General features: G+C 31.9%; 4 protein-coding genes and 2 long non-coding RNA genes across 9 annotated transcripts; 5 read left to right on the forward strand and 1 right to left on the reverse strand.

Moving 5' to 3' along the window:
• Window positions 1-9,019: 9,019 nt before the first annotated feature.
• LOC123898280 lies at window positions 9,020-9,922 on the forward strand. Its single transcript, XR_006805291.1, has 3 exons — window positions 9,020-9,272; window positions 9,474-9,574; window positions 9,678-9,922. It is a non-coding gene; the product is annotated as an uncharacterized LOC123898280 (long non-coding RNA).
• Window positions 9,923-20,349: 10,427 nt separating this feature from the next.
• Window positions 20,350-32,111, forward strand: LOC123900056 (myosin-12). Its single transcript, XM_045951355.1, has 41 exons — window positions 20,350-20,417; window positions 20,564-20,607; window positions 20,708-20,836; window positions 21,388-21,531; window positions 21,815-21,960; window positions 22,057-22,213; window positions 22,307-22,365; window positions 22,446-22,605; window positions 22,710-22,859; window positions 22,939-23,075; window positions 23,160-23,306; window positions 23,442-23,543; window positions 23,624-23,681; window positions 23,773-23,874; window positions 24,210-24,247; window positions 24,364-24,490; window positions 24,588-24,758; window positions 24,852-24,983; window positions 25,083-25,189; window positions 25,553-25,613; window positions 25,724-25,901; window positions 26,004-26,209; window positions 26,404-26,523; window positions 26,612-26,710; window positions 27,129-27,344; window positions 27,432-27,571; window positions 27,654-27,755; window positions 28,204-28,378; window positions 28,458-28,505; window positions 28,587-28,646; window positions 28,769-28,939; window positions 29,128-29,283; window positions 29,391-29,597; window positions 30,210-30,359; window positions 30,449-30,519; window positions 30,629-30,728; window positions 30,837-30,893; window positions 30,987-31,043; window positions 31,253-31,333; window positions 31,533-31,615; window positions 31,718-32,111. The coding sequence occupies exons 2-41, from the start codon at window positions 20,605-20,607 to the stop codon at window positions 31,869-31,871; spliced, it is 4,761 nt and encodes a 1,586-aa protein (XP_045807311.1). The 5' UTR covers window positions 20,350-20,417; window positions 20,564-20,604; the 3' UTR covers window positions 31,872-32,111.
• Window positions 32,112-34,244: 2,133 nt separating this feature from the next.
• Window positions 34,245-38,888, forward strand: LOC123900057. Of its 2 annotated transcripts, XM_045951356.1 has the most exons (8): window positions 34,246-34,619; window positions 34,849-34,901; window positions 35,824-35,883; window positions 36,019-36,096; window positions 36,866-36,995; window positions 37,670-37,722; window positions 38,126-38,290; window positions 38,611-38,888. In XM_045951356.1, the coding sequence occupies exons 1-8, from the start codon at window positions 34,322-34,324 to the stop codon at window positions 38,764-38,766; spliced, it is 993 nt and encodes a 330-aa protein (XP_045807312.1). In that variant the 5' UTR covers window positions 34,246-34,321; the 3' UTR covers window positions 38,767-38,888. The 2 variants fall into 2 exon arrangements, with proteins under 2 accessions (XP_045807313.1, XP_045807312.1); XM_045951357.1 differs by lacking the exon at window positions 35,824-35,883 and having other exon boundaries at window positions 34,245-34,619.
• Window positions 38,889-49,875: 10,987 nt separating this feature from the next.
• On the forward strand, window positions 49,876-55,122 carry LOC123898297 (NAC domain-containing protein 76). 2 transcript variants are annotated; one of them, XM_045949216.1, is made up of 4 exons: window positions 49,876-50,280; window positions 51,777-51,978; window positions 53,014-53,288; window positions 54,406-55,122. In XM_045949216.1, the coding sequence occupies exons 2-4, from the start codon at window positions 51,810-51,812 to the stop codon at window positions 54,991-54,993; spliced, it is 1,032 nt and encodes a 343-aa protein (XP_045805172.1). In that variant the 5' UTR covers window positions 49,876-50,280; window positions 51,777-51,809; the 3' UTR covers window positions 54,994-55,122. The 2 variants fall into 2 exon arrangements, with proteins under 2 accessions (XP_045805172.1, XP_045805173.1); XM_045949217.1 differs by lacking the exon at window positions 49,876-50,280 and adding an exon at window positions 50,282-50,914.
• A 1,861-nt stretch (window positions 55,123-56,983) lies between these two features.
• Window positions 56,984-58,498, forward strand: LOC123898657. 2 transcript variants are annotated; one of them, XR_006805397.1, is made up of 4 exons: window positions 56,984-57,069; window positions 57,156-57,536; window positions 57,659-57,709; window positions 58,233-58,498. It is a non-coding gene; the product is annotated as an uncharacterized LOC123898657 (long non-coding RNA). The 2 variants fall into 2 exon arrangements; XR_006805396.1 differs by lacking the exon at window positions 56,984-57,069 and having other exon boundaries at window positions 57,096-57,536.
• A 3,558-nt stretch (window positions 58,499-62,056) lies between these two features.
• LOC123893994 (protein STRUBBELIG-RECEPTOR FAMILY 2-like) lies at window positions 62,057-66,818 on the reverse strand. The gene is made up of 12 exons (XM_045943849.1): window positions 66,663-66,818; window positions 66,241-66,322; window positions 65,912-66,008; window positions 65,541-65,612; window positions 65,362-65,436; window positions 65,190-65,261; window positions 64,977-65,048; window positions 64,801-64,875; window positions 64,626-64,697; window positions 63,980-64,045; window positions 63,549-63,886; window positions 62,057-63,294 (listed from the first exon to the last, which is right to left on the reverse strand). Exons 2-12 carry the CDS (start codon window positions 66,308-66,310, stop codon window positions 62,468-62,470), a joined length of 1,836 nt encoding a protein of 611 aa, XP_045799805.1. The 5' UTR covers window positions 66,311-66,322; window positions 66,663-66,818; the 3' UTR covers window positions 62,057-62,467.
• Window positions 66,819-72,089: the final 5,271 nt, after the last annotated feature.

The raw sequence follows: 72,089 nt of genomic DNA on the forward strand, positions 1-72,089 counted from the left end.
TCCCGTTAAATTTTTTTTTTTACTAAAAGGTTGAATATATAATTGTTATTTTTTAAAAAATAAAGTTTACAAAGTTTAAAAAATTAGTTAAATAATTATTTTTAAAACTTTATAAACTTTTTTAAAAAAAACTTATTATTCAACCTTTTATTAAAAAAATTTAATACATTTTAAAAATTTTAAGACATATTTTAAATTTTAATTTTTTATAAAAATATTTAAAATTTCATGAACTGTTTTTTTTTAAAAAAATAATAAAGATTAAACCTTTTAAAAATTAATACGATATTTTTTAAAACTTTTTTTTTAAATGCCACATAAGCAATTTTTAGTCAAAAAAATTAAGGGGGATAACAAATGCAAAAGGGGATAAACTTGGGGGCCAAAATTGCACAATTGAAACTTGGGGAGTCAAAATCGCATAATTGAAACCTGAAGGGCAAAAATCGCACAATTGTGAAACTTGGGAGTCGAAAACTACAATTAAGCTTCTTTTTTTCTTCTAGTAATTGAATGGTTATTATTATTATTATGTATTATGTAATAATAACAACATGGGATAATCCTTAAAAAAACATGGGAATAAAGATTCTTTTAGATATAGTAGGTGGTTACCGGTTAATAATTGGCTCAATCACTTTTATTAAAAATTGTGACAATTACAAATTAAAATGGGTCAAAAAAAATAATAATTGGGTTATGTTTATCATATGCAGGCAAAAGTGGAATAATATGTGATGGGCAAAGAGCTAACTGCTTGATTGATGACAATTTTCACATGTTTACTGTGTAATTTAGGTTACATTTGAATTAATTTATTTTTGAGATTATGCAAACAGCTTATACAATTTTTATATATTATTATAAGTTTGTCAATGTAGTTTATGATAAAATAGATAATAAAAATACAATTTTCACTAATGTTAACTTATAAAATAACATAAAACATGTCATATGGCCGGATACCAAGTTTTCAAACAAAAAAAAAAGCATAAAACCTAATTTATATTGCATAAGCTCTTTGCATAAGCTCAAAAATAAGCTAATTCAAACGGGGCCGTATAGTTGTAAATGGAATACTTGTGAAAATATGTGATGTATGATGATTTTTCTTAATTACAGTTATGATTTTTTTGTCAGTAATCTAGTAGGTAGGAAATTCACCTTAAAGGTGAATAAGTGGAGTGTTTTGAGTTCAAACCTCGACTCCTACACATATAGGGGATGTTGTTTGGGTTAACTTATTTTTGAGCTTATGCAAAAAGCTTATGCAATTTTTATGTATGATTATAAATTTGTCAAGATAGTTTATGATAAAATAGCTTATAAAAATACAATTTTCACTAGTGTGAACTTATAAAATAACATAAAACCTAATTTATATTGTATAAGTTGTTTGCATAAACTCAAAAATAAGCTAATCCAAACCGACTCATAGTGCGATATTTCTGCCAATTGAGTTAAGCTCACGGGGACTGGTTTTTTTATATTTTATTTAGTCACATAATTGATTCCTCGTTTTAAAAATTATTCAATTTTGATATTTTATTTTTTTTGTCAAGTCAATTTTGGTATTTTATCATTAGTTTTGTGATTAAAAACGGTGATGCAACATATTTAGTTTTAAAAAGGACTCATTTAGCACATTTAAAATTCAGACAAAATAAATAGTTTTCATATTTTATAGTTAAGAATCTATATTATTTTTGTTGTATACACAAGTCATAATTAAATACTACTTAAAACTCTTACATAACTCTATGTGTGGACAAAGATGTCTAATATCCGGGACCAATACTATATTTGGGTGTGCGGTGACATTATACCTTCAAATTTTGGCAGAACTTTGGAGGTCTCAATTAATAATAGACTATGATATTTGTGTGTACAAAGTTCTTATTTTAAATTCTAATATTACTTAGTCAAAAAAATAAATTCTAATATTACCAATTTTTTTTTGCATAATTTTTATTTTTGTCATTTCAAATTAAATAAAACCGTTAAATTTAAATTCAATCTTTTTGCAGCAGATTTAATCATGATTAAAATATGCATTTGTTTATGTTATTTGAAAATGATAATTATTATTTTTATATTATTTATAATTTAAATAGAAGATATTTTTAAACAATAAATTGCGTTTTTTATTATGTCCCATTTTTAATATTCAAATACGACCTCCAAATAGTGTGGGTCATATGGCTAATATCTAATTTATATTGAAAAAAATTATAAAATTTTCTTCTTTTTTTTTTAATTCCTGCACCGTGCACTAGTTAAGAATTTAAATTTAAATATGTTTTTTTCAAGTATTGTGTGACCATATAAAAATATAAATTTTAATTTTCTTTTAATGTATAATTTTTTTTAGGAGAATATTAATACGTGTCTTGAGGACGCATGTTAAAAAGATAAATATTATAATATTTTATTAGAATTTGTAAATTTAAATTTTAAACATTGAATATTTTTTATCATTAAATGTTAAATTTTCACTTTTAAGTAGTGGTAATATGACCATTTCTTTTATTTCTCTTTTTAATTCCTTAACTAGTAATTTAAAACACCGTTAGCAAGACCTTATCAGCTATTTCGTGATCCATCATCTCTTACTATTCTTTCTGTTGAAAAAAGAGCTTAAAAATAGTTCTCGATTATAGGAAGATATTGGAGAAATAGTCCTCAATGATTTTGGTGATTAATTCCATTGACCTTTTTTTAACCAATTTTGGAGGCTACCTCTCTCCTTTAGCATGAAGGTCTTGCACCACTAATGACATCTACTTTTGTTTAAGCTTCACAGCTGGAATGAGAGAAAATCATCATCTAAAGATTTTTTTTCTAAAAAATAGTTTAGGGGTTAGAATTTGACAAAAAAAAAAAAATACTTTTTAAAACAAATGAATGTATCAAAAATGTAAACCTTGATCTCTATAATCACATGCAATTTCCTTACTTTTTTGAACAAATATCAAGAAAAATAATTATGGAAAGTTTGAAATTTTAATCCATAAAATCAAAATATAAGTTAAAACTTGGCTGGACTACAAAATTGGGCAATACATTACACAGATATTGTAGGGTGAGATGAGTATTTCAACTATGCTAGTTGAGCTGAGAATTAAGGAGTTGGAGGTATAGAGTTTAAATCCTGACAAAAAAATAAAAAACTAACATAATATTGTAAGTTCGGAACATATTTTTCAATTTTTTTCCTATTAAAAATAATATTTAGACTAGAAAAATTCATAAAATACATTTTGAATTCTGCGGAGATAAAAGAGTGTTTGAAAGAGGGAAGAAAAAATTTCTACATATTGAAATGTGCATAATGGGCAATACATTAGGCAGATATTGAGACGGGCCTTAATTTGTTAACCGAATTTAATTTTTTTGCTTTAGTTCGAAAGAGTCTAATGAGGAAATAAACACCTTTTAAATGTAAAAAATAAAGATTTAAACTAAAAAAAATGTAAAAAATATAGATAAAACTCAACTGAAATTAAGACACTACTTTTCAAATAGCGAGTCCTATTTAGTTGTTTACCATTCATAAATCTGCTTCTTTGTTACAAGCTTGACTTCTCAAGGATTTTACAAGCTTGAGATCTCATCCCTCTACCACTTAAACATTTCAATTCTTATAAGCTTATAAATCACCTCATTCTCACCCATGCAAGGATTATTGCAGAGCCTTAAATTCTCAGATTTAAGGACATACATAGTTTCTTTTTATATCCTTCCTCTCAAGATGATCCCTTAAAATAAAATAATTGATTTCACATTAGTTCTGTTAAATATGCTTGGATCTCATTCCCAAAAGATAGCTCATAGGGTGAGATTGCCCTCACATATTTATATACTTCACATCTCGGGAACCTAAGCAATGTGAGACTTCCAACACAACAACACAACAATCAACATATTCAACACCCACCCTCACGCCTAGCGTGTCCTGGGTCAAATGATCACATTGTAGTTTTTAACCCGGCTCTGATACCATGTTAAATATGCTTGGATCTCATCCCAAAAGCTAGCTCATAGGGTGAGATTGCCCTCACATATTTATACACTTCACATCACGGGAACCTAAGCAATGTGGGACTTCCAACACAACAATCAACATATTCAACAAGTTCCTTAGTTCCTTAATGAATAAAAGTTTCACTTTAATTCCTTAAAGATATATTTGTTTGCCACATTGATCCCTTTCTATTTGTTTTTTGCCAAAAACATTAACTTTTGCAGATGTGGCAAATTGGTGGCATTGTTGTGTTGCAGAGAGGAAATATTTTCGTTAAAAAAAATGAAGAGAAAATGATAGATTTTACTCATCTATCATCCCCTCTCTCTCTCTCTCTCTCTCTCTCTCTATTTTCTTTCTAAATTTTGGAGAGAGATAGAAACAAAATGTGGTAATAGAGACGGAGAGCAAGCATGACAACGGGGTGGGGATGAATTTTGCCCTCCCCAACTCGAAATCCATAAAGTCCGGGTTTCTCCAAATTCATCCCAATTCCAAGCGGGAATAAAAAATATAACCTCAAACCCATACCCAACGGGGATCAGGTATCTCTATGAGGTTCGGGTATCCCCGTTAGGCCTCTTTCCACATGAATTTTGATATTTTTTTATTAAAAAAAAATTAATAACACAAAATTATTTTATTTCAACAATATTTTTTTTAAATAAAGAAAAGAAATTGAGAAAATGGTTTATTTATTACTCAAATTAAAATAAACATATGAAGTAATTTAAGAGATTGTTTAAGAGTTTTTTAATTTAAAATAGGTAAAATATAATTTTAATATAAGCGGGGCAGATTCAGGGACGAGTTCGAGGTGAGTATCAATGCTCCTATTATCTGTCCCAACCCCGTCTTTTGAAATCGGGGAAAACCCAAACCCAAACCCAAATCCAGTCAACTCGGATTTTCCCCGTCAAAGCGGGTAGGATTTTGACGGGTACCGCGAACATGAGTTTTATGATGTTTTCTCTCTAGGCCTCCCATGTATCATTTATATCCCCAAATATTTCAATTTTGCCCTTGCTAAAAACTTCGGTTCGCAGAAGCCGAAGTTTTTTCTAGTTTAAATTCAGGGAAAATTCGGTTAACAGAAACCGAATTTTTTTTTCAAGGCATAAAAAAAATGGTTCGTAGCAACTGAAGTTTTTATTGAAGGGCAAAAAAGTAAAATACAGGGGGGAAAAGAACCATGGGAGGCCTAAAGAGAAAACATCGAGTTTTATTACCATGCCTAATGGAGAGAATGATAGAAGGAGATCCAAGTCCGATAGATGTAGAGAAAATGGAAAGAGATAATCAAATTTGCCTATACCCTACCCTACCACAACACTAATATTGATTACTTTAGAAAGTTCTCAACATAATATTGTTTAATAAGTACTATATATTAATGAAATAAAATGACCAATATAACTAGTGATTATCGAATAGCATGGAGAAGTAAATTTTAATTACACAAAGAATAGTAGTGTTTCATACCCTAGAGTATTTGAATGAGAAGTCATTATCAACAATTTTAAGTTTGGATTTAACTTAATAATACAAACATTGTTAAAATTCTTGAATAAGAACTTTGTCACCTATATAATCCTAGGCCTATTCATTTTATAGCTTGTGCCCATAATCTATAAAGAAAAAAGATATTCCCTACTCTAGTTCAAGAAAGGGTCAATATAAACATAAAACGTGTGTGGGGAAAAAATGATGTAGCTTTATTTTGCCTAACTTTTTTTGACAATGTAGCATGTGGGGATTCAAGTTAGTTAGCCAAAATCTGGCCTTAGCTGTCTTTCATATTCATAATTCAAGATCAAACTAAAATAGCCATATAGCTATGACTTTAGGAGTGGTTAGGTTGCAAGATTGCAAGTCAGCCCCCACTTCTTTTTGAATTACACTAGTCCTATATTGCACTTTGCTGCTAGTCAATATTGCTCTAAACAGATGCTCTCCACAAAAAACTCCGTCAATAGATGCAAATTGACATCCTATTAAAAAAAACCGTCCCTACTTGAGCTATCGGAGCCCAACTCTCACTCAATCTTTTACGTACCTAAAAATAATTATATTAATTAAACGTAAATATTTGTAAAGAGAATATATTATTATATTTTATCATTAATTTCATAAATATTTATTTATTTCGATTATTAGTATCAAACTATTAAAAACATTCTGTTAAAAATATATTAAAAAACATGTTTTAGGCCAATTAAAAAATCGGTGTTGGGCCTAATTAAAAAATCTGCTTTGGACCAATGCACCAATTGAATTTTTCATTTTTATGATTAATAGATATTTGATTTTTTCCTCTCTAAACCCCCCATGTTTCTTGCAGGCCCCTTGGAATTCCCATTTTGCCCTCATATTTTTTGGAAAATATTATCCAAAATTTATATATTTTTGGAATCTATTTTCCAAAATAGACTAAAATGTAGTTTTCAGATCTATCTTTTTTCAATAACATTCCAGTGTTTCAGATTCTATTTTTCAAAAAGTTAACTATTTTGAAAAATGTTTTTCAAAAATTCAAATATTTCGAAATGCAGAATCCCAAATTGCTTTGAAAAACATTTTCCAAAGTTATTTTAGAAAACGTTCTTTGAAATCCTGTTATCTGTGATTAGAACCGCAAATTTGCTATTCTAACCTGATTTTTCATCAATCTCAATAATAAAAAAAATTGAAATACATCAAAAGTAGCATACAATAAAAGGTGTATAACAGACTTGCTGTAAAACATCATGCTTGTCTGCAAGTGTCCATAAACAATAACTCACATCCATCAACACGATTATATTTTGGATTATGTTTGGAGATTGATTAGTGTTAAAAACATGATAAAAATGATTGAGAGTGATGAAAAATCAAGTTAGACCAGCAAATTTGTGGTTCTGATAACATATAACTGAATTTCAGGAAACTTTTTCCGAAATAGTTAACTTTTTAGAAAATAGAATCCGAAACACTGGAATGTGAATGAAAAAATATAGATCTAAAAACCACATTTTAGTCTATTTTGGAAAATGGATTCCAAAAAAATATAAATTTTGAAAAACATTTTCCAAAAACTATTTATGAGGGCAAAATTGGAATTTCAGGATGGCTGGAAGAAACAGGGGGGTGGAAAGAGAAAAATTCTAGATATTTTTGATCCATCTAATATTATTAACATTCAAATTTATGATGGTTGCTTTTTGTATGGACCCCGGACTGCTTTTCTACGTAGTAGGCAATTCCAAAAACTATTTATGAGGACAAAATTGGAATTTCGGGGGGGGGGGGGGCTGGGAGAAACATGGGGGGTGGAAAGAGAAAAATTCTAGATATTTTTGATCCATCTAATATTATTACCATTCAAATTTATGATTGTTGCTCTTTGTAATGACCCGGACCCCTTTTTTACGTAGTAGACAATTTTGACGTTGTACCTTACGATTTTCTCTACTCCCATATTTAGTAGAATTTTTGCCTTCCGTGGAAATCGAACCACATACCATGATTGGTCAAGAGTTGAGTTTATTCCGAGACAAGAAGGTTGATTATAGTCTAACTAAAGCTTTATCTTTAACCACTTTTTGTTGAAATATGTTAAGTGTGAGTTAAAATTCTACATTAGATGGAAGAGTTGAGATTGTACAATATATAAGTGAGATGCCCTGTAAATTGAATGTCTTTAAGATTTTGAATGAAAATGTGGGTGTTTATCACACTTGTGTAATTGTTCCTTAACTCAATACGGTGATCCAATCTAGTGAAGTTTTCCCTAGGACCCAACGATGATATAAGTCCCGATTCAACTTGATGGATGAGCAATGAAATTGTCTCACATTTAAAAGAATATGTTAAGATATACAGTATGAGGTGTGTGTTATCCAACTATTTTAGAGTTTAATTGTGTAAGGTGTATATTATCTAAATGTGTTCTGCTATATATGATTAGAGACAAAAAGTACATTTGGGCTTCTTTACAAATGACAATTTTGATATATTTAAGAATTACACTGACAAAATTTAAAGACAAAAATATTTGTTTATTTCGACATAAATCAAGAAAGAAAATGAAGATTTACACTTAATGTTGTTGCGCAAAATTGTTAATTTAGAGCCTTAATGTTGTTCCATCAACGATCTGCCAGGGCATGAGCGCCGCCTCTCAATTCTCCATCAACAAACAACATTTTCTCATTCAATTTTCAAATTGGTGCACACTATTGCATATCATCATCAAAATCCTATTGGTCATCATGGATTTGGCTTGGTCAAGCATGGCCTTTCATGCTATAGAGTGTGAATTAAATTATGGGGATAAACAACCATCCCCTTGTCTTTCACGTGAATTAAATTATGGGGATAAACAACCATCCCAACGTGATGTTAGCATGCCAGGCAACAATTCTTCATCAGCCGTTGGTGCAAAAATTGCGACGGCAAACCATCAATTGACGGGTATTAACGGAGATGCAGCAACAGATGCCGCGAATTTGAAAAAAATATATTTTACTCAAGCCTTAAGTAATGCTTATGCTTATGATGTGCCAATTAGCCAACTTCCGAAACCTAGCTTAAAAGGAGATGATGTTGCTATATATTAAAATCCCTCAAGAGGAATATAAGGCGGGCTTGGAAGATTGTCAAAATCACTTTCACGGTAGATGGTTGTTATCAAAGGGTGATCCACCTCTCACACTTCAAGACTTGCGTGCCAAATCTTATCTTAATCTTAATCTTATCTTAATAATATACAAACTCAAAACCATGTTAGGGAAAGAAAGCTTATTTGTCCACCTCTAACCACATTCTTGCCAAATCATCATTAATTAATATTACTTTCATTCCATATTTAGCTTATGGTGCCAACTTGGATGCTTGAGTTGGAAGAAAAATTTAAATTTTGAATTTCCCTCTTCTTTTGGTTTTGTTGGGTCTTATTTTTGCATTCAAACAAGTGAAAAACTGATCTGGCCCAGTTGTTGAAGCTTATTCCTCTCTGACTCTTATCAGTACACTCCCAGCGGATTTTATGGCTTTAATCGATATCTCTTCAACGTTGAACAGAACAGAGCAACCAAATTCAAATTTCCCCTTCAATCTCTCACTCTGTTCTTTATCTTCTCTCATTTTTTTTGGATTGCTTCATTTCTCCTTCTCTTTTGACAAATCCAGCAACGGGAAAGAATGAGGAATCATCGCACACGTCGGAGGCGAGAAAGAATGAGTAATCAGCATACACAAAGACGTTAAGGTAAGCTGAATGTCATTTATGTTTTGGATTTAATTTTTTGATTGTGAATGTGAACACTCACAAAGTGCTTGATGAAATGTCTCAATATGAAAACCAGGCTTTGTGGTATTCTTCTTCAATGTTGAGTATTCTTTCATTATTTGTTCAATTTATGCTTCCAACATAAGAGATTATTCGAACCCGATCTCATTTTCATTTCAGGAAAGAAAGTTCTTAGAAAGTTCTTAGGTGACAGATGGGTTCCTCTGTGTTTAAAGGAATTTGATCCCTTTTAGGAAAGAAAGTTCTTAAAACTCATAAAGGTCTCAAACTTTTGGTCATTTTGTCTCAATATGAAAGTTCTCATTTTGTTTTTTTTTTTTTTTTGCATCAATTCATTTCTTTCTTGGTGCTTGAAATATGCAGGAGCTAAAAGTAATGGAAATAAGAAAAATTATAGCTTTCTGGGATTTTGTTCATCAATCATTTCATAAAGGATGTTTCAGGTAACATAAAGCATATGCAATTTTAGGTAACACATGAAGCATGAGATTAAATATGTATTTACTATTATAAACATAAAGCAAAAACAATTTCAGGAAACACATGATTGAATGTTTAAGAAACATGAGATTAATTGCTTTTGTGAACTTCTCAATACTTTTTTAATACTTTTTTTATGTGTTTACATGGAGTTTTGATAACATCTTTAATTATAAAATTTCTTATGATAATTCTTTTGATTTTTTCCCCTTCTTTGAGTTAACCACACGGCAACAATATCTTTTTTGCCCTTATTTCTTCTATTCTTCAATCTGTTTTATGTTTTAGTTTTGATTCGATTTCATTTTTTTTTCCTGTTTATTGATTTTGATTTCGCATGAGATTGACTGTTCATTTCCTATGTAATTCTTATAATCCATGAGATTGGGTAGTGCTTTGTGTCAAGACGGTTAGTATTGAAGTTGTAAGAGGGTTGTTGGTTTGCTGCATTTATTCCATTTGCTTACCTTCATAACATGGCCTTAATTGTGTACATTAGGCAACTACCCATAACCTAGCCAACTTTCGAATAAACCAATGCAAAAAATCTATATGAAGTCACTTCTTTTTATGAGCTATGAAATATAGTAGTGAATGTACTTCTTTAATGATTTCCACTTTGAGTTTCTATGAATCTAATTAAGCAGTGTTAACAAGAATGTCAAATTGTTGCAGATGTGTACAACTAATGGTACAAAGTCAAATGTACACAAAGGTTGTTTTTGAAGGTTCGAGAAAGATAGCAAGATCGCCATGGTGCAAAAGTAGAAACGATATACCGAATTTTTAACTTCATATATCAGCAATTAGATTGCTGGCTGTTATAAGCCAATTGAATATACTTGGCATTGAAACACCAAGCAAAAAAAACACTTTGGTTATAGTAGTCTTAGTAGATAATATTATTGTTAACTTCACCTGATAGAATAAAAGTTCAAAATACATATTGTTCATTATTTTATTTTTTTATTGAGTTTTGGTTTGATAGTTTGCTTTGTAAGAGTCTTTAACATAGTAAGCAAAGAGAGGGGTATTATGTAACTTTAGTATAATTAAGTTCCAAATTTATTTTAGAAAAAATATGGGCGGCGTCCCGGAAGGGTTATGTTTATGCATATATCAACTTTGTTAAATATTATAGAGGGATGATGTTATGTAACTTTATGATAATTAAGTTTCAAGTTTTATATCTAGAAAAAACACGGTAGGCATCCCAGAAAGGTTATGTTTATGCGTGTATCGACTTTGTTAATATTTGATTTGATTGAATATAGTAATTTGTACTTCATACTTCCTGTTAAATGATAAGAGTAACTAACAAGTATGCCATCTAAATTGAGGGGTGAAACTAAAACACAACATTTTGCCATTTGATTGAATTTAGTTAGTAATTTAATTTGTACTATATGCTTCCCGTAATTCTTAATGGTAACCAAGAAATATTTTATCTAAATTGAGGGGTGAAACTAAGAAACAATATTTTGCCATTTTATTTATCACAAATTTATATAGCATTTGCAAATTGATAATTGTGTACGAAATTACTAAAAGGCGGTGTTTCCCGTGCGTTAGCACGGGCACCAGAACTAGTTATCTAATATTTGGAAACCTTTGGGAAGATGGGGCATTGTCTCTTTAGGTAAGGGATTCTATGAATTTAAATTCTCTTCGATAGAAGACATTCGAAGTGTTCGTGCAGTGACATCATGGAGTCTTAAACCGGGATTTATCAAATTATTTGCTTGGTCTCCAAATTTCAACCCAAAAAATTTTAAGCAAACAAACTCAATGTTGGGTTCGTTTCTTGAGTCTTCCTCAAGAATACTGGCGTCCGAAGATTCTATTTTCTATTGCTAATGGCCTTGGAACACCGGTAAGTCTCGATGCTTTTACAAGTAAGAGTTTTTTTGATAGATCCTTTGGACATTTTGCAAGAGTTCTAATTGATATTGATCTGTCTGCTAAAATAAAAAATAGAATTTGGGTTGAAAGAGAAGGTTATGCTTTTCTTGTTAATGTGGAATATGAGAATCTTCCACTCTTTTATACACATTGTCAATGTATTGGTCATAGCTTTTCTTCTTGTAAATTTAATGCTAAATCGGATAAAGAGAAAATGGTACTTCCAGAAAAGCCAAGACGTAACGTCAGCAAATACTTTCCTATTCAAAAAGAGGTTTTGGCTAATGGAAAAGAGGGTCAAGTGGATCATGCTGAAGTTGTTATTATTCCTGATTCTATCGATCAATCAGCTTTGTATGGAATAAACAATGTGTCTGCCCAAAAATGTGTTGATAATAATCCTCTTTTAGGATTTGTGGATTCCAATACACTAAGAACCATTGTTGATGGGGAGGTTATTAGTGTTGATAAGTTACAACAGGAAGACATGTGTCCTCCAATGAATGGTAAAGATCATGAGAATCAGACGGATGTTGATGTTGCTACATTACTAATTTGGAGCAGCAAAATGGGGATGATGTTGCCATGGCTACTGCTCCGGAAAGGCAGAATGTTGTTCCTGGGAGGAAGAACAACACTGATTTTAATCATAGAGCTTCTGAGGAAGTCCTAGAAGATGAAATAACGCGGGCTAATACCGATACCGCACAACATAATGCACGAATCATGGATCCAGATATGCCAGAGTTAATCTCTGACTCGGTAGAGGAAGTAGTAGCTGAAACTCAAACTATTTTGCAAACTATTTTGACGATATGGAGAAAATAAATCAAGCATGGGAAAGTAGAACAAGTAACAATACCGAAGAGGAAGTTCCATTCACTCCGTACGTGTCTAAGAAAACTAAAAAACAAAGCCTACGGATTGCGCGCAGCCTTGAGAGTTATCCTAGCCGGTCTAGGGGTCCACCTCCACGATACTCTCCATGATCCTTTCTGAGAGTTTTCTAGTCAAACATGGAAGTATGGCTAGTCAACTTCTCTTGGGTTCGATCAATCTAGAGGTTTTCTTTCGTGGGAAACCTTGCCTCATGTCCTCTTTGAAGACTAGTTTATGTATAGTCTCCCTAATTTTGGATTTGTTTTTGTTCGTTTTTTTTTTTGTTTTTGCTTTTGTTATTTTTGTTCTTTTATTTATCTTTCTTTTGTTTTTTATCTGGGTAAGGTTTGGTCCCCCACTTTGTATAGTTTCCCCTTTTTGTTTATATATTATATATGAGCAAAGAAGTATAGGATTAGTGCTACTAGATGTCTCTATGATGTTTATTAGTCTCTATGATGTCTCTTAATACTCTTAATTTACCTAAAAAAAAAAAAAAGAAAATATAAACACGACAAACCATACTGTAGTTGAAGAAGTTTGAATTATTATTGATGTGTTTGTTTAAGTTTTAAAAAAAAATATTTTGTTTTGAAAATTTTTAGAGATTTTTAAAAAAATTTAAAGCTACTTTCCATTTGTTTATCATAACAAAAAAATAAAAATAAATTTTGGAGTTAAAAATGATTCTTGAAAATTTTAGGATTATCTTACACTTAGGTTCCTTTATTTTTTTAAAAAAAATAGATTCTTGAAAATTATTAGGATTAACTTTTCATTTTGGAGTTAAAAATGAATTTTTTTTTTCAAAAAATCTATAACAAGCTATCAAAATGATAAAATAGATATTTTTTTTTTAAAAAAAATAGATTTTTTCTTAAGAAATCTAAAACAGACAGACCCTATGTCTTTTGGTTTGCCTATGGTCAAGGAAGTGATGATGAAAGAAATTAAAAATTGAAAACACATGATAAGTGTGTTGTAGACTGTTTTTATTTGTGATTATTTTTTTTCTGCTGTCTTTTTAATTGGACTCTTGTTTTTGTGGATAAGTCAAGTTCAAAATACATTTAAAATAAATGAAGGATCAATACGTACATGATTACTCAAGAGTATTTTGTGAGCATAATAACTAGCCTTGGTTAATTTAATTTGTAGAATAGATTTTTGGTTCTAGAGAACCTAATAGCAAAACTAACATTGTAAAGAAATAGGAAATTGCAAATATAAGCTCACGCCCTAGCTAACATATCAAATATAGTCTTCGTCATAGTCATAACCACCGTCCACCATCATCGTCATCATCACCACGAGTAACCTAACACACGAGTTTATGCGGCAGGAGCATAGTCATAACCACCATCATCGTCATCATCACCTTCCCTATATGCAATTGGTGCGGAATTTCCATTCCCAGTGTGATAATCTTCTTGAATGCAATCTACACATGTACAAACAAACGATTCACCTTCAATGCATGCAAGCTTAATGCACCTTGGGGAAATGGCCATGGAAAGTGATTGTCTTGAAATATGAGTTGAAAAGAAGATAATGGAATTGGCTATGAGTTGCTAATTAAGCTATATATATAGTTGTGTGAATTGAGTTGAGATTAGAGAGTTGTTGTTTTTATAACAAGAAGAAAAGTTGTTGGAGTTGTTCTTCCACAAGAATGATACAAAGGGAGTGTGGATTTCATGATTAGGGTGTGTGCATAACTCATTACCTGCATGTGTGATGCAATCTTGTGCAGCCACATCGTCAATTTGTCTTTACAAATAAGCATACACGTTGGAAAATGCAGCAAAGAATCAAGAATAACAAAATAGAATGTTTGCGTGGATGCATCATGGTTGGGACATATAATATTTTGATTCTTTCATTTTAAAGGTACCTTACCCTTTACTCAATTGTTTTCTAGCTTTTCGAATCACAAAGGGGCACAAAACTTTCAAATAAGTATGTTGATTAATCAGCATATTCTTTCACTTGTTTTTGATGAGCTTCTGGGCTCAGCATAAAACTATTTGTTTTTGAGCTTGAAAATATAGGAAAAAGGCTCTTTAGTCCTTCATTTTGCTTCTAGGATTCCCAAAAATAAAAAAAATACTCCTGAATTTCGTCCCAGTTAGGTTTGTATCCTACGTTCCAAAATCAAATTAGTTTTGGAAGCTACAATCCAAAATCGCTTAATTTCACAAGTTGCGTTTCGAAATGATCCAATATAGATGAAAACCCATAATTCATTGTTTCATTGATCAATTACGATATGGAATGTATTCCGATATATAACAAAAAGAGAAGTTGTTGGAGTTCTAGGTGTGAGCATTCCTTGTGTGTGATGCGATTAAGGCTAGTCCAAGCATTAAGCGGTCCAAACTGTTGATTTAGGTCGCCAATAAAATAACAATTTTTTAAAAGCAAGTTAGACTTCCAAAAGAATGAATAATTGTGAATACAATCAAACATTGTCAATACAAGGGATAAATTCTCAACTTTATGGTCTATTTTGTTCAAAAGAGGGGATAAATTTTAATGGAGGAAAGGGTAGGAAGAAAGGGTAAGGGGAGATATTTTTCTTAATTAAATATATGTTTGGTTTAAAGGAAAGGAAGAAAGAAGAAGTGAGAATCAACTATAAATTAATTGGTCTAAGTGGTAAAGATCTTGGTGCCCTTAAGCATGTGGTCAGGGTTCGATTCTTGACTCATGCGTATGAAAGAACTCACCTTGTGTGCCCCACAGATTCCCCGACAGAGATTAGTCATCACTAACAGTGGTGAAAACTTCGTACCAATATCATGGTAACCCATAAAAAAAGTGAGAGATACTTTAATTAAATAAGTATATAATTTGATATTTGGTTTTTAGCGGAATACCCCCACATAAGGATCAAACCAGTGACGAAGTCCCGTCACCCACTCTTTTAATCACACCCTATGAGAACCAATCAGAGGCTACCTCAGCAGAATCCCCTAAATGAGAAATATCTTTCCACCAGAGGGAAGCCCCCTAAAACCATATGGACGACCTCCAAAATAAGCCGATGGATACAGAAGACCATATCTAACGAAAATAATATCTCCCTATCCCGTACCCCGGACAACACCATCCATCTCCACTTACCTAGTAAAGCTAGATTCACATCACGAAGATCTCTAATACCTAACCCTCATTCGATTTTGGCCTACAGAACTTTTTCCCATCTTAGACAATCTTGCGATCAAGGGGTCTGGTTATGGTGCATAAGCCAAACTTATGCATCATGCATAAGCTTGCTTCCTACACCCCAGCCCATTTGCTTCCTACACCCAAGTCCCCAACATAATTGTTTCGTACACCTCAGCTCATTTCGTCATACACCCCCAACATAATTGTTTCGTACACCCCAACCCATTTCGTCATACAACCCCCCCCCCCCCCCCCCCCCAACATAATTGCTTCGTATACCCCAGCTCATTTCGTCATACACCCCGAAGCCCATCTCCAAACTAATTGCAACTACCGGTTATCATTTCTAAATCATCATCACCGTCACTGAAATCATCATTCATCGCCATCACAGAACTCATCACAATCGCCGGCCACACCACAACATTACGGGAATCATCATTCATCGCCAAGTTCGAGATTAGTGATTGAAAATGGTTTCTTAATAGTATAACAATTCTTAATAATAATTTCATTGTTCATTTATTTTATTAGAAGCCATTACACAATTATTTTGGTTTCACATACAAGACTATCAAAACCATTAAACCATAATTATTTTGGTTTCAAAGTGATTTTGAAAAAGCTAAACAAAGACAGAAATTCATTTTACAACGGAAGAAACAAAACCATTAGACAATTATTTTGGTTTCACATAGAAGACTATCAAAACCATTAAACCATATTTATGGTTTCAGTAATCATCATTATTTAAAACAATTTAACAATAATAATGATTTCAGTGTATAACATCTTGAAACCATTTAACCAATATTAAGGATTTAAAAATCTATTTTACCCTCATAGTCAATATTAATGGTTTAACAATACTAATGATTATATAAAACCATTTAACAATACTAATGATTTCAGTGTATAACATCTTTAAACCATTTAACATACCAAATAGGATGAGATTCCGAAAATACAAAATAGGATTAATATTAGTTTGTCTAGCTTAGCGTTCGAGGGATGAGCGGATGTAAACCCGCCGGTCCCCTTTTTACTCCAATTTTATTTATTAATTTTATTTGCGGAAGACAAACAACCGGAAGACAAAGTGCACGACAATCGTTCGGTCATTCGAGGGATGAGCGGATTAAACCCGCCGGTCCCCTTTTAAATCCAAATTATTTAATTACAATTTATTTTTTAGGTTTTTATCATTTTTTATTTTATTTTTTGGTTTAAATTATACAAATTAAATAAATTAGATAATAATAAAAAAAAAACAAATAACATCACAGGGATGCAGAAAGTAAGCAGGAGAGGTGCAGGTAGTAGGAAATAATCCAGGCCCGAACCACAAGAAGGCCCAGAGCGCAGCAACAAACAAAACAAACAAGGGAATGATCTGGGCTGTTTGATTAATCAAACGGCTCATGCATGATCAGGAGGGTGGAAGCACTAAGGCCACTTGATCAAGGATCAAAGGCTAAAATGGAATGGCGCGTGGAAGTAACGTTGCAGGTGCGCGCAGAGGATCAACGCCTATTCTTATGCACCATGCATAAGGAAATGCCTTATGCACCATAACTTTTGCCGCAAATAAGATGTTCAATTTGTATCGACGAATATTTTTAAAATATAAATTTTTCATAATTTATAATAAAAAATAATTAAAAATATTAGTAATCAAAGTTATGCATCGACATATATTTAGAAATTTAAAATGACAAATAAAAAGAAATGGAAGAGTATAAAATTGGGGACCAATATTGTAATTTACGATCAGATAAAAATTTGATTATATGCAAGGCAGTAATGAATAGGGGTGCTCAAATCCAAACCAATCCAAATAAAAACCGAAAACCGATCCAAAAAAAACCGAAAACCGCAAAAAACCGAAGTTTTTTGGATGTGTTTGGATGTTCTTTTGTGAAAACCGCTGGATCGGATCGGATTTCGGATTGATTTCTTAAAACCGATCCAAACCAAACCAAACCGCATACATATATTTTAATATTTATTTATCCTTTTATTAGTATAAATATATATTATTGCATTAACCTTTTTTCATTTTAAATTTTGTTAATACTATATGTTAGTTTAATTTAATCTATTTTAAATTTTGTTAATACTATATGTTAGTTTAATTTAATCTATTTTTTTTTTACTTTTTGTATGTTTTGAATATAATTGGTAATTGTCATTCCAAAATATTAATTTTCAATATATTATATGTTATATTTTACATCAAACTTAATATTTATTTTGTCAAAAATGTCAAACTATTATTTTGTAGCATTTTTTATAATATTTATATTTATTAAAAAAATTATAATTTATAATTTGGATATCCAAAAACCGATCCAAATTAAACCGCATAATATTGGATCGGATTGGATCGGATTTTTTTTATTTGTCATCCAAAACCGAACCAAACCGCAAATGAATTTATTTTTGGATCGGATGAGTTTTTGCCTCAAAACCGATCCAAACCGAACCGCGAGCACCCCTAGTAATGATGATTAATGATACCCACATGATGAAATTAGTGTAAACAAATGACAAAAGAAAATGAATGATTAGTAAAGGTTGGTTGTAAAGCCACGCTGTGTTAGGCTTTATCCTATGCTTCAAGGTCCCACTCCCACAAACAATCACACCTCATAACCTCCTTTTTCTCATATGAAATGAAATGAAATAATACATAAGCTAAGAAAAACTTGTACTCTTTCTTTGCATTTTCTAACCGTCCTTCGAAGATTCTAGACACTGATATCGATCCAGATAGTTGGGAAATCCCAAGTTAATTTGTTGCAGTCATACAATTCATATCATCCACCATCTTAAAATGGGAGTTAGCTTTAACTTAATTTTTATAAAACCGATTTATAAGGTAAAGATCGTGATTGTTCAAAAAAAAAAAAAAGATAAATATTGTCTCTTACTTAGTGTAGAAAAGTACTAAAGTTAAAACGAACTGAACTAAAAAAATTGAACTATAACTAATAGTTTTGAAATTGAATTGAAACAATTCAGTTCGATTCATAATTACTATCAGTTTGGTCTGGTTTCGTTCGCTTTAATAGTTCAGTTCGCTTTAGTGAAAATTTAGTTATGATTTGGCTTAGAAACATAAAACCAAACAACTTTAACAGTTTGGTTCTGTTCAAAAGACAAACAGTTCAATTCAATTACTATAATTTTTAAAAATAATTTGATTCAGTTCGATTCGATTTTCCTCCATATCCGAATCATACCCACTGTTACACCTGACTCCATCAGAATTCACAACATCAATTAAAAATAAAAATATCATGTCAAAAAAATTAAATTCAAGATTATCAGCTGGACGGTGGTTCATTCTTAAGCAACAATGACCCCACTTATGTGATCATGTAGCAGACTGCACACACATGAATTGAATATTCTCATATTTCTTTTTTATACTTTTAAGGATTAAATTAATATTAGTTTTGTTTTCAAAGAAAAGTTAAATATGTTTTTTTTTTTACTTAAGTTAAATATGTTTTATTCATAATAAAATTGGGACTTTATTTGACCTAAAATAAAATAAAATTGGGACTTTATAAATTTACTCCTTGTTTAAAGTTTATTCAATTTTAGTCTTTATATTAAATTTTATAAAAAAAAAAATAGTGTTTTTTTACACGTATTATACTTTTCCAACACTTTAATGCCTCCAACTTAGGTCACAAGCAAACGTTACCAAACTCGGCAAAATAGTATTTTTTTTAACAATAAAAAAGTAGTGGTTTTAGTCTCTATATTTTTTACACAACTTTCCTTCACTGATAATTATATGTTAGACACGTTGATATTTAAACTTTAATTTGTTATGTTGTGATATTTTAAAATTTTGTTAGATCATTTTCCGTTGGTGATTTTTCCTATAAAGTCAATATATATATTTTTTTTTGGTAAGGAGGTTAAAAAAGAAAGAAAATTAAAACGAGAAATTATTCACGAAGAAAGAAAGGTTCGCATTGCGTCGTTTATAAGAAGATCATGAACGCCTTACGAAGGAGAAGCATAAGTCAAGTAGTCGGCATGCGAGGAGACTCCAAGTTTAGTGAAAAAATCTACACATTGATTATCCTCTCTAAATGTGTGATAGAGAGAAATATTGATTATAGATATTTGATACAACATTAATCCAGATATGAAGATAGAGAATCATAAAATTTAAAATACGATATAGTAAAAAGATAGTTTAATAAAAAAATAAATTTAAAATTAAATATATAAATGCACAATATATAAAAATAACTAAAACTGATGATACATAAACATAAACAAACATTTACATTATTACTGAAATTATCGAATCAAGTAACAGTTACACATCTTATATCGAACATGATACTTAGACAATACCGAACATGTTTAATGTTTGTCGGATACAATATCTAACAAGATACTTAGACTATTTTAGAGTATCGAGATTTTGATATTTTTGCATTTAATCTCTGTAAAAACAAAATAAGAACTAAAATTAAAATAAAAAATTTATTTAAGGAATAAACTTGAAAAAAAATATTGAATTCTATAGACACTAAAAATGATATTTAGTTTACTTTTTTGGTGCCATGTCATCATCTGTCGTGGAAGGAGCAAAAGAAAAAGGTACATGTTGAGACTGAGGAAGAAAAGTGGTAATGTGAGGTGAGGTGTTTTTTGATACAACTTTAATTAGCTTTAAGGACTTATTATACCACCCTGCCATTTTCTCTTCTCCTTTCCTTTTGGACATTCCTTTCTGCTTTCTAAGTTTTTGCTAAAACCATTACCATTCTTTCATCTTGGTCTAGTTCCTCAATCCACAATTTGATGATCAGAAGAATATAGCATCATGGTTAGTTTCTGAATTATGAGTTTAAGTTTTCTTTGTATTATTGTTCTTTTTAATTTTTGTTGTTGGATCATATATTATTAACTTTGTTTTGATTGTTCAGGGAACACCTGTGAACATCATTGTTGGATCACAGGTTTGGGTTGAGGATCCTGAGATTGCTTGGATTGATGGCGAGGTTACACAAATCAATGGCACAAATGCTACCATTATTACCACAGATGGTAAAACTGTAAGATTTTAACTTGATCATCAAACTTGATTACAAATACGAACACTGAACACGACACTGACACGTAAGCACTTTTAGTAATTTAAGAAAATGAAAGTGATTGAATGTAACTAACTACATATGTATTGGGCCGGTGACAGACACTTACATGTGTCAGTCACCAGACACGCCTTCGATCTGAAATGTCAGTGCATCATAGTTTAGGAAACTTGTTAAATTACAGGTGTTTAACAGATAGGTGAAGAATTTTGATCTTTGACTAGAATAGATCATAGAATGAATACTTTGGATCCAAATGATGGAAATGGAATAACTTGAAGTAAGAATCAGTACCATCAATCTGAAATCCTAGGACAGATTCTCCAACAACAATTATCAGCTTCGTCACCGATTTCAAACCAAATAGCACATATCTAACCAAAATTCTGGCCCAAAGTTAACATTCCCCTTCCAAAAATGTATCACTATACTCATAACTTTGATGCTTGAAGTGCAAGAATAAACAAGCATATATATTATATACTAAACATTAGGATTATCCTCAATTTCAGGTTGTGGCAGAAATTTCAAGTATATACCCAAAAGATACAGAAGCACCACCTGCAGGGGTTGATGACATGACCAAGCTCGCATACCTCCATGAACCCGGAGTCCTGTATAACCTTCTGTGTCGTTTTTCACTCAATGAGATATATGTAAGTCACAACGAGATAATCAACTTGTCAATATATATTTTTGAGTTAAATATGCTTTAGTCTCTATAATTATCTAAAATTATATTTAGTACTTATAGACACTTCTCAGTGCCTATAAATTACTAAACTGCATGATTTCGGTCCCTAAAGAAGGATAAGAATATGCGGTTTAGTAATTTGTAGAGAATGAAAAGTGTGTATAAGGACTAAAAATATAATTCTAGATAATTATATGGACTAAAGGAAAAGAGAAACATCTGACTATGATTAATGAAATAAGCAGACGTATACCGGGAATATTTTAATTGCGGTGAATCCTTTCCGAAGACTTCCACATTTGTATGACAGCCATATGATGGAGCAGTACAAAGGAGCAGCATTTGGAGAGCTTAGTCCTCACCTTTTTGCTGTAGCAGACACTTGTTACAGGTATAGATCAATGTAGAAATAGATTTCGTGTTTGTCACAAGTAACAAAGAAATCAATTTATTATAGATGGTAAAGTTAACTAGTTTAATATATCAGGGCAATGATAAATGAAAATGGAAGTCAATCTATTTTGGTCAGTGGAGAAAGTGGAGCTGGTAAAACCGAGACGACTAAAATGTTAATGAGATATCTAGCTTTCATGGGAGGGAGATCGAATACCGAAGGAAGAACAGTAGAACAACAGGTTTTGGAGGTGAGCTTGAACTATTAAACTACAAAGTTACAAATTTGTTTCTTGGTTAACTAAAATAAGGTATACATAGTCATTACATTATAAATTCTTCAGTCCAATCCAGTGTTAGAAGCATTTGGAAATGCCAAAACTGTCAAAAACAACAACTCAAGGTAAATATTGTACAGATATTTTCTAAGGCCATAATTTCCGTTTGAGTTTTGCCTTACAAAATTTTTGGATTTTTTGGCAGTCGTTTTGGTAAATTTGTTGAAATTCAATTTGACAAGAATGGGAAGATTTCTGGAGCTGCAATCCGCACGTACCTCCTCGAACGATCACGAGTTTGCCAAGTTTCTGATCCGGAGAGAAACTATCATTGCTTTTACATGCTTTGTGCTGCTCCACAAGAGGTAACCTCTTTATAATATATGACTAAGGGTTAAACGAGTTGAAAGGACCGGATTCCTAACCCTGGCACAGGAGAAAATACTAACAGTTAAAATTTGATTGATAGGATGTCAAGAAGTACAAGTTAGGGGATCCAAGACAATTCCGCTATCTTAATCAATCAAGCTGTTATGAAGTGTCAAATGTAGACGACGCGAAGGAATACTTGGAAACAAGAAATGCAATGGACATTGTAGGCATCAACCAGGATGAACAGGTATTAGGCGACAGTGTATGTATCACATATTAGTTAGTGTTTATCAAGTCGTCGTGATCAATTAAAATTCTCTCTACAGGATGCTATCTTTCGTGTCGTAGCTGCAATCTTACATCTTGGAAACATTGACTTCGTCAAAGGGAATGAATTTGATTCATCCAAATTGAAAGACGAAAAATCACTCTACCACCTCCGAACAGTTGCAGAATTATTCATGTACAAGCAAGCTTTGATCCTACTGTCAAATTCAAATAATTCCTAAACTTCAACTTCATTGTATTTTGACATGTTTTTGTTCAGGTGTGATGAGAAATCACTAGAAGACTCACTTTGCCAGCGCGTCATTGTTACCCCTGATGGCAACATTACAAAACCACTAGATCCAGATGCAGCATCTTTGAGCCGAGACGCTCTGGCGAAGACTGTGTACTCCAGATTGTTTGATTGGTAATTAACCATGTATTTGAACTGCGTTAAATATGTAATAAAGGATAACAGTGCATAGGGTAACTTTGTCAAAGTTGACACAGATACCGTATACAAGGAGTGACATATTCGTTATGCATTCTTATAATATGGCAGGATTGTCGATAAGATTAACAGTTCAATTGGTCAAGATTCTAATGCAGTTAGCTTAATAGGAGTCCTCGACATTTATGGATTCGAAAGCTTCAAAATCAACAGGTATGTATGTTAATTATATTTGTCAGAAAGAAAATTTATACATCGCTATATTAGAATTTTTATTTGTTCTACATTTACAGTTTTGAGCAACTATGCATCAACTTAACAAATGAGAAGTTGCAACAACATTTTAATCAGGCAAGGTTATAACGATCTCAATATCGCTTTCACATCATTGTTGCTGCAAATGTATAATAATATAGAAATGGAACTGTTTCAATTTCAACAGCATGTATTCAAGATGGAGCAAGAAGAGTACACAAAGGAGGAAATTGATTGGAGCTATGTAGAATTTGTTGATAATCAGGATGTTCTTGATCTTATTGAGAAGGTAATTACTAATTAGAGACTAATCAGTGGTGGATCCACCGCCCGGCCAGCTCGGGCACTTGCCCAGGCTCTGGTAAAAAAATTTGGTATTTTAGGGGTTAGTTTAGGGCAAAACTGAGATATTTAGGGGTTGGTTTAGGGTAAAACTGAGATTGTTTTTGTTCAAACCTGAGATTTTTCAGTGCAAAACTGAGATGTTTGTTTAAACCTGAGATTTTGCCTAGGCTTTATAAATTTTCTGGCTGCGCCACTGAGACTAATTATGTATCAACATTGATTGTGCAAGACCTTGTCTACAAGATATGTTGTGAAACTATTTATTTTTCCTGCATGCAGAAACCTGGTGGAATTATTGCTCTTCTTGATGAAGCTTGGTATGTCATTTCTCACTCAAAAAGCTTTCAATACATAAAAATTTAAAAAATATACACATATTTTCTTAAGCAAAAAAAAAACAAAAGAAAATTTAATCATATTCTTATTTGCGCAGCATGTTCCCGAAGTCAACACACGAGACTTTTGCACAAAAAATGTACCAGACATACAAAGCACACAAACGGTTCAGCAAGCCAAAACTTTCTCGGACAGACTTCATAGTTAACCACTATGCCGGAGATGTAAGTTGAGTAAATTCTAAATATTTTCGTCATATGTATATCCGGTTAAAAATGAAAGATGATAATTTCTTGTCACAAATACTTTTGATGTATATAGGTCACATACCAAGCAGATTATTTTCTTGATAAGAATAAAGATTATGTTGTAGCAGAACATCAAGCTCTTTTATGCGCTTCAAAGTGCACATTTGTTGCTAATCTTTTCCCTCCTTTACCCGAGGAAACATCAAAGCAATCAAAATTTTCTTCCATTGGTTCACAGTTTAAGGTAACCATGTTTTACAACAGCGATTTGTTCCTCATGTTTCGTGAAACTCTCAATCCATCATGAATTACTTATGAATCAAATTTTAATATCCAGCAACAACTGCAATCTCTCATGGAGACACTGAGCACCACAGAACCGCATTACATAAGATGTGTGAAACCAAACACAGTTTTGCAGCCAGGAATATTTGAGAACTTCAATGTCTTAAACCAGTTAAGATGTGGGGTGAGTTTCAGTTTTCTTGTTGTCAATTATATATATGACTGTTTAGTGAATTTGAGAAGATTTTGCTTATTAACATTTACATCGTTATTGCTCTTTCAGGGAGTACTTGAGGCAATAAGGATAAGTTGTGCCGGATATCCAACTAAAAGAACATTTGAAGAGTTCCTTGATCGATTTGGAATGCTAGCCCCTGATGTCCTTGACGGGTATATATTAGTCTAGTACTTCCTACGGACTTAAATATAAGCAAAATCGAACATGTATCTGGAATAAAGACATGTTCATTTTTTCTCATATTTAAGACCATAGTAGTACACAAGAAAATGAATAATGTTTATGTTTTTGTTTTAACTTTGATCGTTACCTTCAAGAAAGTGGAGTAAGAATGATGAGTCGAAGATGTAATACAAGTATTCTTATGTTCATTTGCTTGAAGCTTCACTTGAAAATAACAATAGGAATAATCTATTGTGTAGCTTATATCATAGATAAACTATATCACTCATTGTTCTACAAGATATATTTTGAACTTTGCAAACACATGATAAATAATGCTTTTTTCTGTGTAGCTCGGACGAGAAAAAGGCATCTATTGCCATATGTGATAAGATGAACTTAAAGGGTTATCAAGTAAGTCTATAGAAGCAAAAGGCATAATTATCACCAAAAAATAATCAAGATTTATGTTATAAGTTGTAATTTATTTCCTCTAATCTTTTTTTTTTCTTTCTCTCAATCAGATGGGGAAAACAAAGGTGTTTCTTAGAGCTGGTCAGATGGCTGAATTAGATGCACGAAGAGCCGAAGTCTTAGCTAAAGCAGCTAGACTCATACAGAGACAAATCCGAACACATTTAGCACGAAAAGAGTTTATCACCATGAAAAAGGCCACAATTCGTATTCAGAAGATTTGGAGAGGTTGCATTTCTTCACAAAGAAGTAACTTGTATGTTTAGTACATGTTCGTTCTCCCGTTGCTTAACTGACTTAAGTTACTTTTCTTTACGCTTCTTATATCAGCAAAAATTGCTCGGGAAATCTATGAGGATATGAAGAGAGAATCAGCTTCTATCCGGATACAGAAATATGCGCGTGCACATAGAGCAAGAGTGTATTATACATCATTACAAGCATCAGCTATTGTTATTCAATCAGGTTTGAGAGCATTAGCCGCACGAAACGAATATAGGTACAGAAGAAGAACAAAAGCTTCAACGAAAATTCAGGTAAAGACAACTTCAGAAGGAATACATAAGACCACCATAGGTCATAAATCATGACAGATATTGAAATGTTTATCTAAATTATCATCAATTAAAATTTAAAGAAGCTTGGGATACAAGATAGCAAAATAACAATTATTTCTACTTCTATTTTACATTGATAATTCTTAATTATTCAAATTTATTTATTCTTACAGACACAATGGAGAAAAGTACAAGCTCTTTGTAGTTACAAGCAGCAGAAGAAATCAACTCTTACTCTTCAATGTCTGTGGAGAGCTAAAGTAGCACGAAAAGAGCTCAGAAAGCTTAAAATGGCGAGTCTCGCTTCTTTGTATCATTTTCCAGAATTTTATTCCAATTCTTATAGAATATCTATAGTAACAGTTTGAAATTGTTGTGCAGGCTGCAAGGGAAACTGGGGCACTTAAGGAAGCAAAAGACAAATTGGAGAAACGTGTCGAGGAACTTACATGGAGACTAGATTTTGAAAAGCACTTGAGGGTATGTATGAACTCTCAAATAGGTTACCATGATAAACACTAAATGTATTCAACTAAAAAAGTTCATTTCAGTAATCGAAGTTGATTTTGAGTTGTTTGATCGTCGCTTCATCCTAGTTTGAGCGGTTGAACTATGGCCTGGAGGTCTTGCCAGTTCCATATCCAGTTCGATTCTTAAAACATTGATCAAAATCAAGATCCGACTTTGAAATTAAAATTAAAATACAAATGATTTCTCAAATATAACAGATCTTTATTTTGATTCAAAAGAAAGTTTCAAGTTTCTTTTAACATTTTCATTCGTTGATTAACATTAGAGAGCATACTATTCAATATATTAGTGATAAGAGAAACCTTGTCCTTGATTATTCATGCATATTTTTTCCAACCACATATAACCTAGAAAAAATAAAATGCAGGTTGACCTTGAAGAAGCTAAGGGGCTAGAGATTGCAAAATTACAAAATGCATTACAAGAAATGCAAGGTCAGCTAGATGAAGCTCATTCTGCAATTATACATGAAAAAGAAGCAGCAAAAATAGCAATTGAACAAGCACCACCGGTAATAAAAGAGGTACCTGTTGTGGATAACACCAAGCTGGAGTTACTCACAAATAAAAATGTGGAGCTTGAGGTAAATCTGATATTTAGAATATTTTACTTTCAACATTAACAATTATGAAGCCGAGTAATTAATTATATTGAAGTTGTTAAAATGCAGAGTGAAGTAGAAGAGCTGAAAAAGAGGATCAAAGATTTTGAAGAAAGGTACATAGAAATTGAAAAGGAGAATCAAGCAAGGCTTAAAGAGACAGAAGAAGCACAGCTTAAAGCAACACAACTTCAGGAGACTATTGAAAGGTTGTTAAAAAATAATTAGCCACAAATATCTCTACGATCATAAACTGACATGCATTGACTATCTAATTTTTTGTTTCTACAGATTAGAATCGAGTTTGTCAAACCTTGAGTCGGAGAACCAGGTTCTTTGCCAGCAGGCTTTGGTAGAATCAAAAAATGAAGATCTCTCTGAAGAGATTAAAATGTAAGACCGAATATATTATTTTTATCATCTATTATTATTTTTCTGCTCTTGGATGCTATATTAAGATTGAAGGTGTGGACGGTGTCTGACACGTGTAATTGTCAAACACGACACCAGCACATGTGGACGTTCAAACAGTTCCGTATCTATTTGTCAGTGTCATGTTCTATGTCTGTGTTAGTGCTTCATACCTTGAATGTATCTATGTGTCAGTGTCGTGTTCTATGTTCGTGTCTGTAGTATAAAATAGTTTTTGAAAAATCAAATGATATCAACAGGTCTATGAAAATCATGATAAATTGTTCCTTTCATTCGTATTAGGAAGGATTATTGAAATATAAAACTAAAACTAACATATAGTTAATATTCTCTAAGTAAATTTCATAATTGATATCCTGATAATTAATTACATTGACATAAAAATACTGAAACTCCATACTGTTTCCAGCCTCAAGGGTCAGATTGAAAATCTCGAATCGGAGAATGAAACTCTACGGAGCGAAGCAGCAGCTGCTATAGAACAGAAAGTTCATCCTGAAAAAGTAGAAACTGATCAGGAAGTGGCTGTTGTACAACAGATTCAACCAAAAGTTGCTGCAGATAATGTGACAGCACAAATCAAGGTACACACTAAAATTGATCTTTTCCAAAATTTCGACGGAATCATTTCATTATGTGACGATATATTTTTTGATGCTACAGGAATCGGACAATGGAAATCATATAGAAGAAGAATTGCATGCAAGAAAAGTATTTCAAAATTACTACATTTATTCTTTAAGATCTTATTAGGGAGCTTGTTGATTTGAAATAATTTAATTATGTTTCCAGGAACCAAGAGCACCTGTTTCCTTTCTTACAAAGCAAAGATCACTCACAGATAGGCAGCAGGTATGTTTTAGAGACAAAATCTCTCTTTTGTAAGATAGTTTTGAAATAGAGATTTTGAGAGAACAAGAAGTTGCACATCAATATAAATAGTACTTTACAATTTTCATCTCTCTTGTAAACAGGAAAGTCATGATGCATTGCTCAAGTGTCTTGTGGAAGATAAGCGTTTTGAGAAAAACAGACCGGCGGTTTCTTGTATTGTTTATAAAACACTTCTTCATTGGAGATCCTTTGAAGCAGAGAAGACACATATATTTGATAAAATTACTCACACTATTCGATCATCAATAGAGGTAAAGTCTACTCTTCCATTCAACAACTTCAATGCACTCTTAGTTTTTGAGCCTAACTCAACCGTGACAAAATCGTTCTGATGATTTCCTATGTTTTACAAACTCTATTTAGTAAATAGAATGATTAAAATAGTTATCAACTCATAATGTTGTGTGAAATCAAATTACCATTTTATTTTTTCTTGCAGAGTCAAGAAGGAATTAATGATCTAGCCTATTGGCTTTCAACAACATCAACACTTTTGTTTTATCTACATTGTACACTCAAGGTCAGCAACAACACAAATAAGGCATTTTCGCGTAATCGAAACTCGCCTGCTACATTATTTGGAAAAATGGCACAAGTAAGCTTTCAGGAAACTGCAAAACTTAAGTGCATTAAATCAGATTTAATTCATATACACTATCATCGTAAATATGTTTTACACTATCAAACAATCATAATCGTCAGGGTTTACGTTCATCTTCAATGGGCATTGGGATATCAAGTGGATACAGTGGGATGGTGGAGAAGCCAAATGATCAATCTAAAGTTGAAGCCAAGTATCCGGCTATTCTTTTTAAGCAACACTTAACTGCATATGTGGAGAAGATATATGGAATGATCCGTGATAGTTTAAAGAAAGAGATTAGTCCATTCTTAAATCTGTGTATCCAGGTAATAAATATGTTTATGAAAAACTTGCGCAACAAGAAATTGGATATTGGTTGATTAGGGCAGCGTTTAAAGAAATTAATCGGGTTTATGTTTATAAGCATTTAAACATATGTTTTGGAGAATGTACGAACATAGTTTATCACATGTCTATCAGTTTTTAGCTTATTTCAATAAGCTCTACGCCTGTTTGGGTTGACTTATTTGAATTTATCGACCTGAGTGAGCTGATAGAAACAATTCATAACAAGTCCATAAACCTTATTTCCATACGCTCTTCAGAATATCTGTCAGAAAAGAAAAAAAAAGCTCTTTAGAATAATTTATGAAACAACTTATAACTTATACTTACCAAAAAACTTATAACTTATATGAAAAAAGTTTGATTTTATTTAATCTTTTGTTTTAGAAACAGTTTATATATAAGCACTTAAGTAAACTGTTTATCCAAATAGGGTCTATAGCTTATAAAAAGAGCTTTCAACTTATATGAAAACAGTTTAACTTAATTCCATCTTGGATAAGTGTTTATATAATAAAGACTTATCTAATAAATGCTTAATTAAGTTGTTTATCCAAACACATTTTTTATTAATCTCTGACCACAATTGACAGGCACCCAGATCCATAAGAACCAGATCAATAAGAGGGTCATCTAGAAACATCCATTCAAATATAGTTGCAAAACAACAAGCATTGCATATGCACTGGAAAGGCATTGTGAGCAAGTTAGATCATGTCTTAGCTATATTATCTGACAACTATGTAAGCAGGAATCACTCTCCTAATTGCTTAGGTAAGGTTGTGCTTATCAAAGAAGAGATTTCTCAATATTCTACATTTTGTGATTTCAGGTTCCTCCTATGATAACAAGGAAGATATTTAGTCAGGTTTTCTCATACATGAATGTTCAACTCTTTAATAGGTGAAAAAAAGTTCCACTTAATTTCACTTAAGACGTTGGACTAGTAATTGTTGATTCAACTTTATTTTATACAGATTCTCATAAAGTTATGATAATTATGGTTTCGCAGTTTGTTGCTTCGTCGTGAGTGCTGCTCCTTTAGCAATGGAGAATATTTGAAGGCAGGTTTGCATGAGTTGGAACTATGGTGTCTCAAAGCCACAGATCAGGTAATTTCAAATATTTTCCATAGCTTAGGTTTCATGACTAAGCCAAAATGCACAAGTTCAACACTCGTTTTCAACATATTTTCTTTGGCCTTTTTGATTTCTTTGCAGATTGCAGGGTCATCTTGGGATGAACTCAAACATATACGCCAAAGTGTTGGATTTCTGGTATACTTTATCTGATAATGATTAAAGATAATGATTCAATCTTTAGTTCCCCTTTCCTCGATTTTGAATTTCTAAATTCCTTTGTCTATGCAGGTCTTGCATCAAAAGACTCAAAAATCTTTGGACGAGATCACAAATGAGCTATGTCCGGTAATTTTTTTCTTACAGACAAATATTAGTATTTTCTCTTTTATCAGGATTCGAACTACAGTCCCTTGATAAAATTGAGGTCATTAAATTTAACCATGTGTTGGTGTATCCGAAAATGGATACGACTTTAATTTAAAGTGTTAGTGCTACATAGAATGGCTCGAACCAATGTAACCTATTATTTCTTTTATAATTTTTCACTCTATCAGGTGTTAAGTATTCCACAAATATATCGCATTGGAACTATGTTCTGGGATGACAAGTATGGAACACAAGGATTATCTCCAGAGGCAATTCCTTATCTCCTCAATCATGTTTACCTTTGCTGCATAATTGTTGTGCTTGTGCACATTTTTTCTAAACTATTGCTTTCATTTGAAGTATGATTATATGATATCTTGTGAACAATCTCATTACTTCCCTAGATATCATTCATAGCATTATTAAACATTTTTAATATCTAATTTGTATATTCGTTCAAATTTACAGGTCATTAGCCGAATGAGAGTACTTATGACAGAAGACTCAACAAACATACTGAATAACTCATTCCTTCTAGAAGTGGAATCGAGGTAATTATTCAATTAACATAATCCTGGACCCATTTTGGCTTTTCCTACTTTACATTCAAGTTCTAAAGTCACTTTCCAATTCCATTCTTGCACAAAATTCAGCATTCCATTCTTAATGGAGGAGTTGTTTCGGTCCATGAGCGACATCCGAATATCAGATATGGATGTGGATCCACCAACAATCCTTAGACAGAGATCTGATTTCCAGTTCTTGTTGCAGCACATTGATAGTGAAAGTTTGGCTGTTGGCATATAGTTATATTTTTTCTGATTTTTTCATTGATTTAATTTGGGTTTGGTTTGTTGAGAGTAATTCAATGGTGAGTGAGGTGAAGCACTGTAATTAGTTTATAACATTTTTTCTAATTTTTTCATTTGTTTTTGTGAAGATTCAATTTTTTGAAATTTTTTTGTAAGGCTTCTTGTCAAGGAAAGAAAGGCCACAGTGAATTTTGACAATGTTAATGAAATGAAGGAAAGTTTTGGGTTTTAGTTCAATTTGCAAATTTAACAATATTATTTATTGTAATTTTGTTAAAATGGAAGATGAAACTAGCAGGATGGAGCAATTCTAATATATGCTCTTTGTTGTGCCGGCTTCATTGTCCTCTGTTCGACGGTGTAGTTCCTTCTCCCTCACCTCTGCTTCCTTTCTTATCTGATCATGCTCCGCCAGTCTTGCCTAGTGCAATGCACCTCGCTTCTTCAATTCCTTCACCACCGTTAAAAGTTGCTCAATCACAGCATTAAAAGTTCCTTTGCCGGTGATATTCGTCATTTGACTGCTGCTTAAAGCCGATGCTATTTCGAGTGGTTGATGATGTCAGTTAGTGGAGCGAGGTCATCAGAGAATTTTATCGTAGCTCCACGGTGTGTGCCAATGTTCCGGTCTAGAAAACAAGTATCACATAACATTAGTGTTTTTGTTTAGTTATAGATCACTATTTAACTCACTAGTATCTAAGCCATTTCATACACTATTTTTTTTGCGTAAACCGATATCATCTGCATGAAACTGCATAGACTAATCCCTTGAGTTTTGTGGAATCCAAATGGACGGCAAACTCAGTTTTACACAATTAACTCTGTATATTTGAGTAATCACCAATCCATGTTAGCCGAGGGCAAGTTAAAGTTGCAATTATAACGGTATTTTCAATTTGGATCCAAAACCCAAGTTGTTTAAACTTTTAGTGAATTTGGATAAATTTATCTTGATGTTAAACCTGCTTCATTGATGATCATTTAATGTGTGTGAAAATCATGCACCAATAGTCGTAAACAAAATTGATCTTCATGTAACAATTGTTAGTTGGTTCAGTGGTGATTGATGTTGACTTGATAGGAAGACCACGGTTCGATCCCCACAACTTCAATTTAGTCCCTTAGTTAACTTTCCGTTAAGTGACCATTAGTAGTCCCTAAACTATAAAAATACTTCAATTTAGCCCTAAACTATCTTAAAAAACAACAACAGAGTCCCTAAACTATGATAAAAAGCTACAAAATCATCCTTAACAACACAACCCCAAAGAAAAATTTAGTCCCTAAACTAAAAGACATGCCTAAAAAAGGCCAATACAGCCGAAGTCAAGCCATAGAGGCACCAAGAGCCAAAATAACCCATCAGCCCCTACAAAACCAAGAGCAAAACACCACCAAAATAACTCAGCAGAACTTAACCATAATTTAAACCATAAACCATTCATTCATTACATAAGTCAACAAATTCAGCCAAAGTTACAAACTTCATCTCTACAGCCAACCTAACTTCCCCAAATTGAGTTTCAGCATTGAATTGTGGATATATAACAACATGAATAAGAGATGGTAATAATATAGATGGTAATAATATAAGAGACAATGGTTAGACAACCCTCTCATCCGGACCACCTGAATACAATTGGGCCACGTTAGACACCACTCACCAGAGAGCAAGAACCTATCCAAAGACTCATCGAGAGTTTGTCCCCTTTAAACCAGGTAAACTTACGACCACTTAGCGGGAGGTCAATCAAGGTATTATCATCAATAAAACGATTAAAAGAGATGTATTCCAGGGGACGCTGACCACCACTGACCAAGCGTCGTTCATCTATGCTCCGGACAGCATTAAAATCCCCGCAGACACACAGCCTAACCCTCCCTAACGATTGAATCCTCACCGATAACGAGTCCCACAGCTCTTGTTTCGCCCCAGAGTCACAAGAAGCATAAACGTTTGCCACTGAAAACTCGTCACCAGACTAAGGGATAATTGTGGCTGATCCTCTGCACATGGGGACCCCACCACACTGTAAACCATAATATTCCTTTATATATATGTGTTGGTGTACTCACTCCCAATGTACACACACTTTTTACCCTAATTTAGGACATTTTCTCGCCTCATTCATTTATTGACTTTAGCGTTAGAGTGCTAACATTATTGTTGCAAGTACATTTCCCCTCAAATACTAGGATATCACACCAATCATCATCAAACACATAATATTCTGGTCTGAGCATCCAATTCATGAGTGACATAACGGAACACATGGTTGATATTGATTGATAGTGTAAAACTTGTGCATATTCTTTTTCTAAAAAAAAACAATAAAGTTTTCATTTTGAGGGAAAATAAGGTGGTTGTGTGCAACAGACATATAGAATTGAGGTTGAATTTATCCCTTTGAGTTGTGAGCAGTGAGCACAACTGACGCAACAATGAGAGGCTGCGCATTGCCGTTAACCATCAACTTGTTACCTTTTCTTCATCACATTCATTCATTCCCATCATCTCACTCTTTCACCATTCACAATCCAACGCCAATACTCTCTACAATCCATCTTCATCGTCACCGATTCCCTTCAATTTTACTTCATGCCCAACAACAACAACAACACCAACCACATCATGATGAAGAACAAAGCTTTCAAGTATTAACATCTTTGAAAACTGATTACAATGATATCATGATAGTTGATACCCCTAAATCTAGAATGCTTCTCCTTGATTCATCTCGTACTCACTCACTCTCCCTCTCTGTTTGTTTCTGTGTTTTTTCTGTTTTAAGTCTGAATAAATGTTTATTAAAGTTTCAAACTTTATCTCATGGTTGAACTTGGTCTGAAAATTATTCAAATGGGGTCTTAACATTTTTTAATTTATTTCGTTTTTGAGCACATTTTTCTTGAGAACTATGCAATGTGTGAATGAACTGATTTGTCAGAATTTCTTTTTTCTGTTGCAGATAATGTTCATAGCATTCTTTACAAGGACACAAAATGGACTAATTCCTACTGGGTATGTAACTTTGCCAATATTGTTTTGATTTTCTCTATCTATAGTTGTATTGTTTATATATATGTTTGTTACATTTTTAAATCAAAACATTAACTTGAGTCCATTGGAGTTTCTAGTCTGGGAAAATTTGTTGGCATAGGGAACATTGTCAAATTGTCTTAGAATTTGAGTTGAGTTTAACTCAACCTACAAAATTAGCTTGTAAGGTGAGGACTTCCCAAACTTTATAACTTATAAACACAACTTAGGCCATTTTTGAATGTGTTGGAGGCTGCCATGAAGAGAACCCAGATGCCGCAATTAGGCGGCTTGTGGTGGACCGCAATTATGGCAGAATTTCCAACAGTTTGTCAGTGTTATTAAACTATTTCTTGGGCAAAATTTATCATGCTTTAATGGTAAAAGATGTTGGAAATTCCGCTTTCATTGTGGTCCGTCCGCCCCTTGCTGCCTAAATGCGGCATTTGGGTTGCCTTCATTGAAGCCTCCAACACCTTCATTGTGTTGGGTGTGAAGGGGTGAATTTAGTCCCACATTGCCTATGTAGTATTTATAAGGCTTGGGAAGCCCTCACCTTATAAGCTGTTTTTGTAAGGTTGACTCAAGTCCAACCCAAATTCTAGGAGAGGTCTTTCGTAAATTTGTTATGCAACAGTTAGATGCACTGATGATAATCATATATAATGGTAATAAGAATCTTTTGCCTACGGTTTGAGCTATTATGCCTAAAGTATCTCCATATTATATAATAATCTTCATTTTATTTTAAAATCTTGAAATTCGCCTCCTAGTCATATAAGCTTCTACAGTGATTTATCTCGAGATATCATATTCTTTGAGAATGAAGATATTTACAGACAACTCTATAAGTTTTATCATTCCTAAATATCTTCAAGGCTTTCTATTGTGTTACATCAAACAGGATGAATTTGCCAGCTTGCCAGCCATTGTTCCAGAAGGTCCCATTGCTATCTTAGGTTTGGTAATTTCTTAATCTTAAGATGGTGTATATATTGTCTTGGTGAATTTATAAACCTATGGAATTCCTTAAAAATCAATGATATTGTAAGTAATATACTAATATATCATACATTCGTACTTCTTTTTAAAATGTCAGGGTGGTGGAACTGCTGCTCATCTGATGCTTGAATTGTGGCCTTCACTGCAACTTGAAGGCTGGGAGATTGATGACATTGTAAGTTTGTAACAATGCTTCTTTTCTTAGATAAGATCTTGTATAAATTAACCACCTAGGCTATTTCATGTGTCAGTTTCCTTATTCAATATATATCGACTATTTTGTAACATATTGGATTCATTAATTTCTGCACAAAAGTAATATCAAAATTGAAACATTATAGATAAAATAACAAACATGACATTTGTACTTGGATATGATTTAGTATTTTTATTTGATCTTGGGATGTAAATTCACATTGTTCACCGGTGTTTTGGGATTTAGATATGGAAGGCCTTTTCATTGTTAGTCAAACTATAGCTGACATGATAAAGTTAAGGAACTTTTATGTTGTAACTAAGAACGCAATGAAGTGGTTAACGGTTATAATCTAACAACTTCTGTGACTGGATACTTTTATGCCTTTTCTAGTGGTTGATGCGGTGTTCAATTTGTGTTTCAAAATTGCATACTGCTTTAATATTTTACATGTTAGAGAAAATTGAAGATATCAACTCTATTATTTTAGTTGTGGTGAATGGTTTGTGGTATTGGGAAGGGATACATTTCAAATAGAATGATGTGCTTCATTAAATGAGTTAAATTCGAAATAAATACAAGATGATACTAGGTGCAATTTTATTCTGTTTTAGATTATGTGAATTTATGTTTAATGCTTTGAATTAAATTCCATGTCTTGTTATCTTACTATATTTACACTTTGATTAAATCCATAATATGGATGTTCTCACCGAAATTTGTTTTTTCTTGAAAACCAAATATGTAGTTGATCGATAAAGCAAGAGATTACTTTGGATTATCTGATTTGGAGAAGACAACAGAAGACGGTGGCATTCTAAATGTTCATATTGGCGATGTCTTTGCTCCCTCGGAGGATTTGCACAAAAGATATGCCGGTGAGTTTTATTCTCATTGCATATTGCCTAATTTTCATATATCTATAGGTAGTCAAAATATTTTCTACAGCTTATACCTCTGACTAGGAACAAAAATGTTGTGTATAAGTGGGAGACACCCCTTACCTAACAACAATGTTGTCAATTGCGGATCACAGAAAATAGCAGTTTGTACAAATTCCACTATGAAACAGTGCTATAGCGTATTTTGGAACAATAGTGGTTTGTGCAAATTCCGCTATGCTATAGTGACAATTAAACAACATTGCAGTTGAATTAAGTCCAACCCAATTTTTAAAACTTTTTGATTTCTGAGAGTCTCTCCTCTCACACAAAGGCAAAGCTACCAAATTGCAGAATTAGTCCCTCTATTCGTTTTTTCTGGAAAGGAATTAGTATCTTTAATCTGATTTCTTCCTATATATTTAACTGACCAATCTAACTAACTAATTGACTACTGTTGTCCTTGTTCTTCCACATCCTAACATAATGGTGCAAAGCAAAATTCAATTGATAACATTAATGCATCATTAATGGTTCAATTGATCATGTTGATGCATCATTATTTCATGCAGTAGTTATAAACCATTTAGACATTCCTTTTCTCCTTAACTATTTAACGTGGATATTATTCTGATAGTCTAAGCTAACTTATATATTTTAACAATTTTCAGGAATTGTAGTTGACTTGTTCTCTGATGGGAAAGTTTTGCCTCAGCTGCAAGAGGTATGTATTAGTTTTCAACCTCGCAGATTTGCAAGTTCTAGGTCATTACGAAGTTTTCCTTGGAAAAATGACAAATTTTAGGCATTGCTGATATCATAATAGTAGTGTCAAGTTATTGGGATTGGCTCTTTATATGTTTTTAATTGTTCTTCCTAGTAACTCAATTATTACACCGTTTTCTTCATTTATACTATTGTTTAGGCCATTTATTTATAGGGTATTGGAAGATCAGAACGAGTCCTTTAAATGTTGCAAAACAAAACTTTAGGTCTGGCAACTTCTACTTGTAATCCAACTGATTTAATTTTTTTCTTGAGAAATCAAGGGAATGAAAGTGATGAAAAAAAAGAACTTTTACTATCGCAAGGCATGGTTGCATTATTTTTCATTGTTTGTCTGGCAGGTTAGTACTTGGTTGGAATTACATGATAGATTGATGGCTAATGGTCGTTTTATGGTGAACTGTGGCGGCATCGATAGAAGTAGTGATACAGAAAATTTATCAAATGATGAGGCATGGTTATTAAATTCGGCAATAAGAGCATTATCTAAAGCATTTCCTGGACAAGTAAGCTTCGTTTTCTGGTTCTTCATCACTTGATGTATAGCACTTCTTATAGAAGATGGGCTAAAAAAAACTTGAAATCGTTATTATAAGCTTCTGTTTTCTTTACCCTTAGTATCGTTAAGTGAAAAATATAAAAACCAAGCCGGATTTCTAAATAATCTTTGAAACTAAAAACCTTGGTTCTATTTTAGAAGCATTTTGAAATGTTAATTTCAGGGACTAAATTTTCAACCCCTACAATTTTTGCAATTAAAATGGCGAATACGGTGACTTTTTAATGCCCTATTTGAAAAAGCTCAATATCTGTTTGCATTTATCAGCTAAGTTGGAAGAGAATGCCAAAGGAATGCGGTGAAAATTATATGGCACTTACAGGACCGTTGCCTGATCTGAAATCCTGGTCTGATAATGTCCCTTCTCCTTTGAGCACGAGAGTGATGGATTGGAGACCTTGTGGAATGATTTCTAGAATTTGATCATCATTACTTCATAGTTAATGTGAAAATATGTCTTGTAGTTAAAGAAGTTAAATTATTTTGAGAATATTTCAAACTAGTGTCCTGACATTTAATGTGCATGCATAGTGTGACACTCTTAACACCTCATTCGAACAAAGCGTAATAAAACAAACCATAGAATATAAAATCCAGGGTCTCCAAAGAAAACATGAGGAATACTAAAAATGAAATAAAAAACATAACTTGTCTCTGAAGTCACATGATCCGAGTTAGAATCGCAAAAACTCAAATTCAATTAATTGCTTATGAACAACCTAAACTACTATCCATAGTTAAGATGATATACAAAGACAACAACATCATAATATCATATCATACATAGCAATAAATCATGTTAACAATGCTCGATGATGCATTTAAGAGTCCAAGCCGATTGAGACCTCCAGACCTGACTCATATGCATGCAAGGCTAGGAATCACCACCCTTCATGACTTCCACTGCCTCACATCTGGCTCCCATGCGATCATGGGACTAACCGCAATCATCATGTGAACAATGATGACACATTGTTATCATCACATAATCAACTTCATTATAATGTTAGCATTTTAAGATCACTGATTTAACTCATTAGTATCTAAGCCATTTCATACACAATTCATCCTAACTTACAATATTTATCTCTGTCCTTTCTTAATCAACTGCACTATGCTATATAACTAGTGTTAACTGTTAAGTAGGGGCAGTCCAATTATTTCTGCAGTATCCAAGGGTTTCTTAAATTCCCCAAGTCATATCAATATATCATAACTTGCACAACACTCTAACACCATTAAACAAGTGAAACTACACAATTTGAGAATTGTGAATCGATACACAGGATATGCTGTATAAAACTGATTGTATGTACTATGTTTTGGATATCGCATTCAATGCAATTATATTCCATTTGTAGTGGAGTTAAAGGATGCATTCTTTTGGTGGGAGATTAATTTAGTAAACAAATTTCTTGTTGCATTTTACACAATTAACTCTGCATATTGAGTAATCACCAATTCATGTTAGCAGAGGTTAAGTTAAGGTTGTATTCATAAATCATAACAGTTCCTGAGTTCATTTATCCAATTTTCAATTTGGATCCAAAATCCAGCAAGTTGTTTAAATATTGATGGTTGCTCTCCCTCCCAAATTGACCAGAATCCTCCCATGTGCCATGTCCTCCCATCTACCGGAAGATATCTTTCGGGAGTACAAATTTTACCGGAAAATTTCTCCTAGTAGTACAAATGTTGCCGGGAGATCTCTTCCGGTAGTGAATCTTACTAGAAGAGATCTCCCAGTAGTGTTTTTCTAGTGTAAGCAATTTAGGGGGCGAAGAGCAACCATCTTAAATATTTTAGCGAATTTTGTAGCTATTGCAACTTTGTAGTTGTTTTTCTGTTGTTGCTAGTTAATTTTAAAATTTCTCAATATGTCCTTGTTACTGGTACTTGCATTTAACAGCTTTTGATTTTTCAACTGCTTTGGTAAGTATATGACTCACCCTACAAGGGCTTGTGCCAAATTTCGCCACCTGTGAAAACTTTACTAGTTGGTAATGTTCTTTGAGTTTGAGGTATTTTTTAGTTTTGGAGATTCTTTGAAATTTTAACTTGTGTAAACTTTTTTAGTATAAAAAAAGTACTATAAAAAGACTTTTCCAGCTATTAATGAATCTTATAAAAATAAATTGAGAAGTGTTAGATGGGTTAAAGATATAGTTAGTTAGTAATTAGGAGGATTAGTTAGTAGTTTGTTGATGCCTATATATAGGCTTTGATATAATCTTCTCTCATTTTTTCATTTGTAATATTTTTCCTTCATCAATATTATACACTTTTAAACTATTTTCTCTCATTCTTCCATGAATGTCATGTTTCTTAACATGGTATCAAAACCTCTCCACGATTTGTTGGGCCACCTGTTATCAGATTTTTGTTATCGGGTCCACCGTTTATATGCACGCACCAAGCCCAATAGTGCTGGCGTGAGGGGGTGTGTTAAGAAGTCTCACATCGCTTGAGAGATGACCTGAATCTGAATATGTGTTTATAAAGTTATGACAATTTTCACCTTACAAGCCGGTTTTGTAAGAATGAGTTAGGTCCAACACCCATTTCTAAGATGGTTTATTATTTTATGTATGATCATTAAAAAATTTATAGTGAAGATATATTTTTTATCTCTTACAAATTTCTGACGGGTCAACTTAGTCCTATAAAAAATAAAAGTTAAATTTTATGTCTTACAAATATAGTGAAGATATATTTTTTATGTCTTACAAATATTTTTATACCAAGGACAAATTAATCTCCAATTTATTAAAGATTGAATTGTCCCATAAAAAATTTGTAAAGGATTCACTCAAATTTATATTAAGCAAATAATTGTAAAATTTATTCTAGTACATCAAAAAGTTTTAATATAAACTACTCTTATCAACCTACGAAGATATCTTTATTTAAAGACAAAATCGTGAGTGCTTACCTAAAAGCCATCAATACTTCAAAAAAGTGATCAACATGTTTGAAGTCGAAATAAAAATCATTTGATATTAATTTTATAATGGGAAGAAACAACCTTCTCACCTTCTTTAAAAAGGATAATCACATAATGCATTGATCTTTCACAATATTTTAACCAATGAATTTTTCTCTTTAAACCCCGATGTTTCTTTTAGCCCCCTTGCAATTTCCATTTTGCCCTCATAATTTTTCGGAAAATGTTTTCCAAAATTTATATTTTTTTGGAATCTATTTTCCAAAATAAACTAAAATGTAGTTTTCATATCTATATTTTTTCATTCACATTCCAGTACTTCATATTCTATTTTCCAAAATGTTAACTATCTTGGAAAACATTTTTCAAAAATTCAAATATTTCGGAACGCAGAATCCGAAATTGCTTCAGAAAACATTTTCCAAAGTTATTTTGGAAAACGTTTTTCTGAAATCCTGTTATATGTGAACAGAACCGCAAATTTGCTATTCTAACCTGATTTTTCATCAATCTCAATCATTTTTTAGCAAATCAAACGCACTCAATAATAAAAAAAAATTAAAAAGGTTGAAATACATAAGAAGTAGCATACAATAAAATGTGTATAACAAGTTTGCTGTAAAACATCATGTTTGTCTGCAAGTGTACATAACCAATAAAGTCACATCTATCAACACGATTATATTTTGGATTATGTTTGGAGATTGATTAGTGTGATGAAAAATCAGGTTAGACTAGCAAATTATCGGTTCTGATAACAGTTTACAAGATTTCGGAAAATGTTTTCCAAAATTACTTTGGAAAACATTTTACAAGGCATTTTCGGATTTTGCATTCCGAATTATTTGAATTTTCGGAAAATATTTTCTGAAATAGTTAACTTTTTGGAAAATAGAATTCAAAATACTTGAATGTGAATGAAAAAAAGATAGATATGAAAACTACATTTTAGTCTATTATGAAAAATAGATTCCAAAAAAATATAAATTTTGGAAAACATTTTTCAAAAACTATTTATGAGGGTAAAATTAGAATTTCAGGGACCGGAAGAAAACATGGGGTTAAAATTGGTCATTTGTTATTAATGTTCACTTTAAAATTAGTTTTGTAAAGTGTCAAAAAGTCCTTTTATGGACACATTGATCTTACTGTTAAACCTGCTTCATTGACCATCATATGATGTGTGTGAAAATCATGCACCAATTGTTGTAAACAAGAAAGTTGAGAATACGGCTTTCAATTTCAATGTCTCCAAAAGCTATGTCAAGAAACGGCGTTTTTGTACCTTTTTGGATTTTTATTCCAATTCTCAATTTTATAGATAGACATGTATTTGAATATTAGTTTACTATATTTGAGGAGGAATCCTAATATGATGAGTCAATATATAGCAATTTAATGTTTAAAATTATAATTTATCAAAAAAAAAAGTTTAAAATTATAATCATCAATCACATTGATCATTTTGGGTCTGCCGATTTAACTTTAAAAATTGTCCCAAAATCAATGGACTATTAACAAAGATTTTTAATATCAAAATTTTCTCTTAGAATTTTGCTAATAACTTGCACCAATTAAGAAAAACAAAAGAATTTTGCTATAATAACTTGTTTCCAACGAGAGGACTGGTATTTTGCCTTCAAGTACAAACACTCCAAATAGTAGTTTAGCAATTCATGTATCCACCGCAAAAACAAAGAGGCGCAATCGTAATATTATTAGATTGAACACCTTCTTTCAGATTTGAACATAGGACTTCACAATTGTATGTATGTAAATTTTAGTGGTGTTTGTTGTCGGTTCATCTTCATACAAAAAATAATAGAAAATCATCTTTATGATAGATGGCATTATATATTATTATAGTAAAAAAGATGAAGTGAAGATTATCTTGTTTTAAGCCAATATAATGATCATAAATGAAGGTTATAATTAATTAATTTCCATTCATATAATGCATCAACTATTGAAATTGTGTTATTACAACTAGCATGAGCAGCAAGTTAAGCTGTCCATGGAATCAATAACATAACCCTTAATGAAGTACTGCATTTAGATCTTACGCCAAACCAACCATATGGGAGATCGATTCTCATATATATATATATATATATATATATATATATATATATATATATATATATATATATATATATATATATATATATATATATATATCCTTTAACTCAAAAATATTAATGTTATGCAGTGTTCGTAAAGGTAACGGCACCAAAACTAGCAAGCAAGATGCATGTGTATAATAATACTACTATATAGTACTTTACCAAAAAAAATACTACTATATAGTATATATAGTATGTACATAATATATCAAATTTGTACGTAGTAGCTAGGGCAAATTTATAATGAGCATATAAAAAGCTATATATAATGTGTGATTTATTGATTACATTCATCTACGTGATTGACCAGCTAGCACAAATAATGTGAGTCATTAACATTTCTCATCATGTGAAATATTTGAGGTTGCGTGGGAATCCATTTGGTGAATGAATTATGTGTGTGTATAAGATAGAGTCATATATATTGAATTGAAACAACGCCATTCAGATCCCGGTTTTGCATCTATTTTGTTATATGAATTTATTTATTTATATGATCGAGACATTGAATTGTGTATTTTGTGTTGGATTGGCACGTGTATAAGCCACGGACTTTAAGGAATTTTGCTTTCCCTTTTATACCCTCACTCGTATTAGTATTCTCTAATTTTTTAAATTTTTTTTTTGTATTACAAAGGCAAGAATGAGAACACTAATGTTTTTTGGATAATTCTCTCTCTCCTACTCTCATTATAATTTTATTCTCTCTCTCCTTCTCTAACTTTATGATTTTTATTACAAAAGAAGAAAAAAAAGTTGTCTCAAAAAATTGTTCCAATAACATTACTCAAATGAGAAATATGGATTCACATTTAAGTATAAATATAAAAAAAAGAAATATTCACATTTAAGAGAAATAAGGATTCGCATTTAAGTATTAATTTTTTTTTTCGTCAAAAAAAAAAGAAGAGAAATATGGATCCACATTTCGAGCTTATCAACTTGATCCACGTATTTTTTTTTTAAAAAGTTGCTTTTACATTTTTATAAGCTCTATTATTAAAAAAAAGTGTCATAGTCATTTCATTTTTTATTTTTTTTACACAGTCATTTCATATGTTGTAATGTAGATTTGAGCGTAATTTAATCTAAGCTTAATTGCAGTTTTGGTCCTCCTAGCACATATTTTGTCTAAAATATGATGATATAATATGTTTTAAATTAACTTTATGAATGATTTTTCTTACAATTTCATCAATATTGGTATTTTCAAATCATCAGATCATATGCCACGTTATTTAAAACATATCACATCTCCAATTTATAGTTAAAAATTATGATAGGGAGACCAAAACTATCGAATTTTAAAATAGGGGGACCAATTCTAGAAAATGGTGAAAATAAGGAGACCAAAACTACAATTAAGTCTTTAACCTACTAATTTGTATGTATAACTTAGACGGTAAAAGATTTCATGGTTATTTAATATATTGGACTGTAGATTTAAATGTGTAAAATATTACTCTTTTATACACTTATTGTGACAGAGCCAAAAATTAAACTTATGAGGGGCCAAATTTAAAAGTATAATTTAGTAAAGAAAAAATTAAGTTTTCAAAACATAATATATAGCAATTGTAAGATAAATTTAAAGTTAATATTGTGATTCTGCGTTTTATGGGTCACTTTTTTTAAATTGGAATCTTTGGCCACTATATTTTCACATTTATTGTAATAAAATTGAGGATAAAAAAATAAAACTAAACTAATAATATAATGACATATACTGATATAAATAAAATATAAAAAAATAATTAGGGGGGTGGGTGTGTGAATTATGCCATTTGAATTTATTTTTTTTAAAAAAAATAGTACTAATTTATTTTAGAAGATGAAAACTCGGTTAAACTTTATTCTATAAACATAAGAGGGTTTTGTGAACATAAATAAATAAAACACATCAAGATAGCAAAATTGAGACCAATTTAAGGAATTGGCCCTCCAAATAATTATTTTAACAACAATGGATCGATGGAACCATATATACAAAATATTAAGTGTGGTTTAAAAACATAATTTTTTTTTTTGAAGACTGATAAAAACATAGTTAACACTTCATAAATTATACTAGGAGTATATGCCGGACACAAATAGTTTGGTGCCTTTCATTTGGCATAATAATTTAAGATATACGTACTAATTAACGTGTAGTGTACGGTTGAAATTCTATCTATTAGTCCTTGGATGCTGTCTACAAGTATGACAAAAATTTAATTTACATTTTGGATTAGATGAGTTACAAAGACAATGTGGTCAAGGACAAGTTGGTTTTATCCTTGTATCATGTACTAGCAAACAAATTTGGTCTCAAGTATGATCCATATGTGAGTCAAAAAAAGTAATCACCATATGTTGCCTTCTCTTTCCAAGGAACATAATATATAAATAAAAATGTATTTCTTATTTATGAAATCATAAGGAAAAATAGAATGGTACAAATGAGCCAGAAAATAAGCAAAATGACAATTAGAGATTAAAAGAGTAATAATCAAGACAAAATTACACAAACTACAAACAAATAAAACTCGGATCAAATACATTCAAAGATTCTTTAAATTTCTTAAGTATTAAATAACTAATTTTTTGCTGCATCGTTACCCTTTTAGTTATCTTATTCTTACAAAAATACTAATGCGGTTGTTAATTCTTATGTTAACCATTCAATCTAATGTGTACTATGAGACCCTGACAGTTGAGACCTAACTGAAAGAAATGATAACTGAAAAGAGGATAACAGTGTAACAAGTTAAAAACTTAAATGACTTATTTGTTACCTAAAATTTTTTTTTTTGACACGAATGTTACCTAAAATATTTAAAGAACCTATTTACCTACAAATCTTAAAGGACTTAACTAAACGTAAAATTTAAAGACTCCAAAAAAAACATTTAAAACTTGTGGGGTTGAAATTGTAATTTCTGTTTGATTAATTAATTATTTGATTATTTTATCACCACCTAGGATCCGGAATCATGGTGTGCATAATCCATAGGCAGCCCTGCTCAAAAAAAAAAAATCCATAGGCAGCCATCATCGTAGAAAACCCAAAAGATTTAAAATTAAGTAATCAATGAACTAATATTGCGTACGTTTCATAGGATCATATAATTAGAACCCCTAGGTTTGACACTTGCACTAAATTTGATGCAAATTCTTCACTTTTATGAGCATGCATGATTCAAGGCTAACCGTAAGATTTTCATATTTTGATTAGTGGACTTCAGCTTTATAAACGCTTAGTTAACGTGATCATAATAGATTAATTAACTAAGTGGTTAGTGTCCGACTTTTTGATCATAATAGATTTTTTTTTCTGACTTTCGTGCACATAATTTGGCGGAAGTCTTCAACCTTTCATAGAAGGTGGGTAGTGTCTTTTGCTATGATGCTGGGTCCGGACCCCTCTATACATGAGTTAGAGTACTCCTTGTATTCCTTTTAATAATATTATTTTACTTATAAAAAAAATTATCTAAGTGGTTGAGCTTGAAGTCTTGAACTAATAATTGAGTGTTAAGAGCTCACATTTTGTTGAAAGGAGGCCCGAAAGCATATGTATATATTTTTACCTTATAAATCAATTTTATAGAATTGAATTAAGAAAACATAAAAAAAAGAATTTAAAATAATGTCAAAACTTTTGTAAGATTTATTGGGCCATCTACTCCAACATTTATATTCATGCATCAAACTTTAGTTTTGGGCATGAGAATATGTATTAAGAGTCTCATTCATATAAACTAATGTTGTAAGCTTAAATTATGTTCGACTCTAGTTGTAGTAGTTCCAATCTTAGTTTTTTTCTTTTGTCAAATAAATGGAGTTTAAGCCCATATTTGATCAAACTTTATTTAATTATCTCTCATCCAATTTTAAATTATTTAAATTATTGAAAACATTGTTCTAAATAATATTGGTGGGTTAACAAAGAAAATCTTTGAAGCCACTAGGTTTGGTCTAGTGGTGAGGGGTTTGGGCAGTACGCTATAGGTCATGGATTCGATCCCTAGCTCATTGTAAACCAAGAAAAAAAAACAAAGAAAATCTTTTAATTACAAATAGTTAGTTGGTTTAATGGTGATTAACGCTGAACTTGATAGGCAGGATTGCGGTTCAATCTCCCATAACTACGATCGGGAGGAGACTGAAACTACTTGATGTCAAAAATCCATAATTGACCACAAACTATATTAGGTGGTCCACTGGGTCGGATATTAGTGGAGAAAAAAAAACTTTTAATTATCAATTAGCTTATTGGTTTGTACAAGCCGAAAAATAGGACAGGCCGCCCTCTTTAACATATTTCAAATCCAAATATATTTTGGAATTGCGAATCATGTGATAATACTTAAATAATATATAGTATCTTTTTATAATAAATAATGACCTATCAAAAAATTTTATAATAATTCTTTTTTTTTTTTTGGACAAAATGGATTTTAACGAGTTTTGGTTAGCACAAGGTATACCAAACAGAACATTAAGAGTCTACAAGAAATAGGACTACATAAATGTTAATTAAACAATGCCCAGACAAACAAAGGAGTTCGACCACCACTGATGTCAGTTTATACCGAGATTCACAATATATGATTTCATCCACCATAGCAAATGAACTTTTACTTTTTCGAGCATTTGATGACATGTACTTTCCTTAGCCTTGAATAAACGATTGTTTCGCTCATGGCACACCACCCAAATGCTACGTAACCAAAGAAGCTGCAGGAAAGAACGACGAGTCAGCCGAGGATTTGCCAATCCAAACTCTAAACAAGCCTCACATGGGTGCAATAACCGGGCAAGAGAGAAACAAATGTTGAGCTGTTTCCACTCCCCCGCAGCCAATCGCACAAAAATGAGAATCTTGAATAATAATGTGCAGCCTTACCAAGTTGTTTTTGTTGGGTCATCACGAGGGGGCAGCCGGGGATCATCCACATTGGGCTTAAGAACAACTCTACAAGTGAGTTGGACACCACACTCTTACCCAAAACCTTAAGGTGTTAGGTTTATGGGTCATCTCACTTATAAAGTGTTCAACCTCCACTTTTCTAAGCAATATGGGACTTAACCACTCACACTTACTATAACAGTTTTTGGTTAGCAAACTGTTTCTAAGTAACCTCCAAGTCAGAACGGAAACTTTCAAAGAATTACAATAATTGTTTGAAACAGAAGAATTACAATAAAAGATCTATAGTTTTTATTTATTTATTTATTTATTTATTTCAATTACAAGGGAAACAATATCTATCTACATCTATATAGTTGTAATAATATTGATATTATAATAGTTATAAGTGCATGTATTGAGAATATTGGAATGAACAGAAAATGCCACTATCATTCTTTTTTGACTTTGACTAGTCCACATGGGATTGATTGAAGACATACATATTTTCATATTATTAATTAAATGGAAAGTGTAATAAACAAAAAGAATAAAACAAAATCCACATTTTGTTCTATTACCAATTTACATGTAAAATGAAAGAAAAAAACAAAATAAGTTACTGTACCTACCTATGACAGTTAAGCTAATTTTCTTCATTGTAATGAGGCGAAAATTTGGAGTAAGGTCTCCCATTCAACGGACATTTACCAAAGACCCAATTTAATAAATTTTAATTATAAACATTTGATATATACACTCCTTCTGTCCCAAAATATAAGAAAAAATTGGTTAAAAAAAGTTGATATATTGATCAAAGAATGATGTATTGCAAACCATCTCAACTCAATTTTTGCACGGAAAAATTGCAAACCCTCCTCCCATGACTCACAACTACCATAACCCTAAACCTATAAGAATAGAGTTGTTGTGGTGAACAAAACTCAATATAACTGTTCATATTTATAATAACTTTCTACTTCTTTTTTTTCTTCCAACTACTCGATGTGGGATTCTTGGATGAATACCCATTTTGGCCCAACACTTTTAGATACTACTACATCCGTCCCTAATTATAAGACCATGTTTGACAAAACTGTACTATTCATTTACCTTGTTTTGACCGTATATTTTTAATAATATATAAATGTAAATATTAATATATAAGATCTTGTTCAATTTGTTTTGATGAGTATTTTCAAAATGTTAAGTTTTTATAATTTTCAATATATTAGTGATCAAAATTGTGCATTGATATACGTGCAGTGGTCAAATAGAGTCTTATAATTAGGGACGGAGGTAGTAAATGTGAGTAATTTTCATAATTAAAATTTAAACATTAATTGGAGAAATTAGTTCTTTCAGCCAGATTCAATATCACAGTATAACATTAAATCTGTTTAACTTTTTTTTTTGTCAAGCCAATTATTAAAATATTTTTACACTAATGCATATAAGTTAAAATTTTATTATATTAAGAAAATAAATCACTCTTGTACCAACAAAACAAATAAAATAAATCACTGAATTAAAAAACTTACAACAATAAAAGGGTGAAGAGCAAGGTCTATATAGTCCTCTAACTCCTAATTAGTCTACCATAGTGATATCATCGTCATCATGATGATCATAACACAGCTATTTAGCAACTCATAATATATTCAATATTTTAATCCTTGAATTCATGATCTTCTTCTTCATCTTATGTTACAGAAATATATACATGAATAAAATATAATTATCATATATTTCTGTGCCCATTCCTGGTTGTCAGTCCTTGTATGAGAAGCTAGCAAGCATTTGCACTAATCCACAAATCTCTCTCTCTCTCTCTCTCTCTCTCTCTCTCTCTCTCTCTCTCTCTTTCTTAAAACCCACGTCCGTGCCCTTCAAGCTAAGAAACAGTGTAACCTAAGCTTGTTTTCTTCTTTGTCTTCTTTCCTTTGTCCTCTAAGGATTCATCTTGCTTATCACATAAGGTTTGTTTTCTTTCTTCATTTTCTCATCAAACCTTAACCATCTTTCATATATAGTTTCTTTTCTCTTCTCTTGCTTAGCTATGAGTTATGAAGTCTTAGCTTAAATTAAATCATAAGTTATAACTTTCATAGTTTTTGACTTCTTGTTTTAGTTATTAGTCTTCAAATTCACATATATGTTTTGTTACATAAGATAAAAAGTATTAACAGAGAATTGAGCATCAAGGGTTTTCTTTGTTTTTTCTTTTGGTTCTTCATTTAGTTTCATTAAACTAAATTAAAATTTTTTATAAAAGAAAAACAAAATATAGTGCATGTTTTTGACATATGCATACAAAACTATATCAAGATTATTTTTCTTTTATTTTTTTCCACTCATTTTTACTTATATATATTCTTTATGATGTTCAGTTTACTTGATTGATCCATTCCATGCACGTAGCAAATTAAAGAATGGAAATGAAACATTTCAACATAGCATTTATGTTTGTTGATCTTTGTTCAAACAAATCCATGAATATAAGGCATACATATTCCTGTTTTTCTGCTGTTTATAAGGTCTTGTGTTCTAAATATTTACATGGTGATGATGTAAAAGGAAGCATGGATAAAAGTCCTACTTATTCATGTTCTTGTAAGTTGTTCCTAGCTAAAGTCAAATATCTTAATCACTTCAAAAAATCATGCATGGAATAAAAGGTCTAGATTTTCTAAACTAGTCAGAAAAAGTTATCTACCTTTTATAGGATCTTCCTAGGGTTAATTAGCTCTCATATTCATATTCCACATGTCATTTGAATTCTCATGAAGATCATAGTTTTAATTCCTAAATTCTTGTTAATTTCATTTGTTAACATTGACTAATGATATCTGTAATAACTCTATTTTTTTCAAATGACAAATGAAATCAGTAAAATAGAGTTAAGAAAAAAACATTGCTTCAAACATTTCTTCTACTTTTTTCTTAACTCTATTTTACTGAACTCATGTTTGAAATTCGCTAGCTAGACCTTGTAAATTGTATGATATAGTTCTAAATTACGCTCCAGAGTTACAACATAACAAATTTAGAAGTTTCTGCAACAACAGTGTAACAATTGTAGCCATATCAGCTGCACTTTTTTTTCTCTATTTGATTGCAGTATAAAAATTTGCAGCGTAACTTAAATCGTAAATTAGAACCATAGTGTATGGTCTTGGACAATATTATATATAATTTTGTAAGTTCATCTCAATTTTATAAATAAAAAGTACAAGTTTGACAGTGAAAATGAAGACCATAATATATAATCTCGAGATTATCAATCTTTGGCCACTATTTTTGAATTTCTACATCATGGACTAATAGTATAGTTCAGATTCACACCTGCTATAATACCCCAAAATATTGATTTTATGAGAATAAAACTGTTTCATTAACATTTAATTATACAAGAAATCAAATAGTATATCATTTTAATCCAAATAGATCCTTCTTATTCTTTGTTCTTCCACAGGTAACAGAATAAAATACCTATAAGCAGGACAGAATGATGCAAGGAAGTGGAGAATTGACAGTTCCTCCAGGGTTCAGGTTCCACCCTACTGATGAGGAGCTTCTTTACTATTATCTAAGGAAGAAAGTTTCTTATGAAGCCATTGATCTTGATGTTATTAGAGAAGTTGATCTCAATAGACTTGAGCCTTGGGATCTCAAAGGTACTACACTACTTCAAATCATCATTGTCTCATAATTTTTGTTTCTTCTAAGCTTCTCATAATCACTTATTTAGCATCATAAATACTGATAAAATCAAAGGGTTGTCTAGTAAGTATATAGAGTAGAGTACACTTTATATGATATGATTTTATGATCATAGGATAAATAAAAACTAGAAGAGTTTATTGAAAATGCACCGACTAATGTGGTCTTGCTATCGTCCAATCATATCTCACTATTGCGCCATCAACTTATTATATTACTTCTCAGTTCTCATAATATCTCAACAAAGATATAGATATGATTGAATGACAGCATAAATCATTTTGACACCGTCAATACATATCCATGAACTCAAGCTAATGTTAACTTTAACTACACTTGTAAGTTGTATGTAATATTTACCTATCAATCATTGACACGGACACCAGACATAAAACGACATATTAATATTGATAAAAAATTACATACAATTTCTTGTTTAGGTGTTTGTCTATTAATAAAATTTGCTGATTCAAAAAAAAATATTGATAATAATTTTAAAAATATATGTAATTAAATATAATTACATGTGCCACTGGATATGTCTTTATTATGAAGAGTCTGTGTTATATATGTCACGAATATCGAGGCCTAACTCATCCTTACAAAACCGGCTTGTAAGGTGAGGATTGTCTCATCTTTATAAACTCTTCTCAATAATCCTATCTATCCGATGTGGGACTAAATCCCACCAAGTGTTGGCCGCTAACACACCCTCTCACGCTTCAGCCCGGCCCAATGGGCCTGAAGCGTGAACGATGTCGGAAGCCCAACGATAGACCCGATAGGCTCTGATACCATGTCACGAATATCGAGACCTAAGTGAGGATTGCCTCTTTTTATAAACTCTTCTCAAGAATCCTATCTGTCCGATGTGGGACTAAATCCCACCAAGTGTTGGCCGCTAACAATATATTGCCGGAGTTTTTCTTGTAAGATGAACTAGTTAAACACCAAAGTAAATTTCTTTTGTGTTGAATGATTTATTGCAGATAAGTGTAGGATTGGATCAGGGCCACAAAATGAATGGTATTTCTTCAGCCACAAGGACAAGAAATACCCAACAGGAACAAGAACAAATAGAGCAACAACAGCTGGGTTTTGGAAAGCAACAGGAAGGGACAAAGCCATATATCACACCAATTCCAAAAGGATTGGAATGAGGAAAACTTTAGTCTTTTACACTGGACGTGCTCCTCATGGCCATAAAACTGATTGGATCATGCATGAGTACCGTCTTGATGATGATGATACTGCTGAAGTTCAGGTCAGAAAATCACTATGCATTAACTTTTATGTGTTCTTGTTATTCCCTTGCGTTTGATCTACTAAAAAATAGGGGACTGGACATATTTTGTTGTACCCTGTTTGATTTGAAACTGGTTATGAGATTGGACAAATTAGGTAGCAAAGGACAGGACAAAAACAAGATTTTTTGTCCCTCACTGAACCACGGGACAACTTTTTGTCCACAGTACAACTATAAAAAATACGAAAACACCCATTTTATTTTCGAATATAAAAATATTATCGTCATATATCTCTTCGATACAGTTTTGTCTTATCTTGTATTATCTTGTTCTGTACTGTTTTGTCCGGTCCTTGTTTTTTAATGCCCCCTTTTGGTAATTGGTACATCGATGTAACAAAATAAAATAAGTTAGGAAAATACCGGTTAGTACGAAACATAGATTGAAGAAAATAAAGAATAACACTAACCTCTACCCATGATTTCTGTCAAAAGCCAAAATTATATTGTTTTAATATTTAAAAATTATTTGTAACTGGCAGCTTCTCTCTATCGCGTGTTTCGTTGTTTTAGTCATCCGTACTAAATAGCAACACTCAATAAGTTATTACAAGTTCATTTTACTTTTTAGAAATTAAAATATTTATATCATCAAATTTCATTGTCTTGTAGTGCTAAAAGTTTGTCCTTATAAGCTTAAGAACATATTATTCATGACTTTTTTGTCAAGTAGTTTAATAGTTATAAATTCATGTTTTTGTCAGAGTATGAACACCGATCTCTGCATATTTCTTGTAATGTACTTACCAACTGAATTATGCTCACGAGGACGTTATTCGTGCTTTCTTTAATTAAAAATAATTTGACCCCTTTTGAGTTTAGTGATTATATAGATTAGCATTATGAATTTTATTTATAAATGCATTGAATCATATCCAATGGTGTCACATTTTATATTATTTATTTTTAAATTATGTCAAATTAAATATTCTTAAGCAATGAGATGTGATATTGAATACACATTTTTACACTAAATTCTTTTTAGTTTTTGGTCTATTTTTTTATATTCTTAATATGTATCAAATATGTGATCTATCATCTAAGCATCTCATTATTATTTATTTTTATTTTTCAGGAAGATGGATGGGTGGTATGTAGGGTATTCAAAAAGAAAAACACAACCAGAGGCTACCAACAAGAAATTGAAGAAGAAGATCACATAATTAACCACATGAGATCAACAAATAATCAAAACCATTTTCTTGAGCCAAAACATCAACATCATCACCACATGCAACAATTAGGACTATATGATTACAACAATAACACCACCTTTGATGGTACAATTCATCTACCACAATTATTCAGTCCAGAATCATCAGCACTAGCACCGCCACCACCACCGCCACCAACTTCCTTTCATAATTCATCAATGGATATTCTTGAATGTTCTCAAAACTTGTTGAGACTCACAACAACTACTCCTAATCTCATGCAACAACATCAAGGAGAAAGGTTGAATATCAATGGTGGTGATTGGTCATTCTTGGATAAACTACTTGCATCTCATAATGGAATGGATCATAATCTAAGAAACAAATTATGTAACACTTCTAATAATCATCAAGCTGCAGCTGCTTCTGTTGGATCAACTTCTGCTCAGAAATTTCCATTTCATTACCTTGGTTGTGAGCCTCATGATATTATGAAATTTTCAAAGTAATTAATTAAGGTTATGATGATGGCCTTAATTATTATTAATATGTGTTATACATAAGTGAAGAGGAGAGAAATTTGGTTTCTAGTATAAGTTTTTTTCTTCTGTTAGATAATACTATTTGAAATTCCACGTATTAATTAATTTAGTTAATTATTATTATTATTATTATTATTTCTTTTGAGTATGAATTGTATATATTATATGCATCTGTTATACAAGTTGCATGACTAATCATTGTTGTTATATTGATTGAAATGAACCCAATTACATAAAAATTAAGGAGTGGTCACACTTAACCATACACAAATGGTTTCAATTTACGGATACACAATCACGGCTGCAATATTGCTGATGTGGTAGTCTTTACAACAACATCACATTAGAATTGTCGTGTGATCTTCAATCATGTGTAAAGTTTCATTGTAACCCGCATCAAATGATTTTAATCATATTCGTTCAAATCTTTTGATCGAGATTGAGGTTATTTTAGGCAAAAAAAAATTTAAAAAAAAGTTGAAAATATGCAAATAAATTATGAAGAGAAAAGATAACGGTGAAAAATAAAAGATGCGACGGATAGAGAGAGAAGTTGATGTTTTTTTCCTATTAAAAGGTGGACATTCATTAGTCCCATAAATCCTAGCTCAACTGGTAAAAATGTCGAAATTGTTAGGCCGGATATCATGACCCGGGTTCGAACTCAAGATCTCACAATTATTAATTTTAGTGGATTACCACTTCATCATCTAAGACGGAAAAAAAAAATAGACATTCATTACCCTACAACTTTCTTTAACCAACTTTTGTTTATAATCAAAAACGAAAAAATATATAATTAGGCCAACATTGTGTTGTTTGTTTGTTTCTTTCTTTAATAATCATTGGTGACTTCTTAGCATATATTTGTAGTATATTTATAATTTTATAATAATAACAAAATTAATATTTTATTTAAAAATTACAAAAACTTGTAAGGGGTTCATGGCATTTGAAACGTTTCATAGAGGTTTCAGACTGTCTTAATTTTTTTTAAGACATGTCGTAACAACTTTTTTTATTTTGATGAGATGTCTTAACAGCTTAATAGTAAAATCTACTCCTATGGTTTACATAAATAAAAATAAAGAAAACACTAAAATTAGAATAGCAATCTATTCATAACCAACAATTAGAATAAAAAATAAGTTAAAATTCCTTCCAAAGAGATAACATACTACAACTTGATGACGTTATATCATCCATGAAACACTCACAATTAAAACAAAGTCATTACCAGCTAATGAAGCACATAGTTGAAGGACAATACTTTGGCAAAGTAATATCAGGTAAAACAAATAATTAAATAAATATCCTCCAATTTTATGTAAATTATGAATTTAACATCAATATATTTCAAATTAATTATTTAGTCATATCATATTTTATACATTAGTCATATTCTAACAAAGCTATATGAATAAAAAAAAAAAACTATGTAAGCTATATGAATATATATATATATGCAACTTCTATTATGAAACTCTATTAAGGTAGGCTATTTATGTGCTTCTAGGACTCTCATTGCACACTTGAATACTATAAGCTATGAACAAATTTGTCAAAATTTCTATTTTATATTATACTTATTTTTGGGTTGAAAAAATAAACCATTGGCGAATATAAATCGCATTAGTCCCTTTTTAAGTGACTTATAAGCATGATATATGAACTCTAATGACTAATAAAAAACTCTAATTATTTTAGGTTTAGTTGGATCAGTAATAGTTAGTTTAGTACCTGAATTTCAAACTGCAGACTTGCATGTAGGGCTACAACAGTGCAACTAATGGTGAACAGATGCTCATACTTTTGCGAATTTTTGACATGAGGTCCTGTCACTACTAGAAAAAATTCAGATTAGGACGGAATTTTGGGACGGAATATTTTTTCGTCACAAAACAATATAATTGGGACGGAATTTGCGACAATATTCTGTCCCCAACGTTTTTTCTAAAGGATATATATTATCTTGCGACATAAATTATTTCTGTCTCAATCTCGTGACAGAATTTATATTTCTGTCCCAAATTTAAGATGAAAGTATGTTTTCCGTCTCAAATCAGTTTTATTTTTTTCAGTCCAAGTATTAAATTTCTTCTTCTTATAATTTTCTTTTAACTTTTCAGAGGATAGAACACGAGATAAGTGAGAACCCTAAGTACCTCTCTCGCGCCGCCGTCACCTGAGTTCTAGATCTGCATCGCTCCTTTTTCCGCCTCAAGCTTCATCCCACTCCTCCATCTCTCCATTCCTCCATGTGTTGATAAATTTGTTGTTTCTTCTAGATTTACTAGCAATCTTCAACAATTCTCGATTTCAATCTGTGTTTTGATTTCTTCTACTTGTTTGATTGTTTCTATTCTTAGATCTAACTGATGTTTTGATTTATCATCCTAGTCGTTCTCCTTCCGTGTCTCCGGCGTGTCTGCGACGTTGCTCCTTGCGTCTCAGCTTCCTATTTCTGGCGGTGCTTTTCGTTCCTCCTGTTGCTGGCAAACCAAAAGAAGGTTGTGATAATTTTTCTGTATTTTTAAATTTTTATATATAATATATTGTTGTGTATCTCTGCAATGCATATCCTTTCATGTTTATCCTTTTATGACTTTGTAAGGATTTCCCCATTGAACAGACGACAATGAGTAGTAGGATTTGTCTTTGGTGATTATGGCAAAACTTTCAGGTACAATTTTGCATTCCCTAAGTCATAATACTCTTTTGTTTTGCTCAAATTAGTTTTGCCAATATGCATAATTTCTAGTTGATGATTCTGGTTATTTTATTATATCTATAAGCTCCTTAGTCCTTAAATAATTTAGTCAATTGCTCAAAAAATTGGAAAATTAAATTGGGCTTAAGTTTAGCTATGTATGTATTTTGTCAATTGAATCTTCATTCATGGTGGGATATTGAATATGAACACTTACCCTTTTAATTTGAGACTTCATTTTAATGGTCTGTGTTTTCCTCATTTGTTAATTTGATTGTTTAAATTTCTATGGATCTTAAGTGTTTGTATAAAGAGAATGAAAGCACAAATAATTATATTGTTGTGCATGCATTTGGAATTATAAGCTCATTCCTTGTTTTTCATAGTATACAAAGATAATTGGAATTTTGATTCAAATTCTTAATGGTTCTTCCAACATTTGTTGAAAGTTCAAAACCATTCCTTAGGACATTGCTTTGCTTTTTTTGTTTCTTAGGACATTTCACAAACCACATGATGATTTTATCAAAGGAAATCTCACAATCAACCATTGTTCATATGTGATTCCATCAACTTGTCTACTATTCTTATAGAAGGAAGAACATCAAGTTTTTCTTGGTTCAAGTATAGTTTGTATAGATCTGTGCAAAATATTGTACTTTATTTGTCTTGAATTTTTATGTAACAGTTCTTCCATTGGTGTAATTGTTGTTGGATATTGTTGTGGGTTTAATTTAATGAAATATAAAAGCTTTGCGTTTATGATCAACTTTTTTTTTTGTTATTCAGACTTGATTAACATATATGAATTTTTATTAATCATTATTTTGTAATTATTGATGTTTATAAAAAAATTAATTTCATAGAAAAGCTATATAAAAATTGCGACGGAAATTTTAAATCCGTCACGAATTTAGGGACGGATTGAAAGAATCCTTCAAAAAAAATTATTAATTTCTGTCCCAAATTCTGTCCCAAATATGCGACGGAATTAAATATTCCGTCCCAAATGAATTGCGACGAGCGAATTGCGACGAAATATTTTTGTCACAAATTCCGTCCCAAAAATATTTTGGGACGGAATTTTCAACTATTGTGTGACATATTTTTCCGTCCCAAATGAATTTTTTTCTAGTAGTGTGTGCATCTTCTTGAGTATTTTGACTCCCAGTTTGTTTTCATCATCTGTTCAATTCTAAAGTATAAGATTTTTTCATACACAAGTTCTTGGTATTTTTACTTTAACAACAATGCAACATTAATAACTTTTCATCCTTCCTTTCAGGCTAAAACATCTCCATAACATCCTCACATGAATCATCTTCATTTGTGTTGTATTATTTTACTATAACAATAATAATAATAATAATAATAATAATAATAATAATAATAATAATAATAATAATTGTGAAAATTATGAATAAGAAACATTTACTATTTCCAACAATAATAATGATAATTAATCTTAAATGCATATATAAATATTCAAGCTATTCATGACAATAGTTATTTATATTTTTATTCCTATTCCTATCTCAATTATCATTCATAACAGCCAGAGTTAATGACTATTGTTTCTTCATCTTCACATTAGAAAATCAATCTCTCAAGTTTGTAACCGCAGTAGTTATAAAATATATTTAAGCCTCTTAATATTTATTGCCCATAAAAAGGAAAAAAAAAAACTCTGAACCAGTCTCTCCTAATATTTAAGCCTCTTAATATTGATTTTGCTGTGTCTGTTTTTTATAAGTATACAATTGTGTATAATTTTCAAACTAAGAAACTGTTAATGGGTTAATTATTGAAGCCATTTAACAACACTAGTGGTTTCATTGGATGTACTAAATGATTTCAATAACTTCATGAAAACATTAGTCTTGTTAAATGGTTTCATTATGTTGTTTCTTAAATAGTTTAGCATTGCAACATACTTTTGTCTGTAGCATTATGTTGTTTCTCATATTGTGTTTCAGTTTTACTGTGCTACATGGTTAATAGTTTTTCCCTTTAGCTTTGTTTATATGGAATGACATAAATCAATGTATAGTGAATGTGTTCTCTGAGTAGTGTTGTTCTGCCATGGGTTGGATTTTTTGTTGTGCAGTATTGATTATCTTATTGATTGAAATTTATTTGACTTGTGGGATTTCATTGTGTTTCATTTTCATTTGTTATATTTTTGGTTTTTTTGATGTGGGAATGATTTTCATTGATGCAGATTGAAAAATCTAAGGTGGTAGATTTTCTATCAACCTTCAGCCTTGGACTATCACAGTCGGATGACTCAAAAGCTTCATCATCGCGTAGTTTTAGACAACTGAGGGGGGAAATGGAAGAGGCAAAAGGAAATGAAAAGAAAAGAAGCAACATAACAAAACTGAGGGGGAAGGAAGTTTGGATGATGATGAAAATGTAAAGGATAAAAAGCTGAAGAAAGGTACTGAACCTGAGCAGAGATTGAGACACAAAATGAATATTCCTAAGGAGGAGTGTCATTTTTATTTAAATTAAATTGTACAGAATGAGTGCCATTTTTCTTTAAATTAAATTGTATACCATAACAAAAGCATGGATGTTAGAGAAAGGGAAATTAAAGTATGAAGAAAATTTATTTTTCTTTTGTGTACCACTCTTGATTTTGGTTTTCAGACTTATTATTTTCAATATTATAACCTTAGTTTTGAATATTATTAGTCTATGATGGATTTGTACACTAAAACCATTTATCAAGAATAATGGTTTCAGTAAGTTATACACTGAAACCATTACTCTTGTCAAATGGTTTCAGTTACATATACACTTTTGATAAAAGGTTTAGGAACTTTCATTAGTTGAAACCTACTTAAGGATGGTCTCCCAACATAAGAAAGATAAGGATGGTCTTCGAATCAACCCATTTGAAGGACGTGCATTTGAATCCAACACATCACCTCTCTCTCGAAACATGGGTTCATGGGTTGATTCGAAGACACTTCTCCTCTCTCCGAATCCAACACATTTTAATCTTTCTCAACTTAATTATAAATGTATTTGAACGACATTAACTATTAAGCAGAACCATTTTGAAAAAACCTCTCGCCACTTTCGAAATTTAATTTTTCTTTTGTGTGCCTCAGTCGATGTTATTTTTGATATGCAAACCATTGAAATTCATAAACAATACACGATATTTATCGGTTGAGGTAAAACATATTAACTAATCAATGTTATTGATTAGTAGGCAAAAATGATATTTAGAAATGATTAATAGAACTCAAATATCTATCATTTACGTCACATGTTATTAATGGCGTGTCAACTTTATTTCTCTCGTAAAAAATCACCCTAAGTTTATCGTGGTGGTGCAATTGTTAAAGAAATCATCAAAATTCCTTCTCTCGATAAGGTTCAAACCCTAGTTTTTCTCTTCTACAAGTTCTCACATTCTGTTTAAACATATACTGTATTGAATTGTAACCACCAACCAGTTTACTACAATATCGCCCACTTACCTATGTCAACTTCATGTACTAAAAATTGCTAGACAATAATTTTTGCCTTTACTATCTTCAATTGAAAAAATGTAACAACAATAGCAAGGAACTAAGGATGAAAAACCTTTGTCATCATCATTTCATGAATATGCAATGCCTCTACATCAACAAACCCGCGCCCGCCCCTCCTTGTTACCGTGATTTCTAAGAAGCTACAAAATCAAGCTTCTCCATTACCATCGTTTTCACAAACGAACTGCACATCCAAACAAATGCTTAAGAATTTTTTTGGACACTTGTCCGACATGTGTTGTAGGAGTGCCATACAAGTGTCTAAGTGTTAGACACCGACATGCCTAATCATAGAAGTATCCATACTTCATAGGTTTTGCATTTTGTTAACGAGAGACGCACCAGTTCAGTTCAATTTTGAGACCAGTAGTTAGCAGCACATAAATGAGCATTGTAGCATCCATTTTCAATCATCATTCAGAAAAGAATCAACAATTACACAAAATAATCTTTTGGTATTTGAATTGAATCATTGAATCAAACAACAGTGTGAAAAAAACAATACACCATAATCTCTCATTTTGATATTCTCCATTTTCTATTCCTATTCCCCATTACAATTTGTGCAACAGGAGAACAAGTCCTTAACTTCTCAACCCAAAATTTCACATCCTCTTTTCCCAATTTCAAACTCATCATCAAAACAACACCAAACAGAAACCCTAAAAACCAATTTTTTATGGCTTTATTTCTCAACAACAAAGAAATTGAAGAAATTCCAATCATACAGAACAATGAGCTCAAAAACAGATCCAATTCTGAAATTCTCCATGACCACAAACCTGCAACACAGATAATGACAAACAGTTTAAGTTTTTCATTGAACCTCCCTTATCTCTCATATGTTCCATTGAAAAGATAATGACAAAAAGTTTGTCAATGTTCCAGTTTGCAAAGTTGAATCTCATGTGAACAGTTGATAGAATACAGTTCAAAATGAATCATAATACAAGAAATTAAAGGCCGAAACAGTGATTATTGAAGTAGAATGTCAGTGAGTTGTATCTTGCTCCCTACTCAGTACCCACCCCAAGTAATGAAGTTCAAACAAAGCTCCTCATTACTCCCTGTAGACACACTACTATTAGACAAAAATAGTATGGTATAGTAAGATATCAATGGTTAGGACATTCTCTACTTTGAAGATATCAATATGCCATATGTTCTCTTTCCACACCTTTTGCTACCATCGTAGGAACTTAGCATGTTTCTTGTCTTGTGGGCAGTAGAATGGAAGGTCTTCTGGGCAGTAGACTGGAAGACCATCATATCCCATTATAACTAAAGCACACACAGCCTTCTTAAGTTGTCTATAAACCTTGATGTTGGTTGAAGTTTCTCCTTCGAGTATTCCACTGAGAACTTCATAATATATATGTCCATCGAAGGTGACTTCATGAGATTCACTAAGTGGAAAGACTACCACGTTTACGCTTTGTATTGCACCTTTCGTAAAATTCCCGGCAAAGCAAGTGTTGATCATCACTGTTAGTGTCGCTTCCAGCGGCACTTTCGGCATGAATTTTGTAGACAAAAAATGATCCGTTATAAATTTAGAATCGGAAGTCCAAATTCCAAATTTATCAACTTCAAACTCAATGGAATGTCCCGCTATATACACAAAAAGTATATCTTGTGCATTAGCTTCTTCAACTAACAATGTTAGTTGTCTTTGAATTGCCACTTTTGTTGGATGCGTATACTTGTTGGTGTCACACAGTATCGTGATATCTTGGTCTATGAAATTGAAGTTTTCCATTAAAATTGTTTTCATCCCTTCGACTTCATCTAAGGTATGCAACAGTCTATCTTCTCCAAACTTGTAATACATCACCCCAATTAAAACTGCCTTTTTTCTTGGCACAGCTGGTGTGTTTTCAGCACTTCTTCCTCCACTACTTTCTGCCTTGGTTGTCTTTCGTTTTTTACGACGACCTTGCTGCATAGCCTTTAGCATGAGTAACTTTGTATGGCTTGATCTCTTGTTCAAATACATTCTAACTTGATCATCTGTAATAGCATAATACATGCAGGTGAGACGACTATGTGAAATGTATCTTAGCAGGATAGAAATGGACTAAAAGAAGACATGCAGGTGAGACGACTATGTAAAATGTATATTAGCAGGATATATACTTAGGCGCATAGCTAAATTTGTACTCCTACCAAGCACCCTCCTAAAGTCTTAGCAGAGTTGTAAAGATAAGATGTCTAAGTGCATGGTCATTTATTTTATCATTGAATCAGCATATAAAATGAATTACCTTCGGCTGCATAAACAGGATGAGACACCAGTGTAATATGACTGCTTCCAAAGCTCCTCAGCCTCAACAGCAATTTATTAAAATGAATTAGAATGAAGAAGGCGAATCCTGTTTCCAATAATAAGGTGAATCCTTTTGCCAATAATGTTCCTCCGTCAACCATAAAAGCTATTCCTCCACGACCCATGGGGATCTTCTCATGTTTTCTCACAAAGTTTTCATTGGCATTTGCCTGAGTTGTGTGTGGGCAACTGCTACTGTGCTCAACTATAACATATTCAAAAGGAAATTCCCAGAGAGGAGAGTCACCCAATGGATATAACTTACTCCCTCCAATCCTATATCAAGTAGAGTATGAATGTTCATTATATATATCATATCTAAGAAAGAAATTGCAGGTGATCAAACTGGTAATACTTATTATCACTAACCATAAGTTTGGTATGGTCTGGACATTTTCTGGAAGAATACCACTAAACAGATTCTGTTGAATGTTCCTGATAAAATAGAAAAATTAGTAAATGTCTGAGCAAAAACTGAAATAAAAATCCTACAACTATTACATATAGCACCTGAGTGCAAGATATTTAGTTAAGGTAAAGCTTGATTATTAGCTGGGGCTAAGCAAAAGTAACAAATTGATGTCAATTAAGGTAGGTCTTATAAGACTCCAATGCTAGCTGCCATTAGTTCAAGCATAAAAGAAACTGTGCTATAAACTAAGGCTAATGTAATGCACTTGGGTGTTTTATTCTCCAGCTACTTCCCCTTCAGCATGAATACAAAATAGACTTTACTAGTCTTATGGAAGTAACATGCTTTACATGATCAAAAAATATATTTCACAGGTAACCCTTGCAAGTACATATACACATAGTTGTTCAAGGAATTCTTAAGCAACACTCAAAGCTATCTAGCTTTTGGCTTATTTTTATTTCTAGTATAGTTTCTATTATTACTTAGTCCATACTACTTTTGCCTTTGTCAATTATTAAAATTGGTGAGTTTTAAATTGGCTTCATCTTAGTCAGTTATTAAATGCATGCAGAGAGGCTAAAGTTTCAGTCGAAAACATACATTTTTTCCAGGTTATCTAAGCCAGTGAACACATTGCCAACGAGTCCAAACAAGAAATTGTGGCTTAAATTCCTACAAGAGAAGAAGCGATAATTTCACAGCCACTTTAGAGATGAATCACTATCTCATACTAACAAAAATGAAAATGTACTAAAATCAAAAGTATTTGACTCACAGATGCCTTAGTTTCTTCGTTGTTGATAAAGAATGGGAGATATTTTTGCTCAAATAGATGCAGCAAGCCATGTTCCTGGAATAAAATTGAGTCGTCAGAAAAAACCCATTGCTCAAGACACAAGCACTCATAGAATGACTCATGAAGTAATATAACAAACAGAACACTAGGCTTACATATGAGTGGAATTGGGAAGCAGACTGTATGGTATTGGTATCACACCCACTATGTTGTGAGAGCTGACATCACTAATTAAATAAACAAGAATGTATAACTAAGTAAATAACATATGTTACAGTAAACCAGAAAAACTTAAAACAGCATAGTGGCTTCATCTTAGTCAATTATTAAATGCATGCAGAGATGCTAAAGTTTCATAGAAAACAAACATTTCTTCCAGGTTATCTAAGCCAGTGAACACATTGCCAATGGGTCCAAATAAGAAAGTGTGACTTAAATTCCTGCAAGAGAAGAAGGGATTATTTCACAGCCATTTTAGAGGAATCACTATATCATACTAAAAAAATGAGAATGTACTAAAATCAAAAGTATTTGACTCACAGATGCCTTAGTTTCTTCGTTGTTGATAATGACTGACGGATATTTTTGCACAAATAGATGCAGCAAGCCATGTTCCTGAATAAAATTGAGTCATCAGAAAAACCAACTGCTCAAGACACAAGCACACATAGAATCGGCTCATTAAGTAATATATATAACAAGCAGAACAATAGCCTTACATATGTGTGGCATTGGGAGGCAGACGGAATGGTATTGGTATCACACCCACTATGTTGTTAGAGCAGACATCACTAAATAAACCAGAATAACTAAGTAAATCACATATATGTTACAGTAAACCAGAAATCGTTGTATTTATATGTATAACTACGTAAATGACACATAGTGGCAAAATTAGTGTATGTAACTTGTACCAAAACACTGAATAAAATCACAATATCTCAGGAGTAAGAAAATAGAAGTTCAGTGCACGAAATTTTCCTTCCATTACTACCTATGTAGAGTGCATACATTGATTCATGCATGAAACTTACAGAAGTAAATCTGATTATGAAAAGTTCCATTCCTTCCACACAATAATCAAACTTACAGATGTTGCAAGTTTTGTAGATTGTGGAGCAAGCCTCCAACTCCTTTCCATCCTTGGAGCACCGGTGAGTAGTTCAAGGTCTTGTGTAGGTCCTTCACTGCTAATTAAAAAGAAATTAATTACAACCTTGTTTTAGGAACTAATTCAAATTGAACGGTGGATTCTAAGAAAATCATGTATAGAAGAAATTAATTCCATGGGAGGAATCTGCCAAAGGATTAGTTCCTAAAACAAGGTTGTAATTAATTCCATGTATGAAAAAGAAATTAATTACAACCTTGTTTTAGGAACATTATAGAAGAAATTAAAATCAGTTCAAAGGAACATACCATGTGAGGAATCTGCCAAAGAAATCAAAATCACGAAGAAGATGAAACGTGCAATGTAACCAGACGCCATATCTGCAAATGACTGAAACCAAAATTCAAAAAAGGAAAAATAAATAAAATTAGGAACCCTAACCTATAACCAGAGTAATCACAACTCTTAATTCAAAATGCAAATATGAAATACTATATATTATTAACTGGAATTCAAGATTATGATTAGAAAAGAAGGGGGAAAAAATGTAAGCGAAGAATATCAAAATCAAATTCAATGAACTTAGTTCTTCCTTGGCGAAGTAGCGATTGAAATGAATTATGATTCTGAGATCGAGTGTATTCTGAGATCAATTACCTTCGTCAAACAAATTCCATATCAAGAACACTACATAGATCAATTTTCTAGCAATCAACGAAAAGAGTGTTACCTGATGATTCTGCGATAAAGGTTGGGAATCGCAAATGCAAATTCAAACTTGTGGTACACGTTTGGAAAGATCTTGGAAGGTTAAAAGCAAACAAGATAGAATGAAGGAGAGAGTGAGAGCGCAAACTTCAAAATTCAATTTGAGCAGTGGAGGGAGGAATAATGCGCTAGTTAGTTACTAACTATATGCTAATGTGTCTTTTAGAATGGTCCAACTAGACTTCTCCACCAATGGTACAATACTTTTAGCCTTTGATTTAATATTTAAAATATCCAAAGGCTGTGATGCAAGAATGTACACTTGCTTTTTTGGTGACTACTATAAACAAAACAAAACAAAACAAAACAAAAACTTTTGTATATAGAATTCACAAGTCACAATTCAACGAAAAGGATTTTTTGGGATTTGGATTCGGTGCAGTTGGACTGCATGCAGTCAGTGCATATGGACCGTCCGATTGAAATCAGATTTTATGACTAATTTTAGTTGTTTATAAAAAGCTTATATTCTAGATCATCCGATCTAAATTTGAAGGTGATTAATGGGCCGACTGCACTGCAGTCATTGTTTCCCGACTGCACACAACCCAAATCCGATTTTTTGACATAGTTTCCTGCTGTAGTAAATTTGAGCCGTTCATTTATGATCAGACGGTACATATTACACACAGTTTTATATCCAAAATAATACATTGGAAAGTTTCTTTCACTAAAGTTTCACGACTTTTGGAAATACTAAGGTTTAAAGATTAAAAAAAAATGAAGTAGAGATGAAGTCATGAGGTGTGTTTGGTTGTGAGAAGAAAGTGAAAAGAGAGAAATTGGTGAGAGAGAGTCTGAGAAGAGAGAAATAGGTGAGAAATATAGTAGATTTGATGCATCGATTGGAATAAGAGAAAATACAAATAAATAGAAGAGAGAGAAAAGTGTGGTTGATTTTTAAAAAGACAAAAATAACCTTGTATTTTATTTTAATATAATTTAGTCATTAATTTATCACCAACACAACAACGTTACTATTCACGTTTTTGGCAATAGATGAATACAAGGAGTCAAGGACAAAATTGGAACACAGTAACTGTTTTTTATTCTCTCGCCTGTTTGTTTCTCCTCATAAGAGAGAAGACTCTAAAATTAGTGGGTCCCATGTATTTTAACTCTCTCCCCTCTTTCTCATCACAACCAAACAAGAGAAAAAGTGATATTCTCTTCAATCTCTCTCTCTCTCTCTTCAAATTCTCTCTCTTCTTTTGATATTCATTCTTTGATATATCATGTATTTGCATAGTTATGCTTTATATTTAGGGTTAATGTAATGGGCTTTGAGACTTATGAGGTGTATTAGATTGACATTTTATAAGATTGTCCTTGCTTTTAAGATTCTTTAAAATATATTTTATAATAATCATGATTTTTCAATTTGGATTTTGATGGAATTATGGCAAATATCTTTTATTATAATGATGATTTTTCAATTTTTATTTTGAAAGATTTTATGAATTTTTAAAATTTGAAAGGATTCATGATTTTTTGTATTTTATAAAAGTCGTGACGAAACATTCATTTAATGTCACATCAAAATCAACTTAGGAGATTGATTGAAATTAGGTGAATTCTTCGGTACACGTATTATGTGGACGTGTACTGGTACACGTATTATGTGGAATTATGGCAAGCATTTAATACAAATTTTATTTCTTTATTAAGTTTTTTTATTTTAAACACTATTTTTTAATATTTGCACATGTATCCTTCACATAATATTAATGATAATCTCAACTGAAGCAAATATGGAAGATTTGTTCCAAAATTAAACTAAAAAAACTGGACTTTTTTTTTTGAACCAAACAAACTTACTGCATTTCATTAAATATCAAAAGTTCAATACATGAAGGAATAATCTCAAATCTACGGAAACCAGTCCACGAATTGGCCGCCCTAGCTAATGTGTGAGCAACCGAATTCACTTGTCTCCTAATAAACTTAACTTCAAAGTTCACACATGATAACATAACAAGGATAATTTCATTAACGATCGAAAGAAACTCTGAATTGCCACGTCGTTTGGTACGAATAGCATCAACCAACACTTGAGAGTCACTTTCAAACTGAACCCTTTCAAGACCTCTACTCTTAGCTTCATTCATTGCTTGCAATAGTGTCCATGCTTCACCCTCCTCTGTTGATAAGGTCAGTTGCTGCCACTGCGTAATAAAAAAACTGGACTTAAACATATTTATTAGTTTAACAGAAAGTAATAAAACAAAAAATTATGCTTGACGAAAAATAATGATATTGCGGACTGTGAAGAGGAAAAACAAGGTTTTGAATACTTACTTAAAGGTCCGTGCGGCGTGAATGGATATACGCGAGAAAGAAGCATATGGCAATGAGAACTCACAGCGGCAACACGACAGTGGTTCTGCGTGAAAACAGCACCCCTTTACAAAGTACCCCTTTAACAAGAGAGAAGACCAATTTCCCAATTAAACCCTAAAAATAGAAGATTAAACAACAGAGAAGAGAAGAAAATCCTAAAAATCAATTTTTCGGAGTGAAAGAAAAACGACGCCGTGGAGAGAGGCGGCGCCGCCGGAATTAGGAAAATGAAGACCAGAGAAGAGAATTGTCTCTGCACGAGAGAGAGAAATAAAGTTTCAGAAGAAAGAGTGGCTTATAAAAAAAAAAAGAAAGAGTTTTGAATTTTTAACAAATTACTGAAACATTATTTCAAGATTTAAAAATTACAATTATTCCTATGGTGTCATTTTGAAATTTTTGTAAATTAAAAGAGTAATTTACAAAACTTATATTTAAATAAAGTTTGAAATGACATGTTAAACTATCATTACACGTGGACAAATTAAAATTATACAACTTAGCGGTGTACCGGTACACGTCCACATAATATGTGTACCGGAGTGTTCACATTTTCAATAATAGTTCTTAATAAGCACTAAATCCCTCCAACCCAGCACCTCTTCAAAAGTTCTAAATGGGTCCCGTCAATAACTCCATCACAATAATTTTTTTTTTTTACTAATCAATAATTTATTATTTAATAATTCATATTTTATACTATTAAATTAATTGGATTATAAAATTACAAAATTAATATGTACTCCCTCCGTCCCAAAATATAAGGGAAAATTGGTCAACTAAAGTTGATGTATCTAGTCCAAATTTTTAACCAAATACATCAACTTTCTTTGACCAATTTTCCCTTATATTTTGGGACAGAGTAGTACTATTTTTTTATAATTCAAAATAATAATTAAAATTCGAAAATTAATTTAAAATAATATTGCCAAATTTAAAAATTACATAATTAAAAAATAATTTAAAATAACATTACATAATTTTAAAAATAACTAATTTTGTTGATCGTCATGCCCAAAACATTGTCAAATATGCTCGATAAGATCATGTTGAAGTTGAAGATGAGTTCGTCTATCTTAAATTTGTGCTATTCTTTGAAGGTATGGTGCGAGATTTGAATGAGAACCATTATGTGTGTCACTTGTTGAAACATCATTGTTGAGATGTTGATCATAAGAATAATTAATTAAATGACCAGCGTACGTGTGTCGTTCATCTTCCATAATCATGTTATGCAATATATGGTGTATGTTGGTATTGTATGAATTAATACTAGCCAAGCATCAACGCCCTTTGGTTTGGTATTAATTTTTTTTTGCAACAAATTTATGTTTGAAGTACTCCTATACTACTATATTAATTAATTATTTAATTATTAATAATATCTAAAAGTAAGCGGGTCCCGTAAAAAAATATATTTTAATGAAAACTAAGATGGGCCCCAGAGAAGAGAGAAAATTCTTATTTAAGAATCGGTTCCTATTAAGAATTCAAAAGTGTACTGCTCTAATGATAGATCTTATTAAGAACTGATTCTTAATAGTATAAGATCCACCATTGGAGATGGTCTAAGTTTCTAGGAAGAGGTAAAGTTGCATTTGTCTGGTGGGTTTACCCGAATGGCACATGATAGATTAACTTATTAAATTATAGCCGAAAGATATAATTAAAATCTATGGTCGACAATTGGTGTAACAATTTTAATACCAAGGATATTAAAGTAATTTTAAATTTTTTCGGTGGTGACCATTGCCCAGCCTAGGCCCGTACCAACGCATGCACTTAGGGATGACAATGGGTGCCCATGAGTGAAGGTTTTGCAATCCACGTCAAAAATAAACACCCAAACACAAAGGTTATTTGGGTGGCAAATCAAAACTCACGCTCACGCCAATTGAGTTCGGGCTTTTCCACCCAAACCAAAAACCCATAGTTAAAACACGCATAATTAATTAATTACCTACCAAAACTCGGCCCGAATTATTTTTGATAAAATGACAAAGTACAAATACAAACAAATGACAAAATAACATAGTTTAACATAATTTGCAAATGACAAAATACAATACAAAATATCAAAGTTCAACATAATATATATACATAGATTTAATTAGATAATTTCACATATATTTGAATGGGTGCATGGATTTCGGGTGTGAGTTTGAGTGTTTCCAAACCCACGCCCATAGTTTCGGGTGTCATCCAAACTCAAACTCAGTTAACTCGAGTTTCGCCCATTGACTTGAGTTTGAGTTCGGGTGGGCCTGTCGAGTTTGAATTTTCCTGTCATCTCTACCTACACTTGGACTAATTTCAACTACATGCATTAATTTTCGTGTTTTTTTTTTCTTTCTCTTTCTCTCCTACCAAACAAGTCCATAAGATTTGCTCTGAATTTGAATTATTTATTATTATTATTAGGCTTAAATATGCAAAAGGTCCCTGTACTTACGGGTCATCTGAGTTTTAGTCCCTGCATTTGGAAAAAAAACAAAACACACGCAATCAAACCGCCGGTTTCGGAAAACCGTCGGTTCAGCGGTTTTTCTGGTTTTTAGTGGTTCATTCCGGTTTAACTACATGTCCGGTCCAACATTTAAACCAGACCGGAGACCCATCCGGTTCACGGTTTGACCGGTCCAACCGGCCGATTTGGTCTGGTTTTTAAAACACTGAGCCCGTACCAACGCATGGACTAATATTTTTTATTTTTTTTGGTCTCGGAAGAAGTGATAATCCACTAAAATTAAACTCACAAATAATTGTGAAATTCCGGGTTCGAACCCGGGTCACGGCGTCCGGCCTAACAATTTTAGCATTTTTGCGGGTCTAATTATATAATTATATGCATTAATTTTTATTGACTCCTACCAAACAAGTCCATAAGATTTGCTCTGAATTTGAAATATTTATTATTTTTTTAAAATTGAAGTTTAAATTAGGTGTGTGTATTATGAGGCAGCCTATAAATAATCTAAAAAAGCGTGCGCTATTCAGATCTTCTTCACCAAAGTTTTCATCATCTCCCCTTCGTCAAACCCTAACCTTG

This window comes from Trifolium pratense, linkage group LG7 (assembly GCF_020283565.1).
Source record: "Trifolium pratense cultivar HEN17-A07 linkage group LG7, ARS_RC_1.1, whole genome shotgun sequence".
Lineage (NCBI taxonomy): Eukaryota > Viridiplantae > Streptophyta > Magnoliopsida > Fabales > Fabaceae > Trifolium > Trifolium pratense.

Coding starts and splice junctions, on each gene's coding strand:
- LOC123900057 (XM_045951356.1), top strand. CDS start 34,322: ATGAGAGGCTGCGCATTGCCGTTAACCATCAACTTGTTACCTTTTCTT. Junction 34,620..34,848: donor GCTTCTCCTTGATTCATCTC/GTACTCACTCAC, acceptor TTTCTGTTGCAG/ATAATGTTCATAGCATTCTT. Junction 36,996..37,669: donor TTTGCACAAAAGATATGCCG/GTGAGTTTTATT, acceptor AACAATTTTCAG/GAATTGTAGTTGACTTGTTC.
- LOC123898297 (XM_045949216.1), top strand. CDS start 51,810: ATGATGCAAGGAAGTGGAGAATTGACAGTTCCTCCAGGGTTCAGGTTC. Junction 51,979..53,013: donor TGAGCCTTGGGATCTCAAAG/GTACTACACTAC, acceptor GATTTATTGCAG/ATAAGTGTAGGATTGGATCA. Junction 53,289..54,405: donor ATGATACTGCTGAAGTTCAG/GTCAGAAAATCA, acceptor TTTATTTTTCAG/GAAGATGGATGGGTGGTATG.
- LOC123900056 (XM_045951355.1), top strand. Junction 21,532..21,814: donor TTTCACTCAATGAGATATAT/GTAAGTCACAAC, acceptor TGAAATAAGCAG/ACGTATACCGGGAATATTTT. Junction 22,860..22,938: donor GCATCAACCAGGATGAACAG/GTATTAGGCGAC, acceptor TTCTCTCTACAG/GATGCTATCTTTCGTGTCGT.
- LOC123893994 (XM_045943849.1), bottom strand. CDS start 66,310: ATGGCGTCTGGTTACATTGCACGTTTCATCTTCTTCGTGATTTTGATT. Junction 66,009..66,240: donor TTTGGCAGATTCCTCACATG/GTATGTTCCTTT, acceptor TTTAATTAGCAG/TGAAGGACCTACACAAGACC. Junction 65,613..65,911: donor CTACAAAACTTGCAACATCT/GTAAGTTTGATT, acceptor TGGTTTATTTAG/TGATGTCTGCTCTAACAACA.